At 36.6% G+C, this 72089-nt stretch overlaps 3 protein-coding genes across 11 annotated transcripts in view; 2 read left to right on the top strand and 1 right to left on the bottom strand.

The window, feature by feature from the left end:
* The window catches only part of LOC131526957 (microtubule cross-linking factor 1), a 57115-nt gene extending 25706 nt beyond the window's left edge, over positions 1-31409 (top strand). Inside the window, exons 4-16 of one of the 7 annotated variants that reach the window (XM_058755748.1) lie at positions 2653-2712; positions 3133-4551; positions 9166-9306; positions 11892-12062; positions 13355-13573; positions 14926-15087; positions 17454-17621; positions 19848-20105; positions 20993-21307; positions 21657-21733; positions 23353-24928; positions 27250-27310; positions 29887-30028. In XM_058755748.1, coding sequence (XP_058611731.1) covers positions 2653-2712; positions 3133-4551; positions 9166-9306; positions 11892-12062; positions 13355-13573; positions 14926-15087; positions 17454-17621; positions 19848-20105; positions 20993-21307; positions 21657-21733; positions 23353-24928; positions 27250-27288 — 4605 coding nt within the window. In that variant the 3' untranslated portion in view covers positions 27289-27310; positions 29887-30028. Of the gene's footprint in view, positions 1-2652; positions 2713-3132; positions 4552-9165; positions 9307-11891; positions 12063-13354; positions 13574-14925; positions 15088-17453; positions 17622-19847; positions 20106-20992; positions 21308-21656; positions 21734-23352; positions 24929-27249; positions 27311-29886 lie in introns of all 7 variants that reach the window. The other 6 variants (XM_058755729.1, XM_058755721.1, XM_058755716.1 and 3 more) reach the window with 6 other exon arrangements.
* A 6807-nt stretch (positions 31410-38216) lies between these two features.
* Positions 38217-55840, bottom strand: acss2l (acyl-CoA synthetase short chain family member 2 like). Of its 3 annotated transcripts, none has more exons than XM_058754398.1 (20): positions 55768-55840; positions 55341-55440; positions 53866-54263; positions 53587-53782; positions 50249-50340; positions 50009-50112; positions 49142-49214; positions 45244-45319; positions 44759-44840; positions 44446-44583; positions 43538-43708; positions 43235-43368; positions 42131-42263; positions 41905-41961; positions 41727-41807; positions 41510-41618; positions 40502-40570; positions 39354-39530; positions 39194-39268; positions 38217-39107 (listed from the first exon to the last, which is right to left on the bottom strand). In XM_058754398.1, the coding sequence occupies exons 3-20, from the start codon at positions 54023-54025 to the stop codon at positions 38980-38982; spliced, it is 2055 nt and encodes a 684-aa protein (XP_058610381.1). In that variant the 5' UTR covers positions 54026-54263; positions 55341-55440; positions 55768-55840; the 3' UTR covers positions 38217-38979. The 3 variants fall into 3 exon arrangements, with proteins under 3 accessions (XP_058610381.1, XP_058610388.1, XP_058610372.1); XM_058754405.1 differs by having other exon boundaries at positions 55348-55440; XM_058754389.1 differs by having other exon boundaries at positions 55690-55798.
* Positions 55835-63481, top strand: ndufv2 (NADH:ubiquinone oxidoreductase core subunit V2). The gene is made up of 8 exons (XM_058754419.1): positions 55835-55974; positions 56533-56595; positions 57113-57175; positions 57358-57474; positions 58551-58719; positions 59823-59932; positions 62205-62281; positions 63310-63481. The coding sequence occupies exons 1-8, from the start codon at positions 55933-55935 to the stop codon at positions 63401-63403; spliced, it is 735 nt and encodes a 244-aa protein (XP_058610402.1). The 5' UTR covers positions 55835-55932; the 3' UTR covers positions 63404-63481.
* Positions 63482-72089: the final 8608 nt, after the last annotated feature.

Raw genomic sequence — 72089 nt, 5'->3', positions numbered from 1 at the left:
TGATTATTATCAATGTTGAAAATGTTTTTGCCGAATATTTCAATGCCGAATATTTTTTGTGGAAATCTTGATTAAGTAGAAACAGAGACATCAAAAGAACAGTATTTATTTGAAATGGAAATGGAAATTTTGATCAAATTGATGTGTCCTTACAGAATAAAAGTAATTTCTTTAAAAACCAAAATCTGACCCCAGTCTTTTGAATGGTAGTGTATAAGGACATTTATTTTTACTTATTTATTTATTATTTATTTAAATGACCAAACTTTATTTTTTATTAAATTTAGATGGAGGAATAAAAATAAGCATATAAAATTAATGTGTATATCAGCTCAGATAATTTAATCATGGTGAAAACTGATGAGAAATGAGTGCATTCTGACTTCATTGCAGATTCAGTAGACTTCAGTAAAAGTATTTATTTGTTCTTCATATAATCTTACTGCTGTCTATGAGAAACAATTGTGTATTTTCTGAGTATTTTCACCACGTTGCATGTGACAGCGTATATAGTGTTGTTTAACAGCGAGGGTTCAGTTAGGGTTTTCTCCAGCTTTGTTTTTTTTTTTAATCAGGCATTGTCACTAAGCTACACACGTTACATTACATAAGCCTGTAGGAAACACATGCACACAGGCAACAGAGAACCGGCGTACTGTAATGCCTTTCCAATTAGATAATCGTGCAAATGTAAGTGGGACAGAGAACTGAGGATGACAGAAGAAATGCATTTGTTATAAAAGAGCCCATTGTTTATCTGTTTCATTAGAAGCGTTTCATTAAAGTTGCCATGTGTTCCTCTAGAGCAGATGCATGGCATTACTATTGCAAATTTTAAGCATGTTTTTAAACTGTATGTGTATGCTAGCAAGGGATGGAGAGAATTAGACCCAGAGTGTTTTGTGGACTAATGCATTAATGCATTTCTGTAACTTAATCTGTGTGTGTTATGCAAACATGTTGCAGTCTCCCTGTCAATTGCAAAAGTCATTGCCACAATGCTAATTCTGTTCTGGGTGGTTTCCAAGGCACTTCAATGTGGCTACTAGAATGTTCTGAGCAATTTTTCGCATGTTAGGCATTGCTATGCAGTTGCTAGGGTGTTGTAGATGGTTGCAAGGTCACTATACAACCTTATTAACCAACAAAATACAAGTCATGTAAGTCACTTTAGATAAAAGCGTCTGCCAAATGCATAAATGTAATGTAAAATGCATTACACAATTTGAGGAATCGTTATGTTTTGAGTTATGCACTAAACTTCAATGCAATCTGAGATGTTTGTTTGAATCACCAACTCTATGAGCAATAGTAATAGTGAAGTTTGACGAAGCATGCTTAGAAATGTCCATTTTTTCCTACTGGTTGTGTGATCGATGTTTGTGTGACAGCTAGTGGTGATGACTTCACCGGAGGACATCTGAACGTGAATGGGAAAATTGTAACCATATTGAAAACTCACTCAAGCCCACATAAATATGACATCACCTCATCTCCTCCTATGTTTTGGAGTCGTATCCAGGCTCTCTCGCACTGTTGCTGTGTGTTGATGAAAAAGTTTCAAACTCCCTCCTCTCCTGTGCCCATCTCACACTTTCCATCTGTCTGGCCATAAATGATTCAAGCTAACGCTGCAGCCATCAGCAGCAGCTATTTAAGTTCAGTGTATGACTCAAGATAGACTAGCACATCAGTAAGCAGGTCAAAGTTTACCTTCTTAACTCTTGATTTAAGTAAGAGATCATGTGCTGTCAGCCAATGGTTATAGCAAAATAATTGGATGTGTTCTTGTTTCTGGTTGCTAGCTATAAATATACTGACTTTAACTAACTTACTTATTACGATTCTCTTCGAACTGTTGCTCCACCATGACAATAGCTGATCTGAAGTAGAAATTAAAATAGAAGACAGTTTATGCTGAAGCTTGCTATAGTGCCTCTTGTGGCAACACTGAGAATGCAACTTTTGTGATTCATCCTTGTGCATTTGGCATGATTTCACTGTACACAGATGCAGTAGCCTGAAAATATATTCATTTTCCAGCAGATTTGCTGTCTATCATATTATCACCAAACCTGTCCAATCAGTGTGCTCTTGATTATTCAGTATTACGGCCACATGCAGTCTTCGTAATTTTTTAATCTTTGGTAATGCTTGGCTACTGTCTTGGTTTGTCCTAATTCACATATGCTGCATTACATTCAGTTGAAGGTTATAATTTCAGATTTTGAATATGGAAAAGTGTGAAAGAACAGCACTTGAAGTTGAACATCCAGCTTTGAAACTGTGGGAAAATCTCAAACTAGCATTACACAACATTGTTTATTCTCTGCATTTTAGTTTCCAGCAAATCCAATTGGAAGTTTTATTTGTTATGCATTAAGTGTTGTATTAAAGATATAAAGAAGGAATCCCAAAACTGACAGCAGTAGTAGATCCACCATAAGGACTACTTGTAATTCATATAATAATGGGTTTTAGATTGATATTCATGATTGATTCTGTGCTCAAATCAGATGCTGATTTTTTTATTATTCAAAATGATTTTTTTCTGAATCCTTCTGGGTGCCTGGTAACTGAAATGAAGATGTTGTTCAGAAGTCGTTAACTTTCACTTTTGTTATTATGCCCTGTCCTCTATTTGTCTTTCAGACTGCTCTGCGGAGGCGAGGCAGTAGAGAAACCTTCAAAGATAAGAAGTCTTTAACTCAGGTGTGTACAAAGAAATACAAAGATCAATTCACAAGCCTTATACACTGTTAAAACAAAGGTTCTTTATTGGCATCTGTGGTTCCATGAAGAAATTTTACAGCGCATAAAACATTCTTTAGGTTCTTTAGATTAAGTTATTCACATAAAAAAAAATTATTTTAAGAACTGTTCACTGAAAGGTTACTTGGGGAACCCAAAATGGTTCTTCTATGGCATGGCTTCGAAACCTCCCCTTGGAAACATTTATTTTAAAGCATGCAAAGAACAACACAATATGCTACATGCACTACTTGTTAAGTATATTGACTACAGAACCTCAAGACTTTTTATATGTTGTCCAGGCTGATTAATCTCTTACAATTTGGCCATTTTGAAATGAATGGTATTGCCTTTTACATTCACATGTTTCTTTCTTTCCAGGAGGACAGTGCGGATCTGCGCTGTCAGCTACAGTTTGCCAAGGAGGAATCGGCTCTTATGCGTAAAAAGATGGCAAAACTTGGCCGTGAGAAGGATGAACTGGAACAAGAATTGCAGAAATATAAATCAGTATACGGCGACGTAGACAGCCCTTTGCCCCTGGCGGAGGTGACCGGTGGAGGCCCTCACACCTCTCGGGAAGCCGAGTTGCGGTTACGGCTCAAACTGGTGGAAGAGGAAGCCAACATTCTGGGAAGGAAGATTGTAGAGCTGGAGGTGGAAAACCGTGGCCTCAGGGCGGAAAACGAAGACCTACGCTGCCAATACGAGAGGGACTGCTTTGGGCGCGAACCCTTCTCGAGTGTCCCTACCTCACCATATGGTGGCGATGCCCTGGAATCTGCGAGTGAACTGCGGCGACACTTGCAATTTGTGGAAGAGGAGGCGGAGCTGCTGCGGCGCTCCATCTCTGAGATTGAGGACCACAACAAGCAACTGACGTCTGAGCTCAACCGCTTCAAATTTGGACCCAGCCAAGCCGACCGGGAGTCCGAGGGAGCTGAAGGTGGAAATGGTAGCATGCTCAAACCTGGTAACGGAGGAGGTAATGGTTTCTTGGGAGCAGGAAGTGGCGCAATACTGCAGGAGGAGCTGAAAACCGCAAGACTTCAGATCAACGATCTAAGTGGGAAAGTGATGAAGCTGCAGTATGAGAACCGGGTGCTAATCTCTAACATGCAACGCTGTGACCTGGCGGCACACTTGGGGGTACGCACCAGTAGCCCAAGGGATAGCGACATGGATAGTGATGCCGGGCGAAGGGAAGCAGACGAGGACGAGACGGCCAGGCTTCTGCTGCTCCACCCCAAACGTGAGGGTCCTGTTGGTGGGGAAAGCGACTCCGATGACTTGTTTGAGAAAACAGCGACTTCTGGATTTGTCAGTGGCGAGAAACACTCAGATCCTGGTGAACTGGGAGTAGCTGAGTTGGCTCAGAGGAGACGGGAAGACCGGGAGACGCTCAACAACGTCAGGCGTGAAGCTGAGCGGCTTGGTAAAACGGTGGAGCGGCTCATCACAGATACGGACAGTCTGATCCGTGAAGGTCGTCTGGTTGTCCTGGGAGGGGACCTTCTTGCAGAAGGTTCAGAGTTCAGAGGCGATGGGGACTCTGCTGAATCTAAACCCGACTCTCAGGTGCTGGATTCCATCAACACCCGCATGAGGGCTTTCCGTTCGGAACTCCAGCAATTCATGGACAAAGTGGACCACCTAGGGGAGGGTCTAAGGGACCGTGTTGACGACCTTTCCCCGATGCCCAACCTCACCGAATCTAGCAGCTTCCTTTCCACGGTTACCTCCATGTCAAGGGATTCACCAATCGGGACACTAGGAAGGGATCTGGTGACGGACTTCCAGGTAGGTTATGTGTAACTCGACCTTTTCATCTTTATTCAGTGTTTGCCGTCACATGCGATCACATGACATGGCAACTTCCTTTTTTCCTTTGCTGCTTCCTCATTTGAAAGTCCTTTTTTGAGAATGCATACACCTTTTATATTGATTCTGCATCTTCATGTATCATATATTGAACGTCCTGAATGCACCACAAAGGAAGCTATTCAACTGTAATTTGGCTGGCATGACTCTTCATTTTAAACCAGAAACAACACCCAAATGAGAGATAAAAAGGGAAATAGGTAGATTTGCTTGAGATACGGAGCTGTAGGCAGAGTATTTGACTAGCAAACTGGTTATGCAGTTGTCTTGACATCAGTGATATATCTTATCTTTTTTTGTTGTAAGTTATGTGTGAAAAAAGATCCATGTGAAAGATTAATGGGAGCAGTAGGAGACACAAAGGGACACACAGAGTTGTAAAGATGTTTGGTGCTTTTTAATTCATTTTGACATTAATAACCTTCAGCATAAATACAGGGAGTTGAACAAGTCCACCAGACATCACAGAACAACACTCACTCTCCAATTTTAACTGACCACTCAGTTTTTTGAGAACACCATATTACTTGTGCTTTTTTTGCTGTATGTACATGAATTTTCTGTATGCATGGACTATCCAGATGACCTGTTGTCAAATGTGCATTAAACAATAGGGCACACCTCCTGGAATACTATATCCCACAATGCAATGCACATTTCCCCAAGCGCCACCCAGCTCAGCCAAGATGCCCTTACCTCTCCTTTCCTAGCATAATCACCCTCGATGCTGCTCATAAACACCTGTATCTATACCTGCCCCATCCTCTTACCCACAATCTCCTTGTCTCGCACCTGGGGCAGGGGGGTGTTTAGGGGTATTTCCCGCATGGCTTCACAAGGCTATGTGTATTGTTTTGGTTGTCATTGATTTGCAGGGTCCAAAATTTACTGTGCCAATTGTGGGCAAACTGAGAAATATTTGCCAGCCATAAATATTTCTTACAGCCATAAAAGTGCATTTTACTGAAGCTTATTTCTTCCCACGGAATAAAAATGTGACAAGATAATTACGACTCACAATTTTTCTCACAATTGCGAGTTTATATCTGACAATTCACTCTTTTTTCAGAATTATAAGTTTACATCTCGCAATTCTGGGTCTTTTTTTTTTATTATTCTGAGGTGACATCTCGCAGTTCTGACTGGGTTTTTTTTTTTTTTTTTTGATCATCTTGTAATTCTGAATTTATTTATTTTTTTTATTCTAAGCTTACATCTCACAATTCAGACTCTTTTTTTGGAATTCTGAGTTTACATTTCACAATTCTGACTTCTTATAATTGCAAGCTGACATCTCAGAATTGCACAGTTACGCACAAAAAGTTGCCATTACCTTTATTTCTTTGTTCCATGGCAGAAATAAGCTTTGATAGTATTTTGTATTTCTTAGTCAATATTAGTTATATTATTTTCATGCATATTTGTCACAAATAATAGTGTAATTCACAGCATCATATATACGAACGCAAGTGCGTGAACCAGCTGTGAGCGCTTGAATGGTGCACAAGCTTGCATTCAGTTATAAATTGTGTGCCAATACATTTCGCAATGCATCGATGCATGAAGTCGATCTTGCATTGCTAGAAGTTAATGACACCCGCCGGCCAAACGCTTGCAGCAGCATTCGCATACTTGCTTAAAGTTTGTTTCTGGCCTTAAACTTCACTTCTGACAAAAACAGGAGGATGCATTGTGTTCTAGATCCTAATATTTTCAGATTTACATGTTGCACTTCTTTATAAGGTTATCAGGAGTAAACTGATCTCCTTTGTATTTGTGTTTACCTGCACTTGTCAATTTTGGACCCGACTGATGTGGCTTAATGTATAGCCTACTAACATTAACTAAAATGGCAGTAAAATGTGTTTGTCATCACCTGGGGTCTGGCCTTGAGCAAAGTTTTTTATTTGCACAGTTAATGCTGATGCAACATATGTGGAGCATGCAGCCATTAAAATGAAATATGGCGGATAAGAAGTGCTTACACTGCATTTTTGTTATCTGAGTAACCTCCAGAGGCTCTGTGTGACCTGTGAACACTCGAAATACACTCAATGTTTGTTTCTCTATATATTATATGTGACTTTTATGTGGTTTATCATTCTCAGGAGTAATGTAGCTGTGTCTTTTGTCTCAATGAATGATATTCAAATGTTTAATTGTCATATATGCTAAATAGTCTCGGAAAGCTGCCCTCCATAGAACTGCTTGTAGCTTTTTTCCTGCTTTGTGCTTTGGAACTGCTTTATGATAACATGAGTCAACTTTCCAACAAATAACCTACGTCTAACTACGGGTTTGACATCTGTTGATATTTTAGTAGCTTGTCGTATGAACTGAGCATCTGAATGTGATTTGATATTTCAAATTTAAGGTTAATAGTGTCTGAATTGAGCTCTGATTGGTTGGTTAGCTCATTTGGCTCATGTTCATTGGTGGAAGCCGTTCTTTGCTTTGGGTCACATCACTTCAATCCAACCACTAAACACTCTTCATCAAGCATGAAGTCACGGCGTGTTCACCTCACATCTACGAACGGTCAGATGTCCTGCACCGGTTAATGATAACAGACCTGAATGCTTATATATGATGTGTATTTAAGAGCTTCAGCTAGCTGCCGCGCTGCTTCCATCGCATGGCTGGGCTTCGCTGCGAGCAGCATGCTGCCGTCGTGCCGCATCCAATCCTTGTCAAAGTCCTACACACCTTAGAGATGTTTGTCATGCTTCATCCAAAAGCCTTTAGCAGTATTCTGTTATCGCTGATCAGGGAATCACAATTATAATTAAACTATACATCAGTGGAAACTATATAGTATAATATAATCTGATATAAGAAAATATGGTTTGTATGGATATTAACTGTAACATTGTATCTTTCTGTTGTGATGCCAAAAATCTGTACTTTTTGTACTGAACTGAACAACATAATGAAATCTACTAATGTGCTAGCTTGGCAACCTAATTAATAAGCTAGCTCAAACTTTAATTTTAACCTATGGTGTGTTTAACTGTGGTTTTGTTAGTTGTTTTGCTTTCAGGACAAGCACACGTGTGTCTCAAAAACTGTCTCAAACATATTTATTAATTCTTATTTATATTATATAATATTATCTGATTAAATGAGTTGTTTGTGAAATTTAATTTAATGAAATGTAATTCATTATTAAATAATGCAATTAAAATAAGTCACAATTTAATATCCTTAATATGCAGTAATAATCCTTAATAATATAATTATTTATATAGTTTGTATTTTAAAATTAGTTTTTGTTTTTATATTAATATGAATAAATGTAATAATTAAAATATTTTTAGAAAATTATTTTAGTATTATATTATTTTAATTATTAGCTTAATAATGATCTTATTAATTCTTAATAATTAATATTAACATTAGTATTAATTTTTAAAAATTGTTTAGCTATTTAATGTTTTCATTATTTTATTTTAAATGATTAGCTTTAATATGAATAAAACATAATTCAAATAATTATTTAGAAATGTATTATTTTAATTACATTTATTATTTAATTGTTAGAATTTGTAATTGCTTTTTATTTTAATTAATATCAGTTTAATATTAATAATAGTATTAATTATTTTATTATGTAACAATAGAATGTTTAATGTAATATTGTAACAATATTAAGTTAATAATACAATTATTTTGAAAAACATTACATGATATTTCAATTATATTTCTATTTCAATTAAAACATATTTAAATTATTAACTTAATATTAATATTGATATTAATATTAATTAAGCTATTAATAAAACTAATTTAAAAAAAGGAATACATAGTAAATCATTAAAATAATCAAATTTTCATTGCAATTGTAATTCTTATTTTAATTAATAGCTTAATATTAATTGGGCTTTATTTTACAAGTGTATAAGTAAAACACCCCCAAAAATGTCTTCAAGGCAGTGGGTTAGGATTTTGACCTGGTCCTGGATTTGGCACGACACCATTAGCGTTTAGTCCCAGCTGTCAGTCACTGCACATTTTGGGTTATTGGTTGTAAGACTCATGTATCCCCATCGCATGCGCTTCATAACCAGTGTTTTGCATTCTTTTTTCCCCTTGGCCCTTCCCTTCTTCTCTCTTCGTCCCTCATTTGGTCCCCAGATGTTTCAGCCCATGATTCTGTTCCTCCTCATTCTCGTTCTCTTCTCGTCTCTCTCCTACGCCATCATCTTTAAGTTGGTGTTTCTTTTTGCGCTTTTCTTTGTCTTGTAGCCCGCTGGCTCTCTCTTTCTGTCTTTTTTTCTGTTTTCCATTCGATCATTGTTTTTTAATTCATAATCATTTTTTGAATACAGTGTGTGTCGATGACCCCTCACCCTTGCATTTCACACTCTGAGTTTGGCTTAAACCCACGTTGAGTTTTTATTTTTCCCCTCCACTCTTTCTCGTCTCGTCTCGTGTGTGTGGATTCTGTTTGTCGTTCACCGATCCCCATGCACCTCCCTCTGTCTCCTCCTCTCCTCCACCTCCCCGACCCTTTCCTCCCCTCCTCACTCACAGTACGGGCGCAGGGAGGAGCAGGAGTGGTGCCTAGAGCGGCAGAGTGGCCCGGAGGCCCCGGGACAGGGACAGGGCTCCGTCACAGCCAGGGGAGGCCCTGGACTCAGTAGATACATCAGGCCCCACAGTTTCAGACCCGAGGTCAGTGCCTCGTCCATCTCCCTCTCAACTTTAAGACAGATACGTTTCCAAGTGTCCTTGCAGTGCCTCTGACTTCCTGAAACACCTGACAGTTCTATGTGCTGCATTAGTTAAGATGGTAAACGCTGAAATATATTTTCCCATGCACTGCCAAAACAAGCGTTTCTGTAAAGCCTTGGTTCTCTTTGGATGTCATCATGTGCTTGATGGAAATACAGAAGTAGCTGGAACAGTAATGTGGTGAGTTGTTTTCAAGAAAGCGCTGACATGCATTGCTTTTCTCTGAACTTTAGTAGAATGAAATTTGTTTAAAAAATGTATTAAAACTGTAAGATAATGAAATAATGAAACATTTATTTAATTTATATTATTGATTCAATATTATATAATATAATGATATATTTATTTTACTAAATCAAATCTTATGTAATTAATAATGATCTTATTAATATTTTAAAGTATCGTAATAATAATGCTAATAAATGTACATTTTACAATTATATCATAGTAGACCATTAAAGTTGTATTTGCAATAAAAGCAGAGGTTTTCCTATTTAAAATATAACCATATTACATGAAAAAAGCCACAGATGATATTCAGACATAACCAAGGCTGTAACATTAAAAAAGGCCAGTAAGAGCTGTTTAGGTGGTGTGTAGAAAACTAGAGGTGGAGTGCCTTTCCTTGTGAAAATGTGCAGTACAGATCAAAACCGAGGAAATATTCACACACTGGTTTAATGACATTTCCATCGTGAAACACGAATGACCTCGGTGCGTTCAGAGGTACCACACTTTAAAACCTGAACCACAAGGGTTGCATCTAAGCCTGAAGTATTTATGAATATGGCTACAGATTTCAAAATAAACGTTTTATTAGATTTGAAATGACAGTGTGTGAATATTGAGTTTCTCTGTCAGACAAATCTCCCACAAAAACTACTACAGATGTCTCTGGATCTGTTTCAAAACTTAGCTTTCGTTGTTTAGGCATCATAGACACATTCTGGAGGTAAAACCTGGCCTAAACAATGGTTATGCTAGTTTTAAAATGCCTTTTTGGATATATTATGGCAAATGCAGTCCTATAATGCATTAAATATATTTATAAAATTAAATACATTTTTAGATTAAATCGTTATTAATTATACATTTAAATAAATATTTTATTTCTAATTATTATAGAATTAACAATTAAAAATAAATTAAAATGGACTATTTTACACAATATGTGTATGTGATTTATTTTTTTGTTTTTTTAGTATTTTGTTATTAACTTGATTTCTGTGTAGTGTTTTAAATTCTTTATGCAATATGACATTTATGATGCTGCCTATGAAGACAGAAAGGTTTTGAAACAGAGCCTGTTTTCAGAGGGAAAGGAAAGCCTATGGCATACTTTACTATAAAGAGCGATTCTCCCTAGTTTGTGCATCTTTATTTAATTTAATAAAATGCAATAAATCTCTAATGTAATAAAACCGAATGGAAGCAAGCCAAATGTCATAAAATAGCACTTCCAGTTATTTTACACCAGGTTATTAGACCAGATACAGCAACAGCATTGATTCGTCTGATGAAACTAAATGAAACCGAGAGCAGTTTGTTCACTCGAACCACTTAATTCACATCATTGTCTCACAGTGATTCTTTTGATTTCTTCTCACTCTGCTCACAATCACTGCTGTTCATTTAAAATCACACTAGTTTGTCATGAATTACGATCACTCACCATCCTCTCACGCAGGGGCTTTGGAAAATGTGATGTTTCTGTTGAAAATAAGGGCTGTATGTGTTCATCGTGTCATCTGTTGATATATATGTTTGCATTTAATTTGATATGTGTTTGTCCCAGTTTATGTGCTATCCCTTAAAACAAAGAACTCGAAAACAAAAGCGTTTCTCACTTGTAATTATAACCTGGTGATACTGATCAAATGCACTCAGTCATTAATGCAGCATATGCTTATTTTATCGTCTTTATGATTAACGATAGTATGCGTTATATGAGCCTATACAATAGTTTTTGTTAATATTTAGATAATAATTAGATCGTATATTTCTATATATAAAATTTCTAAATTCAATTGTATTAAAAATAAATTTAGTTGTCTGTTTTTGTCTTTTTTTACCATTTCTATATGGTATTAATTAATTATTATTTTATTATTATTATTATTTTATTAATATTACTTTTAGATATTTTAATCTTAAAACAAAAATGAGAAATGTTGTCTTGAAAAATAGTAGAAATTAAATCATTTCAGATAACAAAAATATTTCACTTGTACATTAAGACATTTGTTAGCACATAAAGCACAGCTTTAGTATTTCTTCAGAGTAGAAATGAATCTAAATTGATTATGAGCTTCTTTCATGGAGAATCTTCCTTTGGCTGACTGAGTTAATTCTCTTGCATTTATCTCCAGAGAGTTTATTAGGAAACTGTTCCATTTAGAATGCAGTGTAATATTTTCCTGCCTAACCATCCATGTGAAGAGAAGCTAAAACATCACCTCACATCTGCCGTGCTGCATGACACAGATGGGTTTGTGCATGAGAACTGATGGTGTTTCTCTCAAAAGTGCTGGGATTTTGAGACTGCTGTTGTGTGTTCTGATGGGGTCCAGTTCCGTGACCCGGTCCTGCCCGAGATGGGAACACCAACCAGAGAAACACAGCTCCGCCTGGACCACGACAGGAGGATGAGAGCAGGAGCGGAGGAGAGAGACAGCTTCACTTCATCCATCGCTCAGGTACATTACTGAACTAAACCGACTACAGTATTATCTGCTGAGAGATGCGTTACTGATTAAGTTGTATTAGTCTCATCTGTAAAGCTGCTTTGAAACAATGTGCAATTGTATGAAGCAATATAGAAGTAAATGTGACTTGACATGATTTGCTTTTAGAAACAGGATCAGACCTACTGTACAAGTCATCAATTCAAAAGCTCTTCACGTGTAAAACTGATGGATAGACAGTATACCAAGAGTAAAACCAGTATAACTAGTTGACTAGTCTGTATAACCACTAGGTAATACCAGCTTAACTCTGTAAAGTGTGACATGAAATAATAGTCAAAAAGTTTTTTATTTTATTTTTAAATGGAATAGTTTACTGAATGTTTAGACATTTAAAAAAAAAAAAAAAAAAGTTTGCACATGTGAGTACCATATTTGGTCCATCATATATGCAAAATATGCAATTTTATTGCAGATCCTGATATTTATATGATCAAAAAGTGATGCAACTCTGATGCTTGTCATGTAAATCAATGAGATCTTTATGACATTATAGCAGATACTGACATAAAATGAAATAAATGTCAGTTGTCTCTCTATATCTCAAATAATATGTCTTAGTAAGATGATATTTAAATGATTAGTTTTATGATCAAAACATATAATACAATGATGATTGAGAGATGATCAAATAAATGTTCCTCATAAGCCTTTTGATCATATTTGATTACTTTTCTAAAAAATGATGTCTGGATTATGAAGTAAATCGATTCTTCAGTCCAGTAAGTGTTCATCTTAAAATATTACTAACAAAATCAAAGTTATTCTTATTTTTACTTAAAGATTTGACTGCAAAAAGACACGTGAAGCACGAGCTGAAGGAGGACGTTTGTCCAAATATTGTACATTAAAAGTTTTTACTTGATAAAATAGTCTAAACAATCAGTCGGACGACAGAAGGCATGGAGTAGATGGCGTGCGACAGGTCTATCAATAACATTTTGATAATTTTGAGACCTTAGAATTTAATCTGTCAAATATGATAGTGGGCTTTTAGAGTTAAACTAGTTATTAGAACTAATTATTGCTTTATTGCTGGTCCAAGACGGTTTACCAGCCTAGCCAGGTACCCACTTCTTTTTAGATGGTTTTTCAAGTAGGAATTACTTTTCTACTTGCCTCAAACATCCACATGATATTTCATAGTTTTATTGCTCTCTATGCAAGCATGCATCTGTCTTATGTCATAATAATAACAAGTATATTAAGCATAACTCTGTCTTTGAATGCTTTGGCTTGTGCAGGAGGAGGAGAGGAGGCGAGTCGAGGCCCGGCGAGGACTCGAGCTGCAGGGACTCCAATCTCATGAGCCAACATGGCCGCAGGAAAGAGTCCTGCTGCAACAGGAAGTGAGGTTGTTCCGCCACAATATGGTCATTGTCTACATGAAGCTGCGCTGGATCCTGATGCACTGGAGGCTCGGCCGCAGGACGGATGGACTGGAGGAGGGAGCGCATGCTGAGGTGAGCGGATCCAGAATAATCAGCCTAGACCAGATGAGCAGGACATTTCTTGAAAGTTTTTATGACATTTACCCAGCGCATCTATAAAAAGTCAATAAAAATGTCAGTGTAATGTTACATTTGTTCATTTACCACATGCTTTAGTTTAAAGGGTTTTTTTTGCACCTGTGATTATTTCTGGACTATGCATTAATCATGCTAGAGTATTGATGTACTTTATTATATGTATTTACAGATACATGAATGCATTTTGCATATAAATAAATAATAATACAAATAAAACAATATATAAAACTAAAACTAACTGAAAAAACAATAAAATAAATTGAATAAAATGTATTATATTTTTTGTTTCAGTTTTAGTTATTAATCAAATATTTAGTTTTTTTATTATTATTTTTTATTAAGTTTTAATTAAACTAGTGAGATCAGAAATAATGAATGTTCTGAGATGCAAAAGATGAGTAATGTGAAGTTTGCATTTCTGATGAGTTCTTGTAGACGTGTGTCACTACTTTTTTTTTTTTTTAAGATATGTTTGTCTCTTTAATGGCAGTCGGTCATCTGACGAACCACAACAGTTCAGCTTTGAAATAGTGTGAATTAGTGTGAGCACATGATTTTTCATTTCACAGTCCATCTGTCATATCTACAACAGCTGCTGTGTTCTGCTGAAAACAAATGTTAGTTTTCTGAAGCACAACGAAATTTAAAAGTGAAGCTTAAGAACATTTCCAGTGCAGTAATGTTAGTTAGACTGAACACCAGCAACACCAAGATCATGGGTTTGATTTCCAGGGACTACATGAACTCATTAAATCTATGCTTTGAGTGCTTTGCATAGAATCATTGTACTTATATTTAAATTCATTGGCATCTGCTAATGAATTTAAATGTAAATATATACATTAAAGTACATTAGTACATCAGTACTTCAGCATAATTAATGCATAATCCAGTACAGGTATCACAGGTTTAAAAAAAAAAAATCTTTTATAATTTTTATAATTTTATTAGTAGTAAAAACACACAGACATTTTTTTTATATATATATATATATATATATAGAATGGGTGAATCTCATTAAAAAGTCCTGAAAATAAAAAAATGAGAAAGAAGTAATATTCGAAGCCTGTTTTAAGACCATCAAGATTGTGTAATTAAAGAAATAAAAGTAGTTTTATTTTATTTTATTTATACATTTTTATTATCTTTATTTTTCTTTTGTTTAAATTTAGTTTTAGCTTTATATAAAAATATTTAGTCTTATTTTATTAAGTTTTTTTAGTTTAATTATAATTTTATTTCATTTTATTAAGTTTTGATTAAACTTTAACTCTTTGTTTCTTCAGTATGAACGATTGGAGAACATTCCAGAACTGGGCATTATGGTCGAGCAGGGTGATGGAGAGACGGAGAGGGAAGATAAAGTGTGCACCCAAATCACAGGAAGTGACCTCACAGAGCCCGGCCCCCTCCTGCTGTCACCAGAGAGATTCCAGTACCAGAAACAGGTCAAATACCACAGAAACATATTTTGTAATGAAAATAATTTCACAGGTATTCACTCACTTTTATTTTTAATTTGATTTGATTTGATTATTTTTTGAATATCACAGCAACGTATCCATAAAACATGTGAAAGTGTGGTTTGTAGCAGGATTGTATTTCTAAACTTTTAATACATGTTAGTTGTGCCAAATACAAGCAAATGTCTATTCTATGGCAAATCAAATTAATTGTAAAGTTTAGCTTAAAGACATTTTTAAATATATTTGCATTTATTCATGTAGCAGATGATTTTATCCAAATACAAATTAGGAAAACAAGAAGCGATTCATTTTAAGCAAGAAGTTCTGTAATAATCCACAGTGTTTAGACATAATTTGGGATGCGAGATTGTTGTTAATCATATTTATCCTTTCGTATATTAAACAAACTATAGGAAAAATGAAATTTGTGCTCATGATTGTTCACCTTAAAATCTCTCTTCTCTGTGTCCTGTAGTAAATATTAAATAAGTGTAAATGTTTCAGCAGCAGCTCCTGTTTGCTCCGTATAAAGCAGTAAACGTTCTCGCAGCTCTAGTCTATTATTTAACCGCTCTAAGTGCAGGAGTTTGTGAACGCTTTAGTTTTACAAATCATTAAAAACTGCCACATACTCTTGTTTGTAAGGACGTGGCCTTTTCTCGGCATGCATAGGGTTTTGAATGAATTTCAGTAAAAGTCATTTGTGCTGAACACGCACTTTTAACACAAATGCAGTTGGCTTCATTGATGCTGTGGTTTTCTGCTGTGCTGACGAAGTTTAGGGAAGATATGTTCCTTAGTACAATATCGGTTTATTGAGCCTTCACCCATAGGACATTACTGTTAAAGTGTTATTTCTGCACCACTGGCTGCACTAAATTGAAATGCAGTGTTTGTCAGAGCCGAATATAACATTATTTCAATAAATGGTGAATTAGAAATTTGAATTTGTTTGCAATTCTGTTTAGTGCCACAGAAATTGCACGCTTTGTCTTTAAATTTAATAGAGATTTGATATTAATGTGTCTCAGAATTAATAAATGTTCCTCTTTGCTCACAAATCTCATTTGCACTCACTTCCAGTTTAAACAGGACGCCTCTGAAATGACACGAGTGTGAATCAGTAATGACAGAACTGTTTCTTTAATTAAAGCCGCTTAGGAGCGGCGCTGACTAAGACAGACTCAGTTATTGTATCATGATTAACTCTCTCCCACATCTGCTCAATTAATAATACAAATACACAACTAATGAGTTCGTTCTTAGAGATGCGTTTTACAGTCCCTCACATGCAGAAAAGAAAAATCCCAAATGAAATCTTTTTGTAAAATCTCACTGATTTCTCCTATATAAGATTGACAGAGACTACACAGACTAAATAGAAGAAAAAGTACTGCTTCTCAATTATTTATTTATTTATTGTTATTATTTAATTAAATTATGAAAGCTATATCAATAAAAAAAACAGTATAATGCAATTGAACTGTAAAGTATTTCATGATAATTTTAATATATATATATATATATATATGTATATATATGTATATGTACTGCTATTATTGCTACTGCTAAGCAATGTATGGTAAGTTCATTTACGTAGCACATTTCATACACAGTGGTAATTTATTATGTTTAGTGTTTTACAATAAATTTAAAAAAATTGTAAACATAAAAAGTTTCATGGGAAATACACAAAAGAAAAAAATACAATTGCAGTCAGTAAAAAAGAGAGATTACATTAGTTAAAATGAAATAAATACTATTACAAACACTACTACTACTACTAATAATAATAATACATTTTTATATATAACAGCAGTACAACTAGAATACTGTTATGGTTGTTATTTTGTGTGCTTTCAAACATTAAACCATAGAGCATTTATCTTGGTGGAAAACCACAGGGAAATGCTTCTCTTTTGTTGACAACAGATTTCTAAACCATTCTCTTTAAAAACACGGCAAGATGTTTGACGTTTGTTGCATTTTCAAACGCACATTATACGCGACTCAAAGTCACAGCACTTGCAGAGATACAGTTGGTGTGGAGCTGCTTTTCCTGCGAACCATGAAAAGATCACAGTGCCGCTTCACTTTGATTCTTATTCTCGGACCGTGTTAGAATTATTATACTAGTTGACAAATTCTCGCCATACTCGTGATCTGAGCTGCTGTTCGCATTCATTTTATAGCTCTACACTCTTACTGGATGACAACTAGTGACTCATTTGTGTCTTTTTCCTAAAGAATAGCAGGAGAAACATCTGAGACGAAGTTGAGACGATACTAAAACTCGTCGAGGATTCCATCGAGCCTCTGAGCAATAACTGTGTGGTCTGTGTGTGCAGGCGGGTGACAGTCGGCGGGTGCTGCATGCGCTGCGCTCTCTGCTGGAGGAGTTCAGGGCGGAGCTCCGCGAGGAGGCCCAGCGGCGCTGGCAGCTGCAGCAGACGTTAGCCAATGAGAGAGCGGCGTGGGAGATACAGCGCGCTGAAATGAGAAGTCACGTCACCAAGGTACCGAAACAAACCTCATATCACAGAAGAATCACCTGCGAACAGCAGTACAGCACCTAAAACCTGACTGCTGTCTATAGGGAGCATCCTAACAGACGTGGAATCTCATAAGTGACTAAACTCAAACGCTCTACATCACATCAACTTTATTAACGGTCACTCACGCATTCACGAGTCTGGAATTAAGCACAAACTATTATATATGTAAAAATAGTTCATTTTTAATAAAAATGGAATTTTTGATCAATTCTGCATTTAAAAATGTCTAGAACAACTGTTTAATTCTGTGGTTTAAAAAGCGTTTTAAAATAAGAATAAGAAATAAGAACTTAAAAATATTTGAAACTAAATGATTTACACTCCCATTAAAAAGTTAGAAAGAAAGAAATTAAAAAGAAATTAATACATTTATTAAGCAAAGACACATTAAATTGATCGAAAGTGACAGTAAAGACAATTAAGACAAATTAATGCTGTCCTTTTGAAATTTGTTTTCATCAAAGAATCCTGAAAAGAGAAATGTATTACAGTTTCCATAAAAATATGAAGCAGTACAACTGTTTTCAACATTGGTAATAATCAGAAAAAAACATTTTTTTTTTTTTTTGAGCAGCAAATCAGCATATTAGAATGATTTCTGAAGGATCATGTGACACTGAAGACTGGCAGCAGTCAGTCACAGCAATATATTACATTTTGAAATATATTCACATAGAAAACTGTTATTTTAAATTGTAATAATATTTCACAATATCACTGCTGTATCAAGTAAATGCAGCCTTGGTAAGCAGAAGAGAATTCTTGAATTAAAATTAAAAAACCTTTTTTTTTTTAAAGTATTTTTAAACCGTTAATCAATTTTATCAGTGTCCAAGGTGACTTTCTAAAAGGTCAAATTAGTAAAATTTGGTCTTGTCATAAAACTAATCTTCTTTATATCTTAACTAGACATAAATCTAGTTAAGCAGCATCTGCTAAGACGTTAAGCATCTGCAGGGCCATGCGTTGCTTTTGGCGCACAGTGACTTTTGGTGTCGGTGAGTTAGGGAGCGTCTTTAAATAGCCAGCTATATTTATGCAGTGGTGCAGTTCGACCGTCAAACACAGTCATGGTCTATTAAAAGAAAGCAGATGTCAGAGGAGCCCTGCTCATTCAGACAGTGAGTAGATTTAGGAACATCTGGCTAGACATGTGAGGAAGGTGTATCTGGACTATCCTGCAGTTTACTGCACAAACTTACACTCCGAGTATACATTTACAGTTGCTATTTAGCTATGTAGAGTCCTATTTGAGTGTGTTTGTATGGCTGTGTTCAGAAAGAACACTCACATACTGCTGATTCCATTCTTTGCAGTATACACCATGTACTGTATACTATACACTATATACTTTTTGTGTAAAAAAAATAAAAATAAATTGTATTTAACAAATAGCAGTTCACCAAATGCAAAAATAATAGAAACAATCATTAGTATTCATTAGACATTATTGTTAATACTAATAATTATTAATAATAATAATGTTCTTATTAATTAACAATAATAATGCTAGAATGTTGTCATATGATGCAATAATTTCGCATATTTGCAGATTTAATTCAGTGAATATTCTAATGATGATAATAATAATAATAAAAGTTATTATTATTATATGGCTAGATTGTTTTCATATGATGTCAGTAAGTTGCATGTTTAATTCTGCAAGTTTAGTAACACTAGTATTATTGATAATAATAGTAATAGATTAATAGTAATAATAAATGCTAATGATAAATTAATAATGTCAGTAAGTTGTAGGTTTAATTTAGTAAGTGTAATAATAATAATAATTATAATAATAATATATTAATAGTGTTAATAAATGATAATATGATGTCAATAATTTGCAGGTTTAATTCAGCAAGTGATATTCTATAAACATATTAGAAATAAATATGGTTATTTCACATTTTTTATCCATTGTTTACATTAAAAACCAAGAAGCTGATGTCATAAACTTCTTCTTAAACCAAGAAGTTGATGTTATAAATATCATCTGTAATTGTGGTTCATTTGTCATACTGTAAATGGAAGGTCCAGTGTAGTGCATTTAATTATGAAATACATTGTTTTATTCGGTTGTTCTGTGCATACATAAAATTAGCATATTGTGCATGCTCTGCAAGACTGTAGTTTGCCATTTCTAACATATCCAATGCAGGCATTTATTCTTTTCCTTGTCTGCAGCTGCAGGATATGAGAGGTGAGTCTGCAGGCGCAGTCGCAGATGAAGGTGCAGACTCTGCAGACGTGCTACAGCAGGAGCGGGAGGAACAGTGCCGTCTGCTGGCTGACAGTCACAGCACATCACTGGAGCTGCACTGGAAACTACAGCACGGAGAAAAGCGCTGGACCCGTGAGAGGAATGAACTACTGGAGCGGTTCGAGAAAGAGAGACAGGAGTGGGACCGCAGCTTAAGGGAAATGCACCGAAAGATGGAAAAGGTCTGGGGCGTAAATCCTGCTAATTTCACTCATACACATCAATACATGGGAAACAAGACATGTACAGTAACTGTATTCAGTGCTGAAAAGCTCTATAGCATTTAATACAATACAGATTGTGTCAAAGCAGCTTCACAGAGATAAACAGGAAAATAGCAGAATCAATAATGGAAACTCATTATTTCATGATATAATCCACTGTATTCAGCATCTCAGTAGTTCACAGTAAATGCATAGAACTCTGCTTGTGCTGCGAGTTTAACATGCATTTAGTAATGCAACATGCACAAGGTTCACTCTATTTACACATTTACAACAATTTTGTGGACAGAAGTTTACAGCATTTCAGCAGTATTACGGCAAAATAAAAGGTTGAGGATTTGAAATGTTTAAAGCTTTAGGGTTTAAACATTTGAAAAAAATATTAATAAAAATAAAAATAATAAATACCTAAATATTAGTATTGTAACTTGTAGTGTAAAAAAAAGTATAATTATTAAATATAGATTTTTTTTTATTTTATTTATTGTAATTTACAATAGTAATATATTTCTGTATTCATTTCTAATAATTAAAGTTAAATATAATAATATAATTATAACTAAAATTATTATTATTATTATTATTATTACATTTGATTGGGTTCCAGCTACAAAGTCAAAATAAATCACTTTTAATAAAAGACTAAATGAACATGGGAATGTGTTGTTGAATTATTGAAATATTAATTTATTATCTCAGGAGAGACTTCAAGTAAATGTTTCACATCTAAGGGGTTCAGCTGGCCAGAAAACTCTGCCTTAGAAGATATTTGCCTAAGACAATTGGCAGGAAGACAGCTTACTAGGTCTTGAAACAAAGCCAACATCTCCTCTTCTTCACCCCAGATGCAGAAAGATGTTCTTCAGTCAGAAGGCGGCGCAGCACATGTCTTCTCCCCTCAGGAGAGCCCCTGTAAGGCTCCTAGATCGCCACACTCCCCGTGCACAGCCGCACACACACGCTCCCACTCTGACTCGGAGGCCACGCTGGAGGAGAAAGGGGCGATGGGCAGACCCAGACCCTTTGAGGGACACCGGCCCCCAGAAAGCCTGTTCCTGGATGCCCTCTCTCTGGATCCTCTGAGCGAAGCCGAGGTGCCTCCTCCATCACGCCTGGAGAGCGAAAAGAGGTTCCCTCACCTGAAGGAAGTAAGAGACAGAGTAAGACATCAGTACACACTGCACGATAGGGCACATTTTTTTATCATGCATTTTTTTTTCAGTATTTTTAATTTTTTTTCTTGAGGTCCATTCATAATATCAGTCTATTTGTTTTTTTGCCACCAAAAGCTATTATCCTCTCTCTGACCCTTATTAAATATGCTGTTTTTGCTGCTGTAAAAGAGTTCTGTATGTATATGACCTCAATTATGATTGGCTAACATCTTTGCATGTGAAATGAGGAAGAGTTATTACATAGCAAAACAATCTGCACTCAATGTACCACATAAATTCTTAAAGCAAGTTAACATTTTGTGGCTTTTATGTTTTAACTGTGTTGTTGTTTCAGGCATTGAATGAGATTTCTGAAAATGTGGATCCTGCCATATACCCTGAGGAAGAGAAGAGTAGTGGCAGCCTACTCAGGTATGTTTTTTTTGTTTACCAGTATGTGTGTGTTTATGAGTATGTGTGTTCTAGTCAATGCAAGTTTTGCTCTTCTCTTAGGAACCTAAAAGTGCTCTGAAGAATAGCAAAGCTTGACAAAACTTGAAAACAAGTTATCTTATATTTCAACGCTGAAAGATGTATAATATGATTAGGGTTAGTTTGTCATAATTATAAGTAGAGTGGTGTTTTCAATGATTGAAGATACCATAGTTTACTTCTAAAGGGGTTAGGGGTAAGATTTGTCAATGTATACTTAAAGTGATCCTGGCCTTAGAAAACATTGCTAATTTGCTTATTTTAAACATTGCATGATTATGAAACCTGAGGCCTTTAGTTGCTTGTTTTGTTATCTGGCAGTGAACTCCTATGAGTCCAGGTTATTAACCCCATGTCCATTTATCATTGTCCTTTTCAAAGGTCTCAACATTGTTTCAGTTACTGCTAATAAGCTTCAGTGTCTTTTTCTGACCATCTCACCTTGTACGGATCAATCAATTTCACTTTGCCCTTGTTTGAGCGCAGGCTAACAGCTATGTTTAGACTCCGCTGTTGTTGCCATTTCAGCAACATCTCTGGAGAATTGTGAATGGAAAGGAATAGTTTACTCTCGGTAGGCCAGAGATTAAATGTGCCAGCAACAAAGGATATATTACTTCATCAGTACACGTGTATTGTTCTAATAAAGATACTTATCCTTTGGGGCTGACACATTAAATGGCTACCTATAGAGTGCTTTAAAGTATCATTGGCATGCTCTTGATGGAGCCATTCCTATGTTCCTAGGGTACTATGTTCCAAAGTTCCCCTGTTCCCAGGCTCCAATGTTCTTAGAGTTCTATTTTCCCAGTTTCCAGATTTCCATGCTTTTAGGGATCTATGTTCCCCAGTTCCTAGCATTCCATGTTCCTAGGGTCCTATGTCCCCAGTTCCCAAGATCCCCTGTTTCCAGGCTTCTATGTTCTTAGGGTTCTATGTTCTCAAGTTCTCAAGATCCCCTGTCCCCAGGACACCTTGTTCCCAAGGTTCGATGTTCCCCACTTCTTAGTATCCCATATTCCTAGGGTCCTATATCCCCAGTTCCCAAGCGCCCATGTTCTTAGGGTTCTATCATGTTCCCCAGTTCCCAGGCTCCCATGTTCCTATGGTTCTATTTTCCCCAGTTTCTAGGCTTCCATGTTCTTAGGGATCTATGTTTCCCAGTTCCTAGTGTCCCATGTTCCTAGGGTCCTATGTTCCCAGTTCCCAAGATCCCCTATTCCCAGGCTCTCATGTTCCTAGGGATATGTACCCTGTTCCCAGGATCCCTTATTCCCAAGGTCCTAAAATCCCCAGCTCTTAGGGTATCATGTTCTCAAGGTCAACTCTGAGAACACTGATGTGCTCCCCTGGAGACACAAATACTGTTCCAAAAAGTAAACAGCGACATTGTGCTGCTTTATAATATACTCTCTTTGAGCACTGCGTCTATCCTGTGCAGATAAGGCAATCCCTCAATGAATTCAAAATAATACAGGATGCTGAACAAGTCAAGAGCAGTATTGGTTACAATGTTTTGCAACACCAATGTAACTTTTCATTTATTTTTGCCTCTGCAGGGCGAAGTCAGTTTGCTCCATGAGTGACTTCCAGCGTTTGATGGACAGCTCCCCCTTTCTACCAGATAAGAGCAAACCTGGCGAGCACGGACGAGACGATGTGACTCCTCCCCTTTCACCAGATGACCTCAAATACATTGAGGAGTTCAATAGTAAGGGTTGGGATCTGTCCACCAGCTCCCTGGCTGCTTGCCCCATTCCTGGCCCAGTAATCCCCTCTCCGGTGATGGAGGCATGGGCAGAAAGGGCAGAATCCCGAAGGCCCGAGTCTACTTCAGAAGCATTCCAGCCAGCCTCTTGGTACCTGACCACCAGCGCTACCTTGACCACCAACACCATGAGTAGCCCTGAGTACTGCCAAAAGCTCCCACTCAGGGTGGCCCAGGGTGGTGAACAGTTTGGGGTACATGTTCTCCACAGTCCTGTTCGAGGGGAGCGGTCTGCTCCAGGCCCCCCTGAGCAGGAGTACATGTTCTCCAAAGTGACCAAAGTAAAGGGAGGGGAGGTAGTAGGAGGTGCTGAGGAGGTGTTTGGAGGAAGCTGGCCGTGTGAGCTTAGGAGTCATTTGGAGCCAGCACTTAGGCCTGGAGAACGCCCATCCATTTGCGCTGCAGTCGGGTATACCTCATCATTAGAGCTGGAGCTGTCACGGAATCTGAGCGACGACATGAAGGAAAAGGCGTTTTCTGCCCGGAATGCCATCCGATCACCTTCTGCATCCGGATCCAGCCCTCCGGAAAGGCAGCTACGGGACATGGCGTGCCAGACGAATGGTTTAACCACACGGGGAACACAGACCACCCAGACCATCAGTGTAGGATTGCAAACAGAGGCTCTTCGCACCCTCACAAGTAGCCCTCACCGCTGTCTGACACCCAAAGGAGGCTCCACGCCCATCTCATCGCCCTCACGTAGCCTGAGAAAGATGCAGTACTCTCCAGTCGTACAGGCCAAGTTTGAACGCCCATGCTGTTCGCCGAAATACGGCTCACCCAAGCTCCAACGGAAACCCTCTAATTCTGGCAAGGCAGAACAACCTGTCGGCCAAACCCGTGCTCCCACCCCAACAACCACTGCCCAGCAGCAAAAAGGGAACAACGAATCCGCTTGGGCCCGTTCCACTACGACCAGAGACAGTCCTGTTCACACCACCATCAACGACGGCCTCTCCAGCCTCTTCAACATCATCGACCACACGCCCATCGCTTACGACCCCATGCAGAAATTCAACAAGTCCCCAAGCCGCTCTCGTCCCACTGAAGCAGGGCCTCAAGGGCCAACGGACCCCAAATCTCCCAGTGTTTGTGCTGCACAGGGGCCTTTGAGGAACTCTCGGGGCCGGTCCCCAAGCCCTGTGCAGCTGATTGTAGAGACGCAAGGCGAGAAAACTCCAGAGGTGATTAGCATCAGACAGGACCTATCCGCTCCTCCGGGCTACACACTAGCTGAGAACGCAGCACGAATCTTGAATAAGAAACTACTGGAGCAGAGCTTCAGAGAAGAAAGGAGGCTTTCCGCTTCATCCGCAGCTGCTCTGAACAAAACCGGAGACACAGAGAAACCAGAATGTCTTGAGGTAACTGAGAGGTTTATTTAATTCTACCTAAAAGAAGAACACTATATATGCTTTTTTATAGCTCAGGAGAATTAGTCAACTTGAAAAACTTACCTTACTTTCTTAAGAGTTGTTCCAGGTCTTATTGTACATGTGCACATGTTTGTCTTTGTAATTTGTCATAAAAATGAATATTTTTTGTTAGAAATTGTAACTTTTGATTTCAGACTTTATCTTGGCAAATCTGAGCACAGTTTGAGATTGTGTTGCGAGCTCTTCCAAAACTCTAGAAGAGACATGTATAAGATTTCTGGGGTCTTTTTCTAGCAGGAGACCTAAGCAAATGTCTCCATTCTGTCTAATCTCGTTGCTGTCTAGTAGACACAAATGAGATATTGAGACCTCATTTGTGATTTTGTTATTTCCTTCGGGTACAGGCACACTTAGTTTGTCTCATTTTGTTGTGTATATTACAGTATAAATTTGGCTGCTTGTTAAGCCTGGTACACACCAAGCTGACGGTCGGCCGTTGGGGAGCGTCCGTCAGCCTAGTTTGTTTGGTGTGTTCCACTCGTTGGGCTCACGTCGGCGATAGTTTGCGGCGTCTGGCCGTCTCGGATTGTCGGTGAGAGAGAGAACTCTGATTGGATGTTCAGTTTAGCGAAAGAGTTTGTGCAGGAGAATTAAAGCGAAAGTGATGAAAACGGGCAAGTAAATGAAGGCGACACAGTCAAAAGGCTGTTTTTTGATGTGACATGATCTTGCCCAAGCATTCCAATATGCGAATGTTTTCATAACAACATGAGCTGCTTAAAATAATGAAAGTTATCAATGTTACAGATATTCAAAATGGTAAGCAAGTGCTGCTTTGTTTACGTTTCGTATATCTGCGTTTATCTCTTATATCTTTGTTTCGGTTTCTCCCTTTGAATAACGAATATCTATTGATAGCTGCTGATGTAGACAGCTAACTCCTCTCACGCAGGCACAGAACGCACGTGTTCAGTTTGCAGTCGACTGAAGTCTGTGCGGTGTGTTCACGTGCAGCTTTCTAAAGCCGTTGGCTTTCGTCCTTTTGAAGTTCTTTAAGTGTTTTCGTACTTGAACAATGCAGTTTCATTGTACAAAATTATGTTATAATAAAGTATCAAAAAGTCTTATTCCCAGCTGCCAAATACTGCCTGAGCACAGGCCTTGTACATCTGAGCTGCATGCTTTAGCACGCTGCTTTGTTGCAATGCTAACAGTAGTATAATCACATGCTGCTTGGTGTTTTTTATATTTTGCAGTGGAACTAGCTTACATAACTACTTTGGATGCAGGATGTTCTAATTCACCATAATAAAGTTGTATCCAGTGTTTGATGCCTGCCAACCTCGATCCATTTGGAAGATTAATCCCTCACATGAAAGCACGAGACATTCGTCAACAGACAGAGCAGCATTTACTGTAGGAACAGCATCATTGCATAATCCCATGATGCTATGTTAATGGTCAAAGACACATTTACAAAGATTTGAACATCATAACAGGCAGATAGATCTTTGTGAGCAGTGTATGCATCTGGGATTTGTCTTTTGAATGTAATGGATATTATTAGGCATGATTCCATACAATACAACTGAAGAACGGGATGAATTCAGTTGTGCCAGTTTAGAGTGATTCAAGTTAGTAAAAATCTTGTATTGGAAATGAGATGTTTTTGTACATTTTTAATCGATTCATTCTGTTGTTTGGAATTTTAAATAGAGACAGTCACCTTGCAGAATATCAGTTAAAAGTACGGATATATTCTGAGCATAAAAACAAGTAAAAACTTATGTATCATATGTGTATGTATCAGTATTTATCAATGTATGAAGACTAATCTCACAAAAACATGTCCAGGTCACATTTCACCCAATAATAATAATAATAATAAAGCAAATTTTCCATACCTTTTTAGAACTATTACTATTTCTTTACATTAAGAAATCTGCTGCATTAAAACTTATTTATTTATGCAGTAATGATTATGTTATATTATATTATATCACAATATTGTAATGATAATTGGGCAACATTTATTGGGCCAAAATACAGTGTTTTTTTGTTTTTGTTTGATTGTTTGTTTTTATTTTGGAGTGAAATGTGACCTGGACAAGTTTTGAGATTCACCAAACTTCTATATTGTGCTGTAATGTTTATATTTAAAGGATAGTGAGCTGCTTTTACAGGTTTTACCGTAGATGCCCTGCGACCCGGCCAGACTTGCCAGATCCCTGCTGTAGCTAACCTGAGTCTGATGTGGTTGTATTATTTTGACCAGTGTGTTTACTCCTGTTTTTCTGGGTTGTCTCCAGAACCATACTGTCTTACTAACTGCACCCTGGGGACTGTAACTCAGCTTGCGCTCGCCGTGCAGTAAGTTCCACCGATCTTACTTGACCTTTGAACTCACAGTGACCTCACTTGTGTTCCGTCTCGCTGTTTTTAATGGACTTCTCTCACCGCATGCCACACAGTTTCTAGACACCGTTTCACCACTAGGCATTATGGGAAATATTGTATGTGCTTTGTTGTGGTCACACTTTTTTTGTCCTCATGTAGGTGTGAGCATGCCCATCGTCTGATATTAATGACGTCACCAATAACCAGTCATCCAAAAAGCTATCAGAGATTTTATTGGACTGAAATTATTATCCCGAATATTCATCCACACGGGATAGGATTTCATATGGCAAAATACAACAAAACTTTGGCTGATACATAGTGTCTCAAACTGTTTGTTGATTTTAAATAATACACACAAACTATTCAAGTGCAACGTTTCCCAAATAGACATTTTTAAAAGATAAAAAAAAAAAAAGTGTTTAAAATAAAAACAAAAAGTATTTGGACACTTTTTTAAATTGACTTAAAGTGATAGTTCACCCAAAATTGAAAATTCTGTCATTTACTCCATTTCTTTTTTTTTTTTCATTTTAATTTCTTTCTTCTGCTAAACAAAGAATAAGATATTTTGAAGAATGTTGGTAACCAAACAGTTGATGGTAGCCGTTCAATGGAAGTCAATGGCTACCGTCAACTGTTTGTTTGCCAACATTCTTCAAAATATCTTCTTTTGTGTTCAACAGAAGGAAGAAACTCATAGAGGTTTGGAACAACGTGAGGGTGAGTAAACGACTGAATTTTCATTTTTGGGTGAACTGTCCCTTTAAATGTACAAATACCTTTGGAGTCACTGTATGTCAAACTCACAAATGGCTTTTTGGATGGTTTAACCATTTTAACTATTAATATATAATCACGTTTTTATTTTTCATAGGTCCTTTGGCTGCCACGTGTTTGTGTGTTTGTAATTTTATTATTTTTGTCCATTTCAAAGGATTTTAATCTCACCAGCCCAACTGATGGAAGCTCTACAGTGTAACATCTTGTGCTTTCTCAGTTCACTGTACTGTAATGTTTGCTGTCTGGTGTTAACAGGATGTGAGCGCCGCTCAATATTACTGCATGCAGTGACAGTGGTGTGTTGGGGTCGTTTGGGGTTCACTGGCTGGTGTTGGTGTTGGCTGTGCCTTTGCTACAGTGTTTAACATCTGCTGCTAATACTGGGTCTCATTTCTTAACATCTAACAACAACTTTATGCTTGTTCAAAGCTTGCAGTTATGACTGTAGTGTGTTTCAGGATGATTTTAGTATTATTTATGTGCAATATCATAGTAATATTTTGAATTAGCATTTATTTTTATAAGTTTAGTCATTTAGCTTTTTCTTTTCTCATTTTTCTTAGTTTTTCTTAGTTTAATACATTTAGTTATTTAGATTTTATTTTATTTTAGCTTTATTTCAATTAACATTAAAAAAAATGAAAAATCATTAGTTTAATTTTAGTTAACAGTAACAAGACTGGTTTCATGTTCGATGTGATTTCACTGGAGTGTATAAACAAATCAAAAACATTCAGTTTTTTTTATTTTTTTGGACTCCATTTAAATTCACTTTGTATCAGCTTCAGAGTCTCGCTCAAAAACTGAACGCAGATTCATGTAGACGTAGTAAATCCCTGTTTCTGAATTATTCAAGCCACAGAAAATATCCACCTTTCACGCTGGAATCTCATTCATTTTTAATTTTTGCTTTATCGCTCAGGAGAATTGTTTAGAATAAATCAAGCTGAAACCACATTTTTCCTCGAAAGCAAAAGTTCTGCTGAATCAAAACAAACCGAGTGTTATTCTTTACTATTTGCTACAGACAGTATTGGGTAGTTTATCCATTTTAGTTAAAAGTTTAAACTGTAAAAGCACTAATGCTTGCAGACCAGTGTTATTTTAGTATTATGTATTATACTATTTTTTAAGATTTTAACTTTTTAATTAACTTTTATTTTTGTATTTTCATTTTAATTTGTTTGTTTTAGTAATTTTGTTGTGTTCTTTTGCTATTTTTATTAGTTTTAGTTTTTAATATTTCTGTTTAGCTTGAATTTAGTTTTATTTTTTAGTCATTTTTAGTAGTTTTTTCTTCTTTTTTTGATTTTTCATTTGATATAAACTTTACTTCAGTTTTATTAATTTTAGTACTTCAACTTTTATTTCAATTAGTTGCCAAGGCAACATTTCTAATGTAAATTTCTAATTTTCATTTAATATTTATATTTGATTGGATTTTATTTCAGCTTTATTTCAAATAACGCAAGCATTTGTAATGGTTTTAGTTTTTTTTTATTTAACTTTGATTTGTTTTTATTTCAGTTTTAGTGATTTTTAGAAGTCTTAGTCATTTTTATACTTCAACCTAAACTTATTGCAGAATGCAGTTTCATTCAAGTTTTTTAATGTAATATTTCATTTTATTTCTGCTTTATTTTGATTAACGAAAACAGCTGACAATTCAGCTGACAACAACAACACTGTTGCAGACTTACCACCGACTAACAGATAAACTTGGTTAGAAAAAAGTTTGAAAGCTTATGTTTTGTTTCTTGACACAGGACTTGCCTCGTTCGCCAGTGGCTCCACCTCTGGACTCCTGCTTCCTGCGTCCGGCTCGTCCTGCCAACCGCCGTCCTCCGTCCCGCTGGGCCGCCCACTCGCCCTCATCCTCGCCCAACTACAAAGACCGAAGGGAGAGGTTCCGCTTCCCCTCGCCCGTCAGACCGGTTCAGACCATCCCGGAGGCAGAGGAGCCCGGTCAGGAGGTTTTCCCTTAACCAGCCTAGACTACATCCTTCTGTCACCTCAATCAAGATGTAGAATAGTAGTTTAGAATTTCACTTCTAAAATGCCCAAAAAAGGGAAATATGGCGATAAATCAGGATTGTATTTTATGATTTACTCCCTCTCCTTTACCATCCTGTTCCTGACCACATGTACGCACACCGCCGGAGCGACGGAACCATCGAGAACCTTTCTAAAAACCATTTAACTGCCCTGCCACTAGAGGGCAGAGTTCTGTGAGCACCAGCTGAACTGATCCAATCGGAAACAGTTCTAGACATTCCATTTCGGAATTATCAAGGACCTGGAATGTACTGACGCAAAACACCGCAAAGTGTTCCATAAGAGGTGCCTACACACGCGTGACCTCGCAGCGGTCCCGTACCCGTGTGTGTCCGTGTACATGTATGCAATACATACCACTCGATATGTGTTGGTCATGAAGCCGCAAACTTCTTTTCAGATGTTCTGAAAAATCGAACTGGATAGTAATAACGTTTGTCAGAACAGCATAAAAGTTTACATGTGTTGTTTTTTGTTTATTTTGGAGGGGTGAATATCATCTGTTAAATTATGTTCCGTGTATATAGTTTACAAAACTATTTTCTTAATTTCTGCATACATCCCGTTTCGTTGGAAACTTTTGATGCTTGAATTTAAAACTCATTTGTATTTGTAAAGAGAATTAGATCAAAACTAAAGGAGAAAACACACACACACACACACACTCTAGTTCGACAGGGACGAATGATACATGATGTCAGTCATAATGTATTTTAAAAGCCAATGTAAAACTGAATGTTCGACTCTGTACACGATGACAGAAGAGTATATTGACACTGATTATTCTTATGCACATTTCCCAAGTCACAAAATCCTGAAGGAATATGTGCAGGATTCCAGTTGGAAAATACATCGTAATTTGAAACCAATTGTAAAGGAGTTTATTAACTGTAACATGTAAATCTGCTCTGGATGAAACGTGCTGCAAAAACGAAGATGAAAAACAAAAATTAAACTCAACATGTTCGCCTCAGATCTGAGATTTAAATACATGAATATTTAATAAGCCATCTATTGAGGCAGTCTATGATTGGTTGTTTGTTTTTCAGCAACTCATTGTAACATTTTAGCACTGCATTGTTTCATACTGTAGAAGTTTTTCAACAAATTATGGGACTAAAGTGATACAAATCTAATTTCAGATTTAAAAGTGTGCAACATTGCTCACTGAAACTTAAAGGAACAGTTCACCCCAAAATACAAATTTGTTGAAAATGTACTCACCCTCAGGCCATCCAAGATGAAGATGAGTTTGTTTCTTCATCAGATTTGGTGAAATGTAGCATTCCATCACTTGCTCACCAATCCTCTGCAGTGAATGGGTGCCGTCAGTCCATGAGAGTCCAAACAGCTGATAAAAACATCACAATGATCCACACTGCTCCAGTCCATCAGTTAACATCTTGAAAAACTGCGTTCTTGTAAGAAACAAATCCATCATTAAGAAGTTTTAACTTTGAGCCGTTGCTTCCAGCTAAAATTCAAGTCCTCTATCCATAATATTGCTTTCTCCAGTGGAAAAAGTCATTTTGTCACTGTTTACAAGCCAAAACAGCTCTAATATGTGAGTTGATTTTGATGTGAGATAACAACTGGAGGAAGTGTTATTATAGATTATGGACTCGTATTTTGTTTCTTACAAACATGCATCTTTTCAGTTCGCACAAACTGATGGACTGGAGTGGTGTGGATTATTGTGATGTTTTTATCAGCTGTTTGGACTCTCATTCTGACGGCACCCATTCACTGAAGAGGATCCATTGGTGAGCAAGTGATGTAATGCTAAACTTCTTCAAATCTGTTCTGATGAAGAAACAAACTCATCTACATCTTGGATATCCTGAGGGTGAGTACATTTTCAACAAATTTTCATTTTTGGGTGAACTCTTCCTTTTGGATTTGATCAGAACATATACGATACTTCAGGATTGGCTCCAAATTATGACACCTGTTCCACTAGGAATCCAGTGCACGTTTCATCTGGATGTGTTGACTAGGGTTTGGACAGCAGTTGTGCAGATATCATATTTGATATGCATGCCTTTAAACACTAGCACTTTAGTGCATGTACTCAGACGCTGTTGTACCTTGTGATAAAGCTCATGATGTAAGCCCACACACACACACACACACACACTCTCACATACACACTGGCGTTCAACATGTGTGGCGGCTCGTGTCATTTTCGTTTGCCACTGAATTTGCATTGACACAATTAAGAACACTTTTTAAGCCCATTATTGTAACTATTAACTGGTCTTTGTATAGATGTTATTATGAATTCAGATCTTTCTTTGGAGGAAAAAGAAAAAAATTATGAATGTTTTAAATGAAGTCACTGTCAGATGTCTAATGATAGAGTGTTAAATTGGTAATAAATTGAATGTGTATTTACAAAAAAATACTGTTTATGGATTGATTGATTTATTTCATATATATATATATATATATATACAGTGGGGCAAAAAAGTATTTAGTCAGCCACCAATTGTGCAAGTTCTCCCACTTAAAAAGATGAGAGAGGCCTGTAATTTTCATCATAGGTATACCTCAACTATGAGAGACAAAATGAGAAAAAACTATCCAGAAAATCACATTGTAGGATTTTTAAAGAATTTATTTGCAAATTATGGTGGAAAATAAGTATTTGGTCAATAACAAAATTTCATCTCAATACTTTGTTATATACCCTTTGTTGGCAATGACAGAGGTCAAACGTTTTCTGTAAGTCTTCACAAGGTTTTCACACACTGTTGCTGGTATTTTGGCCCATTCCTCCATGCAGATCTCCTCTAGAGCAGTAATGTTTTGGGGCTGTCGCTGGGCAACACGGACTCCAAAGATTTTCGATGGGGTTGAGATCTGGAGACTGGTTAGGCCACTCCAGGACCTTGAAATGCTTCTTACGAAGCCACTCCTTCGTTGCCAGGCGGTGTGTTTGGGATCATTGTCATGCTGAAAGACCCAGCCACGTTTCATCTTCAATGCCCTTGCTGATGGAAGGAGGTTTTCACTCAAAATCTCACGATACATGGCCCCATTCATTCTTTCGTTTACGGATCAGTCGTCCTGGTCCCTTTGCAGAAAAACAGCCCCAAAGCATGATGTTTCCACCCCATGCTTCACAGTAGGTATGGTGTTCTTTGGATGCAACTCAGCATTCTTTCTCCTCCAAACACGACAAGTTGAGTTTTTACCAAAAGTTCTATTTTGGTTTCATCTGACCATATGACATTCTCCCAATCCTCTTCTGGATCATCCAAATGCTCTCTAGCAAACTTCAGACGGGCCGGACATGTACTGGCTTAAGCAGGGGACACGTCTGGCACTGCAGGATTTGAGTCCCTGGCGGCGCAGTGTGTTACTGATGGTAGCCTTTGTTACTTTGGTCCCAGCTCTCTGCAGGTCATTCACTAGGTCCCCTGTGGTTCTGGGATTTTTGCTCACAGTTCTTGTGATCATTTTGACCCCACGGGTGAGATCTTCGTGGAGCCCCAGATCGAGGGAGATTATCAGTGGTCTTGTATGTCTTCCATTTTCTAATAATTGCTCCCACAGTTGATTTCTTCACACCAAGCTGCTTACCTATTGCAGATTCAGTCTTCCCAGCCTGGTGCAGGTCTACAATTTTGTTTCTGGTGTCCTTTGACAGCTCTTTGGTCTTGGCCATGGTGGAGTTTGGAGTTGGACTGTTTGAGGTTGTGGACAGGTGTCTTTTATACTGATAACGAGTTCAAACAGATGCCATTAATACAGGTAACGAGTGGAGGACAGAGGAGCCTCTTAAAGAAGAAGTTACAGGTCTGTGAGAGCCAGAAATCTTGCTTGTTTGTAGGTGACCAAATACTTATTTTACCGAGGAATTTACCAATTAATTCTTTAAAAATCCTACAATGTGATTTTCTGGATTTTTTTTTCTCATTTTGTCTCTCATAGTTGAGGTATACCTATGATGAAAATTACAGGCCTCTCTCATCTTTTTAAGTGGGAGAACTTGCACAATTGGTGGCTGACTAAATACTTTTTTGCCCCACTGTATATATATATATATATATATATATATATATATATATATATAATGTTTTTTTGTTATGAAAGATTTCTATTTAAAAAATGCTGTCCTTTTGAACTTTCTATTCATCAAAGAATTATGAAAAAAAAAACATCACATTTGTCAGAAAAATACTGGGCAGCACAACTGTTTTCAACAATGATTATAGCCTAATCAAAAATGTTTCTTGAGCAGCAAATCAGCATATTAGAATGATTTCTGAAGGATCATGAGACACTGAAGACTGGAGTACTGATGCTGAAAATTCAGCTGTGCATCACAGATATAAATTACATTTTACTATATATTCAAATAGAAAACAATTATTTTAAATTGTAATAATATTTCACAATTTTATTGTTTTGTATTTATGATCAAATAAATGCAGCCTTGGTGAACAAAAGAGACTTCTTTCAAAAACATAAAAAATCTTACCAACTCCAGACTTTCAAGAATATCATGGTATTACCATGCTATTAATTGTATATGTCTAAATTAATATGGTATAAAAAGCCTGGTATTATTTGTTGGAACCTACTTCAGAGAGAACAGCTAGAGAAACTGCTGATAGTTGCAGGTCATAAAATGAGCAGAAAAGCTTCAAACTTTCAAAGACGGTTTGAGGACATGAGCGTGTGGATGACAGCAGGTCAGTGATCTGCAGGCATGGGGTTGCTGTAAGGAGATTTCCCAGGACTCTCAAATCCTTTCATTTCAGTGTAACACAGTGTTGAATGTGAGTTTGTGCAGTTGAGATTAAAGCGGTGAGTGCTGCGTCATTATAAACTCACAGACTCAGAGGAGGATCACATCAGGCGCTGGAGGGGAAGGTCACGGACTGTATTATGTTCTCTAACAACACCTGAGAGATAAATGAGGCTTTGAACTGTTACATAATCACTGCATCTGGACATCAGGAACTGCTGATACAAGAGAACACAAAGGTGACATTTATTGGGACTTTGAAGTCCTTTTAAAGGAATAGTTCACCCAAAAATTCAAATGTGCTCACAATGAGTTGATTTGTTCATCAGAACAGATTTGGAGAAATTTCATCACTTGCTCACTAATGGATGCTCTGCAGCGAATGGGTGCCGTCAGAATGAGAGTCCAAACAGCTGATAAAAACATCACAATAATCCACACCACTCCAGTCCATCAGTTAACATCTGGAGAAGACAAAAGCTGCGTGTTTGATAGAAACAAATCTATAATTGAGCTGTTTATAACTTCAAACTGTCACTTCCAGATAAAATATGAATATGATATTGCTTTCTTGTCTGGTCTGAATGAGGAGAGAAATATACACAGATCAAACACTGTTTACAAGCCAAAAAAGCTCTAAATAAATATGTGTGTGTGGATTTTGATGAGAGAGGACAACAGGTGATGGACTTTTATTTTATTATACAAAAAATTCATATTTTGTCCAGAACAGTAACCATTTAAAGTTAAAAATATCTCAGTCTTATACTATAGTTGTAACGCTTGCCTAACAGCGCTAATAACTCTCTGCAGACTGATTGTATTCCTGCATTGTCACTGGAAATGGATTTGAGATCTTGTTTGAGTCTGTGCTGGACTCTTGGGTCCTGATAAGATAATTACTGTGATCTCGTTCAAACAAATCCGTCTGTTGATCTAATTGTCCTTCCGTGTGTTTCAGATCCGCTGTGTACCTTTGTGTTTGGACTTTCACTGCTGCTTCAGCTAATCTTCTTCATCATGGTAATGGGTTTCCACGTCTGATCTTACACAAGCGTGAACATCTCCGTCCTCTCAGTGTCCTCCTAAACATTAATCCAATCTGTGTGGATGAGAACCTCTAATCAAATACGTGATCGGATCTGTGGAGCTCTGAACCTCACGAGTGACATTCAGGTGACTGCAGCTGTCAATCAAAACAAACTATTATCTATCACCACCCATTCATATATCTATATCTGTCTATCTATCTATCTATCTATCTATCTATCTATCTATCTATCTATCTATCTATCTATCTATCATCTGTCTGTCTATCTATCATCTGTCTGTCTATCTATCTATCTATCTATCTATCTATCTATCTATCTGTCTATCTATCTATCTATCTATCTATCTATCATCTATCTATCTGTCTATCTATCATCTGTCTGTCTATCTATCTATCTATCTATCATCTGTCTCTGTCTGTCTGTCTATCTATCTATCTATCTATCTATCTATCTATCTATCTGTCTATCTATCATCTATCTATCTATCATCGTCTGTCTGTCTGTCTGTCTGTCTGTCTGTCTGTCTGTCTGTCTATCTATCTATCTATCTATCTATCTATCTATCTATCTATCTATCTATCTATCATCTATCTGTCTGTCTGTCTGTCTGTCTATCTATCCGTCTGTTTGGCCGTTGAGTCTTGCAAGACGGTTTGTGTGTGTGCGTGTGTGCGTTTTTGTGACAAATGAGGACATAAATTTGTATAATGACAAAGGTATGACAGGTATTACAAGGAGAAGGTGACTTTTCAGAACATTACCCCATGTCCCCACTTTTCAAAACGCTTATAAATCACACAGAATGGACTGTATTGAAAATCTGAAATAGCAGAAAGTCTCCTGTAAGGGGTAGGTTTAGGTGTAGGGTTGGTGTAGGGCAATAGCACATACAGTGTGTACAGCATAAAAACCATTACGCCTATGGGATGTCCCCACTTTTCACAAAAACAAACGTGTGTGTGTGTGTGTGTGTGTGAGCGGCAGATGGCACAGTCGTTGTTGGGCTGTTAAATCTTTGCACGCTCTTGTTAAGATGAAGGGTCTTGCCAAGATGACTGTTGTCATGGTAACGGCACCACTGCAGCCCAAAGTGATGTCATGATATTCCGATGCAGATTTTTCTCATCTTGGATCTGTTTGTACAGTTATGTCAACTCAGTTCGCTTCATTCAGCCCTCAAGTGCGTCCATAAAAACAAATATTACACACAATAGATGCAAAATGAATTTAAATCCACCAGAGCATCAAGAAAATGTCTGTGATGAATCCTGGTAAACACATTACATAACAGTTCAATGCAATGATGATATAACACTAACATTATGTTACGATGTAAAACTCTTAAGAAAAGACTTCTTGTTTATAGATCTTATTTAAATCGTATGATTTTTTTAAGCTCTTGTAATATTACACTGTTTCACGGAAGCGTCTGTTGTGATGGAGCTTAAACAGGAAGAAAAAGGAGATGATCCGATCTGAGCTTGAAAAAAATGATCTTTTGATAAAGAACATAATCTTCCATTGCCTGCGAACATAGAAAGATTAAGATCTCAGCAGAACACAACAGGACAGAAGTGCTCTATGTACAGATAGAGAGGGGTCAAGGATGTATTTTTCACAAAGAGCCACAAGGGGGAGTGTGTTTGTGTGTGTGTGTGTGTGTGTGTGTGTGTGTGTATGCGCGTGCATGTTTTTGTGACACATGAGGACACAAATTTGTATAATGACATGGGTATGACATAGGTATTACAAGGAGAAGGTGATTTATGATATATGATATATTTCAAAAGGCTTATAAATCATACAGAATGAGTTTTTTTGAGACCATAAAAATGCACAAAGTTTCCTGTAAGGGGTAGGTTTAGGTGTAGGGCGATATAAAATACGGTTTGTACAGTATAAAAACCATTACACCTATGGAATGTCCCCACAATTCACAAAAACAAGCGTGTGTGTGTGTGTGTTTGCCTATTTGTGAGGGCCATATGTTTTGACCTAACAAATTAAGTGAAATGTTAAAAACTATGATATATGACATTGACGTGCTCTTTGCTATTGAATAGCTCATAAATCAGTCAAATCAAGTTTTACTTTAAATCTACTTTCAAATCAACAGGTTTGTTTAGGTTAAGGTTTAGCATAAATAAAATTATTCATTATTAAAATGTACCTTCTTTAAAAAAAATTGAGTAATGAAAACTTCAGAGAAAAAGTGACTGAAAGTAGTCATAAATATTTTTTGTTGTTTATGTAGCAACAACAACAAAAAAACAGCTTTTAATGAATGCAAATAACTGATATGCTTTATTAAAAACATAAAACAGAAAAGTGCAATTATTAAACTATTAAACTACTTGGAACTACTATTTCTATTGAAGTAGCATTAACAACTGGTTTTGTAAAAGCTTATTCATCCAGGACAATACGCTATAAAAAACTGCACATTTCTCTCACAACTGTTTCATATCAAATAAAATTGGGGGAAAAAAACAACAACAAAAAACAACATAGTCAAGTCTGCAAGGTTCAAAATTCAAAACTAAAATTTCTAATTGCTGATCTCTTTTGTGAAATTAATTTAAAGTAATTTTACTCTCCTGTTGTCTACTATAAAAATTGTTTAAGTGATATGAAATAATTTAGTGAGAGAAACTGCAATTATGGATGCAATTAAAAGCAAATGTAAATACATTTTTGTGACACTGAAAAACATCACAAACAAAGAAAAAATATTTACATAATATATCCCCTGACAGAATAGAAAAAAAAAATATATATGAAAATCTGACTGTATTGAAGTGGGAAGTTTAGCGTCCAGAGGTGAGCTTTCATGAAACACTTCATTCTGTGATTTTTGCTTGTTTTACCTGATTCACGAAAGGAGTTACACCCCATTAGACATGATCTAGGAGAACCAGAGCCCGTTCTAACCCAAAGTCTTTACCACACACAAGGTGACACACAGAGGCATCAAAAGGGATGGAAAACAGCTGCATTTATGCTGCCGCCTCACATCTTTGGCTGAACAGCACCTCCACAACCTTGGGGTCAGCCAGGGTCGAAAGGTCACCCATGTCTTTTTCATTGCGGGCGATTTGTCGCAGAACTCGACGCATGATCTTACCTGCAGGACGGGTGAAAAGCTTGAGTGTAGGAGTGAAAGCAGAGATGTGGGGAGAAACTGAAAATGCAAAAACAAGATCCCAGTACCTGAACGTGTTTTGGGAAGCCCTGGAGCGTTCTGGATGAAATCTGGGGTGGCGATTGGTCCGATCTTCTCCCTCACTGAATGAAAAACTCATGTTAGTGAGCGTGGAATAGATTCAGATTGTATTTTCTGTCAGTGTTTAATGTGATCGTGACCTCTGACCTTTTCTCTTTAGTTCCTCCATCACTGTGCGGTTGAACTCTTTGTGGTCTTTCAGAGTGACGAAGCAGTACAGACACTCTCCCTTCACTGCATGAGGCCGACTGACCACCGCTGCTTCAGCCACCGACGGGTGTTCGCTCAGAGCCGCCTCCACCTCTGCTGTGCTCAACAAATGACCTGAGAGACCAGACACTGCTGTTCAAAAGTCGGGTCTGTATGATTGTTCTTTTAAAGAAATTAATACTTTTATTCAGCAAGGATGCATTAAATTGGTCAAAAGTGGCAGTAAAGAGATTTATGATGTTACAAAAGATTTTTTTATTTCAAATCAGTGCTGTTCTTTTGAACATTATATTCATAAAAAATAAAAAATAAAAAGTAACATGGTTTCCACCAAAATTTGCAGCAGCACAACTTATATACTGTATATAATGTACTGTATATAGCCTATAAGCTTCTATCTAGTACTGTAAAAGATAACTGAAACTATTTACTTTTTTAATAAATGTCCTGTTGTGTGTTTTGCTCATATTTCATACATATTATTTCACTTGGAAATATGTCATATTACTGACATTAAAGCAACTATATGAAGTTCTTGTTATATATGAATAAAAATAATACTTTAATGTAAGTAAGAGGGTGGAGTCATGTAGTGATTTGCTCCCAGAATACGAGTGCAATGTGAAAATTAAAAGACGCAAGTTTTTCTGTTCCTGATTGGTAGCCCTGACTCTTCTTTAATGTCTTCTGTCTTCATAAATAAACAGGGAAGACACGACAGTTCTGTATGCAGTTTTATGTATTTTTGCGACTACAATTAAATAGTCGTAAATATAGCCTGTTACTGTGGTAATTACAGTGGATAGCTGTGCACACACATTTATTGCTGCCACGCTTTTCGCGGAATCAGTTCGCTCACCAAACTGACATGCTTCCAGAACAGACGTTTGGGAAAGAAACAGAAGCCATTCGCCGCCTTAGTAGTCAGTGTACCATCAGAAAGATTTGAAAACGGATATTTCAAGGAAATAAAACAAATGTCCAGTTGCTTTAAAAGCCTCTCGAATGATGAGAGGGAATGAGGAAAACTAATATGTCGTCTCTAACCGCCAGGTGACAGCACTGAAGCAGAATCTCAATCTCACCAGAGACGTTCAGCATGTCATCGATCCGGCCGGTGATCCAGTAATATCCGTCCTTGTCCCGCCTGCAGCCTGAGGACAGAGGGATACTCGGTTACAGAACATACAGCCATACCGACAGATACAATTGTAATTTATTTTACCCATACAGCACAAAAAAAAAAAAAATCAAATAAAATATATATATATATATATTTTTTTTCCTGACATATATATTCAATTCAATTCAATTCAATATTGCTTTATTGGCATGACTGTAAAAATACAATATTGCCAAAGCTTGAAATATATGTGGAGAAATATAATAACAATGAAAGGATCAAAATAATAGAATAAAAACCTTATAACAATAGAAACTTAAATAAACAGTGTAACAAATAAGAACTTATTATGTGAACATTTCATACCACAGTGTTTAACACATAAACACACACAAGGATGAGGGTCACCGTGGCGGACAGTAGGGAAACACTTTGAGGTCAGACGTAATACACATATTACACTCATTACACACATTCACCTGCTGTCTCTCAGGCTGTGGCACGTCCACACGTATCTCGCAGCCAGTGCTGCTGTCTATATATATATATATATATATATATATATATTTTATTTTTTTCCTGACCAAAATGTAATTTAAATATATGCTAAATAAAAATGTGCACATATTTTAGCAAATGTATTTTTGCCCATTTCCCATACAACAACTTTTTTATTTAAAATATACTATTAAATAGATGTGTATGTGAATATATAACACTGTACAATTGAAATATATATTTTCTTCAAAAATATACTTCATTGAGCATCACTGTTTACAGCAAATATTTCAAATATATTTTGGCCAGAAATAAATATTTTTTGCTATATGGATTTACAGACGTGAGAGAAAGTAACACAATATTCTATAAAAAAAGGAACAATGTATCATAATTAATCACTTGTAACGTTCCACTTTCTAAAGTAACATTCACCAACACTGGTTCTGATATGGATGTGTTGCTACATTACCATCTCCTGTCACATAGAACCCTGGGAATTTTCTGAAGTAGGTGCTCTCAAAGCGCTCCTGATTCCCGTACACACCTCTCATGATTCCTGGCCAGGGCTTCCGGAAGACCTGAGACGAAAACATCCGTTTATAGTCAGAATAAACTAACGCAGTTTGGGAACAACAGCTGGAATATCTGAGCTACCGCTAGATGTAAGACTAGGATGAAAATCTCACCAGGTATCCCTCCGCCTCACCCTCTAGTTCTTCTCCGTGTTCATTGAGAATGGCAGGCTGGACTCCAAAAAATGGGCACGTCTGAACAGAGAAGACATGTCAATATCAGAGTCATCCATCCCCGTTTTTAACAGTTTCATAAGATGTAATACGTGAAGGTGATTTTCAAGAGACTCACAGCAGATCCAGGCTTCAGTGGTGTAGCAGCTGGAAGTGGAGTCAAAACATGGCCACCCTGCCGAGACAACAAGCTTGTTATTAGCTGAGCATTAGTGAGTATTATGTGACATTTTAGACAAGCAATAATGCTGAATGATTTTACCAGGGGGGTTTAGGCAACTTTGTTCCAAAAAACAAAACAAAACGTGTGTCTTGTTTGGTTTTGATAATTGTAAATGTTTTACCGTCTCTGTTTGCCAGAAGGTGTCGATAACCGGACAGCGCTGCTGACCCACAACGTCATAATACCAAAGCCAAGCCTCCGGGTTTATGGGTTCACCAACCGTACCCAACACACGCAAACTGGACAGATCGTACCTGACACAGACAGATCCAAGATTACTCACATAACTAGATTGCAATATTTGTATAATATCTCAAAACAGACAAAAATGATCTATGTCTGAAGCACAAATTGTATGTTGTGTAACAATATTCACAGAAGGTAATTGTTCTAAAATAACTTCTGTCCAATAGGTGGCGCTAACAACCTTTGATAGTGTAAACAGTCTCTGTGGGCGCTATCACACCCATAGAGATGTGTGAGAGACTCAACACACAACATGAATGTGTGAGTTCAGCACTGTCGGCTACTAACTCACTATTTAACAACATGTCTACCAGGTCACAGCAGGCCTAGCTGACCTGTTGCAATATCTTTAATAATAACTCAAATAAAACATCCAGAGATTTGAATGCTGCTCCATGATGGCTTTGGTTTTCTGAGGCCTCCAGCACCCCCTGGAGGACAACCCTTTGTATAATACAATAATAGTAATATTTATGTATACAATTATTAATTACTATAATATGTTTTTATTATTATTATAATATTTTGGTGTTCACATGTTCACAATAATTGTTATTTTTTAATGTAATTTTATTTACAATAATAATTGTTAATAATTAATAATAATAATTTCTTTTTAGGTTAGGTTAGGGAAAAACAATATTTGCACAATAAAAACAATAATTGTAAAATTATGTATCATACTTTAAAAGTATTAATGATAATAATAATTATGTGTGTGTGTATAAATTTAGATTTTATATATATATATATATATATATATATATATATATGTATACTGTATATATAGAGAGAGAGAGTCCCTGTAAAGCATATATACTGTGTGTGTGTGTGTGTGTGTGTGTGTGTGCATACACTACGTTATGGGGACAAAATGTCCCTACAAAGATGGCAATATCCAAAATCCTTGTCCTTTTGGGAAAATTTTTCGGTCCCCATGAGTGCGTGCGTGTGTGTGTATGTGTGTGTGTGTGCTCACCGCTGCAGTGGTTCTCTCCCGTATTTCATTAGCAGTCTTATAGCAGTGGGTGCGGTGTAGAACTTAGAGACTCCATACTTCTCAATGATCTCCCACAGTCTGCCCACATGAGGATACACCGGCACACCTTCAAACTACACACCACATCACTCTCATTCAAACCGTTTGAGATAAACGATGAATCTTCGATCAAATTGACTTTATATATTTGGAAATGACAGTAAAAGCTGTGCTGAATGTTGCAGAAACAAGTTCACAATTTCCCAGTTTGCGCAAGTAAATATTCTGCATTATACTTCTTACCAGCACGCTGGTGGCGCCGTTGGCTAACGGGCCGTACGTGATGTAGGAGTGGCCTGTTATCCAGCCAATGTCTGCTGTGCACCAGTAAACGTCATCATGGTGATAATCAAAAACATATTTGAAGGTCAGTGATGTATAGAGCATATAGCCAGTGATGGTGTGAACGACCCCCTGTACAGGAATGAAGGAATTAATCACTTGAATGAATGAATACTAGCACACTGCTTAGTGTACACTGTGTGTGCAGTATATACTGCATGCTGCCTACTCTTTTATAAAAATAGTATGTGAAGCAAAATAGTACGTGCTGCTGAAACATCTTTAAACAATATCAGAATAAAATTGTTGTCACATTAATTCAAGTGGTGTCCAGTTGACATTCTGGAAATAAATATTGCTATTTTGCAATTTTAAGACAATGTTTTGATCAAAATACTTTAAAAATTGTGAAATATTATTACAATTTAAAATAACTGTTTTCTATTGTAATATATTTTAAAATGTAATTTATTGTATGTGATCAAAGCTGTATTTTCAGCATCATTACTCCAGTCTTCAGTGTCACATGATCCTTCAGAAATCATTCTAATATGCTGATTTGCTGCCCAAGAAACATTTCAGATATCAATGTTAAAAAAACTGTTGTGCTGCTTCATATTTTTGTGGAAGCAATTTTGTGATTGAATATAAAGTTAAAAAAGAACAGCATTTATATTAAACAGAAATATTTTGTAATATTATAAATGTCTTTACTATCACTTTTGATCAATTTAATGCAACCTTGCTGAATATAAGTATTAATTTTTTTCAAAAAGAAAAATCTGAACTTTTGCACTTTAGTGTATGTATGTGCTGTACTGTATACAATACTTCTATATTATATCAATTCTAGGTGAGAGGTCCCGTGCCTTGGGTTTTCCGGTCGAGCCGCTGGTGTAAAGTATGAAGAGAGGATCTTCTGAGTCCATCCACTCGGGTTCACACTCGTCTGACACACCGTCCATCAGATCATCCCACCAAATGTCACATGATTCATCCCACGGGGTCTGGAGCACATGCATGCACACACACACACACACACACACAATCACAATAGACACAATAGTTTGGTCTTTAATTTAAGTGCTGGATATAAGTTTAAATTTGCACTATTTTAATTTTTCCTGCAAGAAAACCATCATATACTTTAAGCAGTCCATACAACTCGACCGTTTGACCAACCTGTAGTTTGTTGGAAGCATCAGTGTTTGTTCTGAAGGCATGATGTTTGACCACCACACACTTCTGAACACATGAGGCCGTGCTGAACGAGACAGAGATCACAGTACGTAAAAAAATGTTGTGCATATTGACTGTTCTAAGCTCTATGCGTAAGTATGAATAATAATAGTTTTCATCATGGCATTATGTCATTTATTGAGTAATACCATCAATATTCATAAATGATTAATGTGCCAAATCATTCAGTCACATGTTACAAATCCACACCCGTGTTACATTCTTTCTGTTTGCTCTATGATGCGTGTGTCTCATTTTGCATGTTGCCATGGTGAGATGAAGCAAAGGGTTCCAAACTGTGCTGTTGCTTGGCAACCACTGACAGTGTGTGATTGGGTGAGTGTGTGTGTGTGTTTATAATGGACGGGAGAGAGGTTGATGTAAACAGAGGTTCCTCTGATAGCAGAGAGCAGCAGACAGGGACGTACCTCTCCTTACAGCGCTCCAGAGCTTCAGACGCAATCTTCTTCAGATTGATCAGCTTGTCGCCTCTGTAAACACCATCTGTAGAACACACACACACACACACACACACACACACACAGACACACAAAAACACAAAGAGAGATGAGGAGAACGATAGACTGAGGATGATGCACAAGATTTTATCAGTCCTTTAGGAAACAAACGTGTTTATAAGGTTGCAGGATGCTGGGGGAAATAAATATAATTTTTAGTATTAATAGTAGCATAATATATTAATAATATTAATATAATAATACTTTTTGAATAAAGAAAAACTTTCAGAACTATTAAGATTTTACCTATTTTTTCTACCTCAAATTTTCATTCTCACATTTTATTTCTAAATAATTCCCATTATTAATATATATCTTTTAATGAATATATACATATGTAAGCTAATATTAGAATGAAATCATTCTAATTTGCTGATCTACTGCTTAAGAAACATTTATTCGTCTTAATATTAATATGATTATAATATAATGCTGTATAAAGTTGCTGCTTAATATTTTTGTGGAAACATACATTTTTAAAATATGTTTTATATATGCAGCAAATATACACATATAGAAAACGAAATGCAGTTTAGGTCTAACCAGAAGTGCAATAGCAGCAAGTGCAGGATATACAATGGTTGAATAAGTGCAGGACAAGGATATGTACTGAATATATGTATAAATATATATAGAAAGATGGTTATTACTATAAACAGAATTTACAGGTGAATATGTATAGTGAATAAATATACAGATGGCTATTACTATAAACAGAATTTACAGGTGAATATGTACTATCAATATAATATAATATACAGATGGCTATTACTATAAACAAAGTGTAAAAGTGCAGTGGAAGTGATTGCATATTACAATTAGACGTACGGTGCAAAATGCAAATGTAAACATTTGATAATGTAAATAACAGTCGGCAGTGCAAATGAGCATAATCCAATTTAGGTATGGTAGTGCAAGATACAAAAGTAAACAGTTGTTACTGTAATAAAAATTTACATTCAGTAGTGCAAATAAGGCAGATGTGAGGTAGGAGAGAAGAGTTAATAATATATGAGGAAGTGGATCAACGGGGGTTAGAGTTCAGTAAAGAGACAGCTCTGGGGAAGAAACTGTTCTTTAGTCTGCTGGTCCTGGTCCGGAGGCACCTGAAACGCCTGCCGGAGGGCAGGAGAGAAAACAGTCTGTGGGCTGGGTGAGAGGAGTCCTTAAGGATGCTGCGAGCTCGATGCAGACAGCGTTTCCTCTGGATGTGTTCGATGGCAGGTAGTGGAGTCCCTGTGATGCGCTGGGCAGTTTTCACCACCGCTGCAGTGCCTTGCGCTCTGCAACAGAGCAGCTCCCATACCATACTGTGACACAGTTGGTCAGGATGCTTTCTATTGCGCAGCGATAGAAGTTCACCAGGATAGCAGAGGAGAGCTGATTCTTCCTCAGTGTCCTCAGAAAGAAGAGGCGCTGGTGAGCCTTCTTGACCAGGCTGGAGGTGTTGGTTTTCCACAACATGTCCGCCAAGATGTGGATCCCCAGGAACTTGAAACTGGAGACACGCTCAACAGCCATTCCATTGATGTGGATGGTGTCGTGTGCCTCTTGACTCCTTCCTGAAGTCCACGATGAGCTCCTTCGTTTTGGTGGTGTTGAGGAGCAGGTTATTTTCAGTGCACCATGTGGCCAGGTGCTGGATCTCCTCCCTATAGGCAGTCTCATCGTTGTTACTGATGAGGCCAATTACCGTGGTGTCGTCTGCAAACTTGACGATGGAATTAGATCCATACACAGGCTTGCAGTCGGAGGTGAAGAGGGAGTAGAGAAACGGGCTTAGCACACAGCCCTGTGGTACACCAGTGTTAAGTGTGATGGATGTGGAGCAGGTGAATCCTGATCGAACATTCTGGGGTCTGTTGGTCAGGAAGTCCAAAATCCAGTTGCACATTGAGGTATTGATGCCCAGGTCTCCAAGTTTGGCTATTAACTTGGTTGGGATGACAGTGTTGAATGCTGAGCTGAAGTCAACAAACAGCATACGTGCATAAGTGTTCTTATTGTCCAGGTGAGTGAGCACAGAGTGCAGTGCCATGGAAACTGCATCCTCTGTGCTCCTATTGCTACGGTAGGCAAACTGGTGTGAGTCCAATGTGGATGGTAGAATTGTTGGCCTTCTGGAAAGTATGTTCATTTACTGAATATGTACTCAATACTTGGTAGGGGCTCCTTTTGCTTTAATTACTGCCTTGATTCGGCGTGGCATGGAGGTGATCAGTTTGTGGCACTGCTGAGGTGGTATGGAAGCCCAGGTTTCTTTGACAGTGGCCTTCAGCTCATCTGCATTTTTTTGGTCTCTTGTTTCTCATTTTCCTCTTAACAATACCCCATAGATTCTCTATGGGGTTCAGGTCTGGTGAGTTTGCTGACCAGTCAAGCACACCAACACCATGGTCATTTAACCAACTTTTGGTGCTTTTGACAGTGTGGGCAGGTGCCAAATCCTGCTGGAAAATGAAATCAGCGTCTTTAAAAAGCTGGTCAGCAGAAGGAAGCATGAAGTGTTCCAAAAGTTCTTGGTAAACGGGTGCAGTGACTTTGGTTTTCAAAAAACACAATGGACCAACACCAGCAGATGACATTGCACCCCAAATCATCACAGACTGTGGAAACTTAACACTGGACTTCAAGCAACTTTGGCTATGAGCTTCTCCACCCTTCCTCCAGACTCTAGGACCTTGGTTTCCAAATGGAATACAAAACTTGCTCTCATCTGAAAAGAGGACTTTGGACCACTGGGCAACAGTCCAGTTCTTCTTCTCCTTAGCCCAGGTAAGATGCCTCTGACGTTGTCTGTGGTTCAGGAGTGGCTTAACAAGAGGAATACGACAACTGTTGCCAAATTCCTCGACACTTCTGTGTGTGGCGGCTCTTGATGCCTTGACCCCAGCCTCAGTCCATTCCTTGTGAAGTTCACTCAAATTCTTGAATCGATTTTGCTTGACAATCCTCATAAGGCTGCGGTTCTCTCAGCTGGTTGTGCATCTTTTTCTTCCACACTTTTTCCTTCCACTCAACTTTCTGTTAACATGCTTGGATACAGCACTCTGTGAACAGCCAGCTTCTTTGGCAATGAATGTTTGTGGCTTACCCTCCTTGTGAAGGGTGTCAATGATTGTCTTCTGGACAACTGTCAGATCAGCAGTCTTCCCCATGATTGTGTAGCCTAGTGAACCAAACTGAGAGACCATTTTGAAGGCTCAGGAATCCTTTGCAGGTGTTTTGCATTGATTAGCTGATTGGCATGTCACCATATTCTAATTTGTTGAGATGTGAATTGGTGGGTTTTTGTTAAATGTGAGCCAAAATCATCACAATTAAAAGAACCAAAGACTTGAACTACTTCAGTCTGTGTGCACTGAATTTATTTAATACACGAGTTTCACAATTTGAGTTGAATTACTGAAATAAATGAACTTTTCTACGACATCCTAATTTATTGAGATGCACCTGTATATATATATATATATATGAATTTCAGGTTTTATTTTTCTTCATCCATAAATCTGATTTCAGATTTACCTGCACCAAAACATCACACAAAAACTTTGGTGCATCATTTTGTTTCATGACTGACAGACCTGAATAAGCCACAAAATGTGATTCAGACTTCACTGAAGCCCAAAGGTTGACTACACAGGACATCACATCACATCTCTCGTCACATTATCTTATCACTTTCTGTATTTCAAGCTTATCTGTAACAGCTCATTGTGAGCTCATCTACTAAGAAAACCCAATAAATATACAGTCAGTCCAAACACACAGATCCGGACCCCCACCTGAACAAAACACTTAATATTACCTGCTGTTACCAGGATGTTGCACTGAGCATCCATGATCCTCTCGCACAGAGACTCTGACGAGAAACCAGCAAACTGAATGAGGAAGACAGGAGAGAGTTAAATGCTTCTGCATATGCTCAAGATAAGTAATATGGATATCTGAGGTTCCAATACAAATGAATAGAATTACAGTCCGGCTGAATTGGGGTCATCATCCAAACTTAAAAACAGGCTTTGATATCAGATAAAAACTACCCTGAAAAGCACTCGTGTGTTATTTTTAGCACCATCTGTAACCTTTACGGTTAAAGAGGCTTGGCGGGCAGAAATAGCCTTGGCTGTACTCATTTCATGCATATTAATGATACCGTGCTAAATACTGACCCAAGTTTAAACTCTCCTTCAGACCATCCTTGACAGACGATAGAGCTTAAAGGTGTAGATCACCTAAAAATTCAAATTTGCTGAAAATGTACTCATTCTTAGGCCATCCAAAATGTCGATGAGTTTATTTCTTCATCATATTTGGAGAAATGCAGCATTGCTCAACAGTGGATCCTCTGCAGTGAATGGGTGCCGTCAGAATGAGAGTCCGAACAGCTGATAAAAATATCACAATAATCCACAAGTAATCCACACCACTCCAGTTCATTAGTTAACATCTTGAAAAGTCAACGGCACCCATTCACTGCAGAGGATCCATTAGTGAGCAAGTGATGGAATGCTATATTTCTATAAATCTGTTCTGATGAAGAAACAAACTCATCTACATCTTGGATGGCCTGAGGGTGAATAAATTTTCAGCAAATTTGCATTTTCAGGCGAACTATTCCTTTAAAATCCAGAATAGTTCTTTAATGTAAAACTATATCTGTAAAGCTGCTCACCACTATCGAGTGAACAGCCCCGATTCTCGCACAGGCCAGCATCGTGTACACCAGCTCTGGAATCATGGGTAAATAGATGGCGACTCTGTCTCCTTTCTTCACACCTGGATCACAGAAATAAACATTGATGCAAATCTGAAAGCATTAGTAAAAATACTCACATCAGAGGTCCACTAATATTGCATCTGCATTCAAGAAAAGCTGAGCAAACTCAGACGCAGAGGATGAGGATGGTTTTACCCAACAGCTTCAATGCATTGGCCCATCGACACACGTTTCTCAACAGCTGGTTGTAGGTGATGGTCTGGTGATGATCAGGTGAGTTTCCCTCCCTGAAGAAAACATTGATCAATATTAAACCATTAGGAAATAATGGATTGATGGATTTTGCAATACAGTGTGTTGGCCTCTTGAACAAACCTTACTGATAATAAATCCAAAATTTCATCTGTGTTTCAGATGATTTTGAAATTCCAAAAAGTCTGAGACCGATTGTAGAAAAAAGCTTCTATTTTGCATTTAATACATCATGACAAATTGTGTTATCAGCAATTTGAGTGAAAAGTTGAATGCACTGTTGTAATTGTTAACCAAACTAAAATCGTCAAAAATTGTTTTCATTAATTGAAAAAAAAAAAAAGAATTAAAACAAATGATAGATGAAACACTTACACTTAAAAACCTCAAATGAAAATGTTGCATGAGCAAATAAATTAAATAAATAAGATTACTTATTAAAATGACTTTTATAGTCATATTACTGCTATATATAATATTACTTTGTATAATGATATTGAACAAATAGAAATATTAAAAACAAAACTAATAAAAATGACAAAAGTGCAAAACAAAATTCCTAAAATTAATTTAGATATTAATAATCACTATAACCGTATATAAGGAATACTAAAATAGTACTGTTTGGGAAAAAACAAAAACAAACACAATGTAACATGTATGACAATGTCTCACCCTTTTTCTTTTTTCTAACAATAGCATAATTTTGCTCCAAAAAGCATCTTGTGCTTTAATGGAAGTAAAAAGAGAAAATATCTGTCTGAATGAGTGACATGATCAGCGACACTTGTTTACTCACATCTGAATTGTCATTAAGAAATAATGCAGAATATGAAACAATTCATCCTTGTTTTATGCCATACTATTCGTTTGTTGTTTTAAGTCCTAAAACTGTTTATTCCCACAGTGAATTTAGACTTTGATTGTCAGTGTGGTCTCAGACTTTTGGACCCCACTGTATGCGTCTCATTTTTACGGGAATAGGGCTGTACTTTGGCTCTGTTGCCTGCATTATATTTCGACGTCCGTCAGCTGTTCCTTTGGCCAGTGGGCTTCACTTATTGCACTTAAGTCAATTAAATAGATTGTAATATGGCAACATGCCTTGTTAAATTACACTTTAGACTTAGAATTTCATATTTTCTGAAGACAATGTGCTTTTTTGTGCAAGAGTTGCTGCTTTTAGGTTAGTAGCTGCTGTGCAAATTCATGCAACACAGGGAACACTGTGACAACGCAAATCACCATGACAGCTCTCAGCCTAGGTTTACTGTGCATCTGCACCTGGCCATCCAAAAAAGGAAAGACCATGATGGACTGCTGACAGGATGAACAGTTTTTAAGCAAAGCGACCCCTTTGGTATGAATGAATTGCAGCATAAAGAATAGATGCTGACCTCTGTGAGGTTGCACATTGCATCATGTTTTGTGTAAATGTTTGAGGATATGTATTGTCCATATCGCTTTTACGAGCCTCTGTGAAACCATGTGTCCTCCATAAGCACTTGATGGTTAATGTCTAACTGAAGTGTCGCCTCAGCATGGTTCGCATGCTTCGGTTCTTGGCACCTGTTAGGAGACTCTCTGCCAAAACCACCTCATGTAACGAGCCAGAGAGAGACCGTCTAGACTATAGACTGTAAGAACTACAGCCGCAGGAATCTGTCCTCATAGCACGCTTCTGTTCACCCATGCAAACCTGTTCATCTGGTATTATTAAAATGTTTATATTTAGATTGCTGCAGTTAGATATTTGCCTATTGACCCAAAATCTTAAGAAAGAAAAACTAAATTATATTTTGCTTAAATTGCTTAAATAATTGCTACATCATATATCATTATTACATAATAAATACATATATAATAAAGAAGAAAATGATAATAAAATTAACAATATAATTTTATACATATATTAATTTATATTACTTTTATATTAATTTCTATATTACATTAATGAGAATGCATTAAGAATAATGAAAACTTTTAATAAAAAACAATTTTAAAACAAATTTAAGGTGAAAAGCCTTAATCGCCATTAAAAACTCCTAATGCTAATAAAAATGTGTTATTTTAATATATGCACTATACAATTTCTTATTTCTTTACAAATTTGGGGTGAAATATGACCTGGATAAGTTGTGAGATTCAATTTGTTAGATTTTTTGTGAGATTCAATTCGTTAGAATATGGTTAAATGCAGGTGATTGATATATGACTTGAGTGGTTCTGTATATAACAGCAGTTACATGACACCCCTTGTTCCACAAGACTATTAATACTTCAGCGCATAGTTGACTTGACAACAATGATTATTCTGAGTGTTTCTGAACCATGTAACCTGCATACAGTATGACATCAAGCCAATATTATATCACTTTGATTAAAAACTAGAAAGTGTCATACAGGGATGTTCCTGAGAAGTCATCAGGAATTAACATTCGGATGACTTCTCATGTGTCATTCATGCAATTCTTACAGGAACCATCTTATCACTCTTTATAGTATGTAATCAAGGTGTTATGTGATAGTTGATGTCAAATGCAGGTGGCATGGTTCAATAACACTCGTAATAAACATTGTGCCCAGCGTTGTTTGTCTAGAAGAACAGGAGCTCCTGCCGAGCCCTACGAGTAAATACTTATAAAATCATATTCTCAACATTAAAAGTACAGACTGAACCTTGTACAAATGCATCGAAACAATTTAAAATTAGTATTTAATTATATTAAATGATATATAATGTTAAATAATTATTATTATTATAACTCTAATTTTATATATTTATGACCATGTTGCAACCTATAATTACTTTAATGTTAATATAATATTAATATTACTATATAATAATATTAAACAAGTACATTTTATTATTTAAAAATATTTAATTATTTAAATATATTTAAATATTTAAAAATGCATAAAAGCACATAACAAAATTACTAAAACTTAAAGTAAACACTGATTGATAAAAAATCTCTCTCTCTCTCTCTATATATACACATTACATATTTTACATATTTTAAATATATGGTTTAACATATATTTCAGAATGTTTCTGCATTTGTCACTCTTTTTTTAACAACACAATTCATTTTAATAAAAAATTATTTCTTTAGTGAGCTTGTGGAAAAACACATGACAACAAGTTCTGCTCTTTTGCTTTGACTTTGACACAAGCAGCAGGCCTCAAATGCATCAACTATTAAATCAGATCAAGCATGCATTGTATGCACAGAGGTCTATGTGCATCATTTTAAAACACTGAAAACATGTTAGATTACCAATAGTAAGCCACTTTCTCTCCCAGGTTCCTCTCATGCACATTTCGGTCAAGGACATTGTAGCAGATGTTGGTTTTTGCTCCCTCCATGAACTTGATGTAAATGTTCCCCTTGTTGATGTCAAAGTTATACTGCAGCATCGGGCCTGACGGAGGCTTCTTCCAGTAAAACTCTTGACCAACATTAGCCCAGAACTCTGCAATGCATGGTAAATCAACACTTTTACTGCATTATCTTACATTGGAGTGTCCCTTTATATGCATGCAATGTTTATGATACCTTCTGGCTCTTCTGTAGACTTTTTGTATAAGGCAAGATATGCATCAAAGTCTGGCACGTGTGCATCAGCGAACAGGCCGTCAGATGGATGGTAAGTCTTCTCCTCCAGTTCTTGAGGTCCTGGAACGACCCTGTTGGTGGAGACTGAAACTGGAGACATTTCTCAATCCTTAAGATCTGTGTCAAGATAGATGTCAGTCTGGAGATGAAGCAGATTATTGTGGCTGTGCATGTGGTGTCCACCCTTTAATCATGCCCAGTATGCTCAGCTCCGCCTCCACCAATCAGAGCGCTCCATTCAGCACTCCTACTTTTCCATTTGCTGAGCAGCTGCTCGGCTGCTGATCCCACTGCAGAGGGAGGCGCAGCACGAGTCTGACGGATGATCTGCATGTTTACTGAAACACACACACACATAAGGTTTATTGGCTTTCATAATGAGGACATATCATTGACTTCATATAAGGCTAGTTGTATATTGCCAACAAACTAACACACACTAACCCTACAAGAAGACATTTTAGGGAAAAAAGTTATTTACTCATGAATAACTTTTACAGTTTTAATTGAATAAATGTTTAAAGTAAATAAATAAATAATAATAATAATAATAATAAACACACTAACCCTAAATGAAGACTTTCTTGCATTTTTTGAGTAATTTTTTTAAATTGTTACAATTATAATCAAAAACATAAGAAAAAAATAATTATGATAATACACTGTAAAAAATCAAAAGTTGAGAGAACTTAAACGTTTAAGGCAACCAGCTTCAGCAGATTTTTGAGTTTTCTCAACTTGTTATTTTAAGTTTATAAAACTTAAAAGTTGAGAGAACTCAAAAATCTCCTACAAAAATAAGTTGAGAAAACTCAAAAATCTGCTGAAGCTGGTTGCCTTAAACTTTTAAATTTGCTCAACTTTTTTTTTTTTTTTTTAACAGTGTAGTAACATGACAACAAGCTAACATACACACTAACCCTAATAGAGTAAAAACGTTATTTACTTCTGAATAATGTTTAAATTTTGATGTAATAATAATAATAATAGTGACAACAAACTAACACACATTAACCCTAAAACTTTTTTCATTTTTTAGTTTTTTTTACAATATATTTTGTATTGTAATATTTTTTTAATTATAATTGAAGAAATTAAAGAAAAATACTTATTTATTGATTGATTTATATTAATCAATAAATAAACAGATGATGACCCACCTAAAAGAAGACGTTTTGCATTTTTAGAACAAAAATGTGTTATACATAAATCATTTTTACAATTATAATACAAGAAATTAAAGAAAATAAATAAGGATGACACCAAAATAACACATACACACAAACACACATAACTATAAAACACCTTTTGATAGACAGACAGACAGATAGATAGATAGATAGATAGATAGATAGATAGATAGATAGATAGATAGATAGATATTTGTTAAATAAATCATGTCTTTGTGTCTGTACTCTGTACAGGATGGTTTTCATGACTCATCCTCCCTCTATGGTAACTCTGGATTCTGCTGCCCACTCATGGAATTGGAATTGATGCCTACGCTGCGATTTCCTGGAAAAAAGCCAGTCTTAGACAAGGCAAATCTCATTCGCTGAACTTTCAAAACAAACTAATTTCTACTAGACCAAAAACTAGAACATGTGCACAAAATACTTCATTAGGACTACAAATCTAGTACCTAGTCTTATATTACATTATATTGATTCTCTGCTATTGCATTTGGAAAGAACACAAAAATTGTCCATTTATATATTCATTTGAAATAAACCCCAAATGTTAAGCAGAACAATACTGGCTCACATTTTAGTCTTGCATCACAAGCCGTTTTAGCATTTAAACTCAAGTTCTACAAGTGTGCATGCTGATTGTCTGTGTTACTTTTGTCATGGCATGTCAATGTGCATTTTCGTCTGCCGCTCGGTGATCCATTATTCAGACTCAGCGCTTCGAGCGTCCCTTGCGTAACTAGACCCGCTCAATCGAGCTCGCATTACTTGATGTCCGCCATTGCTTGTGTTTAGTGTGACCGAGCGCACTGAAAAGATGTTTTTGTCTTCAACTCTGCGCTCTGCCGTGTTTTATACGGTAGGTTTATTTTTATGTATGTTGTAATCGGATTACTCATGAGGTGGTTGAAGGAATTGCATATGAATCATCATTCAAAGCGGCGTTGACATCTGTGCAAGGACATGAAGCTAATGCGCTAACAGCTAATGAAGAGGCCTGATTATGTTTATATGTCATTAAAATATGAATTAAACCTTTTGTGTGTATTAGACACTCTTTAAAACCGTGATTTATTACCAAAAAAAAATATTTTTTAGAAATTTCTATCACCCAGACAGGTTCAGTAATCAGTAAATGAACCTGAATCAGTAAGTTTATTATATGTAACGTCTTTCTGTTGCAGTGACTGATACTGTACGCTCAACAGAAAGCATAAAAGAGCATAAGCACTGCATACTTAAAGTATACTTAAATAAACAAGCACTGCACAAAGTATTATATTGCATATTTGCTCAGTACATACAATAGACAAAAATGGCTGTATTGGTTTAGCAGTTTGCAAAAAAAAAAAAAAATTAATAATGATAAAACATAATTTTACTATCCTACTTTACACTTGTTGCTTTTCTTCTGCAGGCGAGGCAGGTCCGCGGTTTGCACCAGACATCGGCTCGAGCTGGAGCAGGAGGACTCTTTGTGGTGAGACTTTGGAGACTTTGTAATGATATGCGCATGATACACTTAATATTCAGTAATTTTATGAATATGACTGCACTGATGAAAACAAAACTGAATCAAATAGAGCTGAATAATTACACTGTTGTCTTATGTGGAGTTGCTTTATTGCTGAATTTGTTTTATAATTGGCAATGTCGACTTGAGCTGAATTACGACACTATTGCCTTTTTATAGTTAAAATTAAGCTTGTTTCATAATTTGATGAACTTTACACAGTTATTGAACTGAAATGAATCAACACTGAACTGATTTGAGTTGATAATGACACTATTATCTTTTGTCTATTCATTTTGTAACTGAAGAACTTTGCAGCAATAATCCTTTTTTTTTTGGTTTTGTGTAATACTATGAAGCTGCTATAAAACAGTCTGTGTTGTATAAAGAGCACACATGCACCCTAAACCAGGAGGATGCACTATTACAAAGCTGATATTTTTGTTGCATTTGTTGACGGGTTGATCTGTTTTCATCATTCCAGCACAGAGACACAACGGACAACAACCCAGAGACTCCATTTGAATTCACCCCAGAGAACATGAAGGTGAGGGAATTTTTGATATCATAATATGTGATCATATTTACAGCATTTTTTGCTATTGTGTTATTTTAAAACTGCACATTTTACGTCTGTATTATGCGAGTAAAATCAAATATGTCATGCTGTGGTCAGATATGTTGAATAAAGATGATGGCTGTGTGTTTATTGTATATGGTTTGCTACAGAGAGTTGAGGCCATCATAAATAATTACCCAGAGGGACACAAGGCAGCCGCCACTATTCCTGTGCTGGATTTGGCTCAGAGGCAACACGGATGGCTTCCTATTTCAGCAATGAACAGGGTGAGAGGCTCTAAAAACATGCACCAAAACTTTTTTTTATTGATAAATAATAATGAGTTCCGCAGTGAGTAAATCCTGAAACTATCAGTGATTAAATTTTGAATTTTTAAAGTTTAAGTAATTTTGTGGTGTTTTTGACATTTTTATTAGTTTTTTTTTTTTTTGTCTATATAGATGGTTAATCGTTTTATTTATTAGTTTTAGTTATTCTGATTTGAGCAAAATGAAAATGGGAAATGTTGCATTGGCAACTAGCTGAAATAAAGTTTATTAAAATTAAAGTTGAATAAGTTTTATTTTTTAATATTTTATTTCAGTTAATGTTTATTTTATTTCAAGTAATGTATGTTTGTTTATTTATTTAGTGTTTTTTTTGTTTTTTTGCTAACTGTAATAACCCTTAGTGCAGTCAGTCTCTGTTACATTTCTTTTAATTTCTTAATCCAGAATTTACAAATGATAAAAAAAAATAAAGGAAAATTTATTGGTCAAAAATAGTGTGGAACCCTGTTAATAATCATGCAAATTCATTACAACTGATATGCAAATTTTAGTTTGAATTTATACGATCCATTTTTAGTTCATAAAATGTTTTTGACTTCGTAAAGTATTATGTTTTGTATTGTTGTTTGGCCAAAGTTAAATGCATCTCAGTTTCATGTGTAGTTCACATCTTATTTAGTGCACAGCAGTACATTTCTATTTCCATATTGTAAAGTATAAAACCTGCTATACATATTCAGCATTTTACTGTCCAGATCATTTGAAATGTTTGATTCACAAATATTGCTCTTAGTGCACCTTGTAATTTGTAGATATGTTGTCATAAAAAGTATGAATCAGACCCTGTAACTTTGTTTTTTTATTCAAAGAGAAGCTTCAGCAAAGTGTTATCAGTTATCAGGTGCACAAAAATGTATTCCAAATATTTGAAAACAAACAAACAAAAAATCTCAGTTGTGTGACAGTGAATGTCTTAATATTTTCTTTTATCAAAATATTCTGGTTTTCTTGTTTTTGAAAACAGCTATGGTCCTAAAAGTGTTCCCTGATGTGTTTTCTTATTTCTCCTGCAGGTGGCAGAGATCCTGGCCATTGCTCCAATGAGGGTTTATGAAGTGGCGACTTTCTACACCATGTTCCTCCGTCAGCCAGTGGGAAAGTACCACATCCAGATCTGCACCACTACGCCTTGCATGCTCTGCGACTCCGACAGCATCCTGGAGGCCATCCAGAACAAACTGGGTGAGCGAGAACCGTTTCCAGCTCTCCACAGGGACTCCACACAGACATCTCGACTCGCACGTCACCAATAAACACACTCGCTATATAAACAAGCTAAAGCCACGCTACTCAAAAATGGCCTGAAATCGGAATATTTTGAAACTGCTGGAATAATACACTAAGTGATTTGTAATAATCTATTTCTGAGAACATACCTTCGAAGTAGAGAAGAAATTAGAAGCTATTAAGATTGAAAAGAAGTGTCATTATTTACTCACCCTCATGTTTTCTTTTTTATAGCAAACTATTCCTTAAAATATCTTCTTTAGTGTTCCATATATTGTTTAGTATCATTGATATACTGTTATAATTAATATGTGTTATATAATATGTAAATTTACATTTAATTGTTTTTTTTTTATTTTCTTTTTCACTTTAATTTTAAATTAAGAAATTTAGCATTTTTGTCATGTCTGTATTTGGTGTGTGTGTATATATAGATATATAGATGCAATAATATATAGTAATATAATATATGTAATATAATATTCATATATATTTGATGTGATGAAAACAAACAAAAAAAAATGTTATTATTCATACATAATAATATAAATGTTTATATTTTAATTAATGTTACACCTAAGTAATGACTATGCATTTAATTTTAACCCAAAAAATTCTCATATCAAGTATCAAAGTCGGTGAGACCACGGCAGATAAATTATTCTTATATAAGTTCATATTTTAATTTAGATTTTATTTTTAGATTTTCTGTTTTCACTTTAATTTTAGATTTTAAGTCATTTTGTTGTGCATTTTTGTCATTTTTATTATTATTTTGTTGTTATTATTAAATGTCTGTATAGTATCTTTTATTAGTTTTCAATGGATTTATTTTCTTCATACTAGAAATGATGAGAAAGTATGCCTTTGGCAGCTGAAATAATATATGAGTAATATAATATAAAATTTGATGTAATAAAAATGTCAAATAATAATATAGGAATATACACATCATTTTGTAAAAGTTTTTTATACTTTATTTAATGTTTATTTGAAGTAACGTGTAAGTAATGACTATGTGTTTAATTTTTTAACCCAGAAATGATCTCTCCTGTCAGGTATCAAAGTCGGTGAGACCACGGCAGATAAATTATTCACGTTAACAGAAGTCGAATGTCTCGGGGCTTGTGTGAACGCACCAATGGTCCAAATCAACGATAACTATTATGTGAGTATGATCAGAAACCTCATGTTTGAGTCTCGTTCTGAATGTGTCGGTGAGAGGAAGCTAGTTTTAATGTCACCTCTAGAGGAGGCAGTTTCTCTGTAATGAAGTCAAGATGAGCAGTGTTTGTGCCTGTGCTCAGAGTGATCTGTTATTGACAGTCTTAACAAGGGTAGAGGGCAATATACAGGATGTGTTCATGTGGTCATATTTGGTTTAAAGAGGTAAAAAGAAATAATCTTTCAAGGCTGATAATCAATCAGACAGTCTAGATGATTGGAGAACGTACAAACAAATGAACTTTGCATACTACTGTACAAATACTACTACTAATAATTATTATATGTGACGCTGGACCACAAAACTAGTCTTAAGTCGCTGGGGTATATTTGTAGCAATAGCCAAAAATACACTGTATGGGTCAAAATTATTGATTTTTCTTTTATGCCAAAAATCATTAGGACATTAAGTAAAGATCATGTTCCATGAAGATATGTTGTGAATTTCCTACCATAAATATATCAAAACTTAATTTTTGATTAGTAATATGCATTGCTAAGAACTTCATTTGGACAACTTTAAAGGCAATTTTCTCAATATTTAGATTTTTTTGCACCCTCAGATTCCAGATTATCAAATAGTTGTATCTCAGCCAAATATTGTCCGATCCTAACAAACCATACATCAATGGAAAGATTATTTATTCAGCTTTCAGATGATGTATAAATCTCAATTTCAAAAAATGTACCCTCATGACTGGTTTTGTGGTCCAGGGTCACATATATCATCAATTAATAATATTGTTTTTGATGTACTGTAATTTATTTTAGTAGTCAAAAAGAAAAAAAGAATGAAAAAAAAAAAAGAAACACACAAACAAAACAAGTTAATATACTAGTACAAATAACAATGCTAATTATTGTTGTTACTACCATTATTACCCAATGAAACAATAATATAACATTGATTTCATCATGCATATTGTTTTTGTTGTATTCTAATGTTTAATTGTCAAATTTGTCAAAAGGCAAATGCACAATAAAAGAACTAAATATAATTATACAAATAAAAATATGAATTATAAAACATCATCTAAAAATAATAATAATGATAGTACGTATTTTTTGTTGTATTGTAATTTAATTGTCAAAAAGCAAAGAATTCATAATGTACAAACAAAAGAGCTTTGCGTAAATATATAACAGTACTAATTATTATTATTACTATTATTATACACGTCAAAAAGTAATATAATATTGATAGTGCATAGTTTTTTGTATTCTAATTTATTTTTATTGTATAATTTGTACAACAAAAGAACTAAATTTAATTGTAGTTACTACTGTTACTAATTAGTACTTCACACAGTCCAATAATAATAATAATAATGTTGCAATATTGATAGTGCATATTGCTATTTTTTTTTAACTTATTAATTGTATTCTTTTGTTTTAATTGTCAAAATAAGAAACAAAAACAAAACCCTATGAGTGGATTTCTAGCTAGAGGAAAGATTGCTTATATAATTCACCTCATGTTAAATAAAGATTAAATCACTAATTAGATCTGAGTCCGTATCGGTGGTGGATATTCCTTGGGTTGTGTACGTCTCTGTTTAAGCTTGTTTGTGTTAAGCGAAGCCCTGTGTGACCCGTAATGATGCAATTAGCCGTGGCCTCTCACAGTTAAATAGAAACTCGTCAGCCCTGCGTGATTCACCCGCCTGAAATGGGTTAGCAGGTCTCGTTCCGACAGCTAATCATCCGTTACGGCATTTGGTGAGCTCATCCTTTGATGCTTTCTTCTGGAGGAACCTAGAGATCACATCTACATGACCCTGCTGCTTCCAGATAATAAGCTATGGTCTGGCTAGAGATCACTCATGTTTACCAATTACGTGCATTTAGCGTAACTAACATTTTCAGAAAGTGAGTCACAGAAAGTCTGACAGGTATCTATCTGTAGTGGTTAAATCTCACAAAACCTGTCAAGTACACACTTGCAAGTAATTCTGTTTTGTTTAAAGAAATTTAAACCCCTTTTAGGAACATCTCAGCAGAAAACTGGCTTTAGTTTCTTTATGCAAAATATAATTTGTCTTTGATTTTGGTGAAACGTGACCTAGACATGTTTTCACTGCAATCAGCATTGCAAAGTTGAGGCTTGAGCATATTTACCTCTTTAAGACCGAGATCAGAGAATAGTGTATACTAGAATCAATTAATTCTCCATTAATGAATGTTTGCTGTGTTTTTCTTTCTGGTTTGGTTTGTAGGAGGATCTTAAACCGTCAGATATTGAGCAGATTATTGATGAACTGAAGGCAGGCCTAGTTCCTCCTCCTGGACCCAGGTACACAAATCTTCCTTTTTTAATATTACTTGATACATTGTGATAAAAATGAATCCACATCACAGCGATTTTAAAATGGCCATTGCATTTTTGTCGCAAATATGAGTTCATATAGCATCTCTGATTTAAGATGCAGATGCAAATTCATGGAAATTCAACAGTGAAGTGATTCAAATTTTGATTTGTTGGTGTCATCACTCAAAACAGAAGTCTGTGCATGGTATTTTAATGTATTGAAATGTTTTATATATTTGATAAATTGTCGTTTACTGTATGCAATGCATTTTTATTATTGGTGATGGTGCATATAAATGAATAGTGTTTTGTTTAGAGAAAAACGCCTTATTTCAAACTAGATTTTAATTGTATTTTACTTCTTGCATTATTGAGTCTAATTGGCTGTTTTGTTAAAATATTATAATTATATTACTTCAGAGAAAATTCACAAATATTAAGCTAAGTCTCTTCTGCTCACCACAACAGTATTTATTTGATAAAAAATACAGGAAAAACAGTAATATTATTATAATTTAAAATCATTGTTTTATATTGTAAAATATAATTTATTCATGTGATCAAAGCTGAATTTTCAGCATCAGTTTCACGTGATTCTCCAGAAATCATTCTAATATGCCGATTTGGTAATTGCATGTGAAAGCAACTCACCTTATTTGTTAATAGATTTAGATCTTTTTCAGAAATTGTGCCAAGCCAATTAATTTGATTATCTGGTTCTGAGTCAAGTATAGTTTGGTTGTGACATCATGGGGGTGTTTGGGACATTCACAGAGAAGCAAGCTTATTAAAAGGATTGACGGTCAGATGAAGGGTTGGTTGTTAGTTGTAAGAGGACGATGGTTAGTTCAGCTTGCAGTTCTCATAGACGCCCCTATTATTTCACTTGTTAAGATAATATGAGACAAAGCAACTAGAGGTCTAATTAAATAAGTACATGATGTGTGTGGTTAATGAATCATTTGACTCGCTAAGAATGCTTTAATTGATTGTAATGTTTTCACTTCCATCAGGAGCGGGCGTTTTTCATGCGAACCTGCCGGAGGTTTAACCTCACTGACAGAACCTCCTCCCGGACCAGGCATTGGTGTGAGACCTGACCTGTAAACGGACCTCCATGATCTTGAGTCCTTGTAAACATCAAGAGATGTTGTGTATGTAAATAAAATATTATCATTAATTATACTCAATAGACCAGTGTGACTCTTTTTTTTTTTTTTTTTAATGATGACAAATGAACCATGCCCATTAAAGGAATAGTTCACCCAAATAGTTCACACATTTGCTGAAAATGTGCTCACCCTTAGGCCATCTGAGATGTAGATGAGTTTGTTTCTTCATCAGATTTGGGGAAATGTAGCATTCCATCACTTGCTCACCAATGGATGCTCTGCAGTGAATGGGTGCCGTCAGAATAAGAGTCCAAACAGCTGATAAAAACACCACAATAATCCACAAGTAATCACACCACTCCAGTCCATCAATTGATGTCTTGTAAAATGAAAAGCTGTGTGTTTAGAAGAAACAAATCCATCAAGAGGTTTTTAGTTTTAAAATGTTGGCTTCTGGCTAAAATACCAGTCCATAATCCATAATAATGCTTCCTCAAGTGAAAAAGTCCATCTCCTGTTGTCTCTCACATCAAAATCCAGCCACATATTTGTTTTAGAGCTGTTTTGGCTGTAAACAGTGCTTGATCTGTGCAGATTTCACTCCTGATTCAGAAAAGATGATTTCATCACTGGAGAAAGCAATATTACACATAGAGGATTGTATTTTGGCAGGAAGCGACTGTTTGAAGTTGAAATGTCTCAATGGATTTTTTTCTTACAAAAGCGCAGCTTCTGGTTTCACAAAATGGTAATTGCTAGCGTGGTGTGGATTATTGTGATGTTTTTATCAGCTGTTTGGACTCTCATTCTGACGGCACCCATTCACTGCAGAGGATTGGTGAGCAGGTGATGGAATGCTCCATTTGTCCAAATCTGATGAAGAAACAAACTCATCTACATCTTAGATGGCCCGAGGGTGAGTAAATTTTCAGCAAATTCTCATTTTTGGGTGAACTATTCCTTCAAAGTTTTTTGTGCTACAAACAAGATCCATGTTTACATGCAAATAATTTAACATTTAATTTTTTTTTATATTCCAAAAAAGTAGTTTTTATGCTCCACAGCAGGTGGAACGTTAGTGAACACACAATAATCAGCATGTTTTGAGTAAACAAAGTCGAACACGTTTACTGCCACAGTACTGAACATACTGGAGATTATTTCACCAGTTATTATGCTGCATTTTTAGCAATTATGTAGAGTAATTTCACCTCAATTCACATGCTTGTCACTGACAGCACACAGCAATAAATAGCAGAACGTAGGCAGTGATACTATTACGAAGCTTTAACCCATCTGTTTATTGATAATAGAGTCATGTACCAGATGTCTTATACCAGGGTGTCCGTGGGTCCTTAAAATGTCTTAAATTCAGATTCGATGGGCTTAAATATTTTTGGTCACATTACCACTAAAAATCTTCCCCCCGTGGTAGTTATTGCATCATCAGACAGAATCACAGTAACGTTAGTAGAATACAGGTTGAACTACCTTGTGTATATAATGTTCTTAATAATAATAATAATAAGTATAGCTGATCACCAGCCTTCTAGTTAGTTTAAAATGTTTTTGGTTTTTTACTTGCCCGACCGGACAAACATCCTGATTAAAAGTGGCAAAAAAATAACCAGCAAAGCATCGAAACGAAAGAATGATTCTTCTGATTTTAATACATTCAACGTAAACAGCAATTGATAATGGATAGTGTATTTCTGGTATCAAGGTCATGCTGCCTGTCTCTTTGTGAGAGACGTCAAAACAAATGAGCATAACCGCACACGTAAAGAAACTCTGAAACACACTGAGGTAAAAATTCAAAATATGTAGTTTATTTATAATTGGCAGCCATATCACCCTGTAGCCCAAGACTAGTCGCCCACTGAAGCTAAGCAGGGCTGAGCCTGGTCAGTACCTGGATGGGAGACCTCCTGGGAAAACTAGGTTGCTGCTGGAAGAGGTGTTAGTGAGACCAGCAGGGGGTGCTCACCCTGCAGTCTGTGTGGGTCCTAGCGCCCCAGTATAGTGATGGGGACACTACTGTCAACAAGCAACTGAATATTCTAACGATTGCAAATCTTACATTGATTTTAGTTCAATAAACAAGTAACCTTAGTTAGTCAAGTTGTTAAGTTACTTACATTTTAGACAATATTTACTGTTTTGTTCTGTTTCACCAATGAAAATAGTTCCAAACAAGGATCACAGCAGAAGTATAGCACATTCAAGCAACACTCGGCGGTGTTTTGTTACTGAATGATTCAGCGTTTTGAACGAATCAGTTGAATGAATGACTCAATGACTCACTCATTAAGTGATTTACCACCACATACTGGAAGCTTAATATATTGAAAAGTATGCATTTCCCCCCCAACATTTCTCATTTGTATATTCAGAAATGTATTTAAAACATTAATCTCATAACATTATTTATTGCAGTGTAAATTATTTAATCTGACTGTTGACATTATTACAATTTATTGATGAATTGTAATAATTTGACATGAAAGGTGATGCATACATTTAAAAAGTAAAAAAAAAATAGGCCTTTATTTATAAAGGTACATAAAAATATGCTAATTTAAGCATGTAAAAGCTGATAGAACACTGGTGAAAATATTGCTTCAGAATAATTGTTTACACCACCAAAAATCTCAGTGATGTGGTAGTTTTGTGGGGATATTTTGTGTGGAATATTGTCTGTTTATATGAAAAGTTCACTGTATATCGTAGTAATAAATATCATTTATGACAGCAAGGATTTTCTTTTTCTTTTTACATTAAACATTAAATATTACATATATGTATGTAATATAATGTGTATTTTCATTACAGGTTTAGGTCTTGAATTTCATATAAGGTCTTAAAAAGTCTTGCATTTCACTTGTTCATATCTGTAGAAACCCTGTAAACAGATTTCTTGGAATATTGGGGTTGTGGCATATTCATCAAAATATGACCAAATTCTAATTAATTTAGGAATATTCTTGTGCATGTAAACATGGTCATAGTCATGGTGAGGGCCTCCATCCCTAATACACTTTTGCAATATAACAAAACAACATAAGCACATACAGTGTAGCCTTTCATTACTTTGTGTTTATTTGATATAAACAATGCTTTAAAAAGACATACATTTTGCCATCCATACAGCATAACCTCACTGACAGTGGCAGATACAGAATGTATAAACAAGCCACATCAAAAGAGCGGGCATTTCTGTTCCAGGTGCGGTTTTCCATACAGTATGTATGTATGTATATATATGTATAGGGCTGGGTATCGTTCAAAAATTTCCGATATCGATACCTTGAGTTCGATACGGTTCCTAAACGATACTTTTTTCGATACCAATTTTATGAAATCAGATTTAACAAGATTACATTATCTCGAAAAACCCTTTTTGTGCTGACGTCACAATTACGTCACAGCGCTAGCTGGAGGCAAAACAAAGGGAAAACTGGAGGCGGCCAATTCAAATCAGCACAGATTCGGCTACATAAGGAGCTTAAAATATAATTTTGTTGTGATGTTGGGTGCCAGAATCGACATAGTATAGGCTCCAATTTGAAATTTGATCGCATAAGTTACCTGCTGCCACTGCCAGACAAAAAAAAACTGACGACAGCTGTGGTTAAACGCAATAAAACGAGCAGATTGGACAGAAACGATCGTCAAAAATGCTCACGTTTGCAGCGCACACTTCTTATCAGAAGAGGTTCAATAAAGTATTGTCTTTTGTTGTTATGGATTATGGTTTGTGTTACGTGTCTAAAGATTTCTTATGCATCTCACGACTATGTCGTGTATGAAATAATGTCTGGGTGCATGTGTGTAAAACAACAAACTGACGATTTATATGTAATAGAAATTCCAGCCACTATCAATCACAACAATGTATAAGAACTTGGTAAGAAAGAATAATCAAACACAGAAAGTTCAAAATTCTGGAGTTTTTATTTCTAGAAAATATTCACATTGTACTTTAAATGTACTGAATGTAAAGTATTGTAAAGGTACTGTAATGTCACTGTAAACTTAACTTACATCATTTACAGGATGTATATACTTATAAAATAACTATTTGGCCATAAAATGATACATACATCTTCAAATAATATATCCATCACACTGAATGTTTAACAAATTTTGGTATTTTGGCCCAGTTCACTCTTATGTAGCTGTAAAAATAGTTGCCTGCTGAAATTTAAAAAAAAAAAAAAAAAATATATATATATATATATATATATATACACATCTTCATGACTAGATAGACATAGGTGAGTTTCTTTTACTACACTCTATAGATGTGAGTCACTCAACCGCAGGTAATCCTGCCAGATTGTCCATCCTCTGAGTGAGTACAGGTCGGCCAATCTGGTTTCGTCCTTTAAAGTTAACTTATTTAAATAACAGTCACGATCCTGCATAGTGAGTGATCTTACATATGCAGGTAAAATCTGATTTTCTCCACTAATTGTTAAAAAAAACAAGCTAACAAACTTCATAACTACCATTAGTGAAGCGGTCAGTGGAATCTTTCTGCCTCCACCTAAGCTCCGCCCACAGAAAAACGGCACAATGTTTACTAACAGAAAAAGGGTCTATACGTACACTTTCGAATCGCTCTCGCGGATGTCAAACACTGACTACGTTTACATGGACATCAGTAATCTAATTATTTATCTTATTCTGAATAAGACAATATTATGATTAAGGTGTTTACATGAGTTGCTTTTAGAATAATCCTTTCATGTTCCCGTTTTACATGTAATAGTACATAGATCGATTAATGGCGCACGTCATTACGTCACCACGCGACGCCATCCGACGTCCCCTCCAGAACTTCACGTATAGTTTGTCTTTGTGATGATGCCATATACAGTTTTGGGTGTTTCATTTTTCATTATATGAAAGCTTCAAGTGCAGTTAATTATTTGTACATGCAAACACCCTCGGTGTGACGAATGTCTGAAGCCCTTATACCATCACTCCAATTTCATTGGCCAAATAGCGCTTAGCACCGCCCCCACGCATACGTACCGTATGCTATATCAGCGTGCCGCACGCTATTTCATCAGAGATTTCAATTCCTTCAGGAAGGCGAATCTTCTGTTGCCCATCGGAAAGAGATTCTTTAGTCAATCTGATTCCCGCTCTGGAAGCTCGTAAATCGATTGAAGCATAGATGAAGCAAACTCTACAGCAGCCTCAGAGTCGCAAGGAGTATTCTTATAGCAATCTATAACTGCGAGCAGGCAAGTTTTTCCCCTCTCTCTCTAACGTTACTTGCTACGCTGCACTAATGCAGTCACGTACACTTGATTTGGCGCTTATGCTTCCAACTCTTGTTCGAGCACTGTTTTTTAGACGCAGACTCTGAGGAGTCCTGCAGCTGATGTTTTGTCGTGCACCATGGTCTTGGCGCTTCATGCTACCGAGCGTGGGTCTACCCGACTAATATAATATTTCTTTCAGCTCTGCTGCTACATTAAGCTGGAACATTAAGTGGCAAGCTGTTTTAACATTCAACAGGAGTCCCGTTTGGAACATGTTCTCATCGCAAACGGCGGTCCGTTCGGGATGTTCAGCCCGTGGAGCTTGGACAGACAAACTTCGGAGCCAGCACATAATCATTTGGAACTACTGGCAGTCTTCTTGGCTCTCAGACAGTTCTTACCACAGTTGAAGTCTGTCATGTACTAGTCAGGACGGACAACATGACTGTAGTTTCTTACCTGAATCGTCAAGGAGGATTACACTCTCGTCCCCTGTACAGGCTGGCGAGGAGTGTTCTTCTTTGGGCTCAAACCAAATTCCTGTTGATCAGAGCAGTTCATGTCCCAGGTCACCTGAACTCAGGAGCGGACTTGCTCTCGAGACAGAGCCTGGAGGACGGGGAATGGAGATGACACCCCAAGGTGGTTGAATCTCGTATGGCAGAGGTTCGGCCAAGCGGAAGTGGATCTGTTTGCTTCGAGCACGACAACGCACTGCTCGCTCTGGTTTTCCCTGTCTCCCCCATCGCCTCTAGGTCTGGATGCTCTGGCCCACAGATGGCCCAGAACCAGTCTGTATGTTTTTCTGCTCAGAGTACAATCAGACAGGGTGGAGCACTTGCTATTAGTGGCCCCTTGGTGGCCCACCCAGTCATGGTTTTCGAACCTGGTTAGTTTTGTTGATAGGCCCTCCCTGGGAGGTTCCTCTCAGGCAAACAATCTGTTGAAACAAGCTCGGGGCACGATTTGGCATCCTCGGCCATAATTATGGAAGTTATTGGTGTGGCCCCTGAGCGGAATGCGTTAATGTGCTCCGGTCTCTCGGCTGAGACTACCGACACAATTATCATCTCCAGAGCTCCCTCCACATGACGATTAAATGGTTTCAAGTGGAGACTGTGCCTCATGGTGTAGGCAACGTATTTTGGACCCAGTTCACTGCCCCATAGGTTCAGTGCTGGAGTTTCTTCAGAGTCGTTTTTCTAAGGGAGTGACCCCCGCTACTCTCAAGGTGTATGTAGCTGCCATATCTGCGGGACATGCTCCCGTAGGAGGTGTTTCAGTGGGTCGTCATTCCTTGGTCTCCCGTTTTCTGCAGGGTTCGAGACGGCTTAGGCCTTTCTGCCCCGCACGAGTTCCTTCTTGGGATCTCTCGATCATTTTGGAGGGTCTGTCAGGCCATCCCTTTGAGCCGTTAAGAGTCAGTGTCAGAAAAGTTGTTGACCCTCAAGACGGTTCGCTTGATGGCTTTATCCTCCCTTAAGAGAGTAGGGGATTTACAGGCTCTTTCCATCAGCCCGTCGTGTATGGACTTTGCCCCAGGGCTGGTAAAAGTTTACTGCGACCTTGTCCTGACTACGCTCCTAAGGTCGCTTTGAACCCATTTCGCTTTCGCTTTGCTCTGCTGTCACTAAACAGCGAATGTCGCATTGGATAGTGGAGGCTATCTCTTTGGCCAACGAAGCATGTGGCTTACTTCGCCTCTAGGATTACGTGCTCACTCTACGAGAGCAGTGGCTTCTTCCCAGACCTTTCTGAAAGGGTCATCAATGGAAGATGTTTGTGCTGCGGCAGGTCTGTCCTCTCCTAGCACCTTCATCAAGTTCTACAGTCTGGACGCGAGGATGGCTCCTGGCTCCCGGGTCTTATCCACTTGAGCAGATGCTTTCCTGGGTCTCCAGCTATCTAAGGTATGTCAGGCGTTATGGTATAGCGTTCCCAAAGTGATGATGTCAACCTGTAACCTTGGTTCCCTGAATAGGGAACGAGATGCTGTGATGCGGGCCGTTCCATACCTTGATAGCGCTGCCTTCAGTCATATATGGAAATCTGATCAAATAGCGCGTGGCACGCTGATATAGCATACAGTACGTATGCGTGGGGGCGGTGCTAAGCACTATTTGGCCAATGAAATTGGCGTGATGGTATAAGGGCTTCAGACATTTGTCACACCGAGGCTGTTCCCAAAGCGATGACATCATCGCAGCATCTCGTTCCCTATTCAGGGAACCAAGGTTACGCACGTAACCGAGATTTACCTGTCTGTACTGCACTTCAATAATTCGACTAAAATAGGAATACTCCACATGTCTTAATTCGATTTCTTTAGCCGGATTAAGGTAATCAAAAATCTCTTTTGATTCTTAATCAGAGTATTGTCTTAATTGTATTAAAATCTGAGTATTGATGACCATGTAAACGTACTTACTGACGTTGATGAGATTAACCCCTTAGGTATCGAAATTTGGTACCAAACGATGAGACGTTTTCCGATACTCGATGGTATCGAGGCAATTCAGTCGGTGCCTAAAAAGTATCGAACTCGATACCCAGCCCTATATATATATATATATATATATATATATATATATATATATATGTGTGTGTGTGTGTGTGTGCAATTTAATGTAAGTAATTTATATAGCTCTATCTATCTAAACAATTTAATGATAGTGAATAAAATGTACACCAAAATTCTGTCATTTTCCATAATATTTACTGTTATTTGACCAATCAGGCACAGTTACTGTCCAATGAAAATAATCTAAAAATGGTGAAATATTATCCACTTAATAGGTCTATCAGTTCATGTATTTTTTTTACTTTCACTTTTAACCAGGAAAGTCATTAGATTCTTATTTACAACCAGAAGAAAATACAGTATTGAAAAAAAAGATAACATCCAAGTTAACTGGTTTTATTCAAGTCAGAACTAACATCACTGAATCAACCTAAATGCATTAATTTATACCAACAAAACAACTGTATGGGTTAAATCAAGTCGAAATTGCTCTTTAAGGTAACAATTTCAGGTCACTACTTTCTGCAGTGTCTTGAAAACATAAAAGATTACATCATAAATCATAATCAATGACACATAAGAGTTATTGATTAAAGTTTGATTAAATCATGTTGGCTGAGTTAAGACAACACACAAACAGCATGCAGCTGCCAAACACTATTTGTATGTGATTAATTTTTATGCTTATGCAATTGTACAAATGGTAATATCACAACACTGTATGTGGTACTTTGTTTTTAAGGTTCAAACCATAACCCAGTTCTACACAAGACAGTTACAGTGTCATATATCAACCACGAATATTTCTTCATGTTATGATCACTTCTTCAGATCACATCATTTCATGCAACTGACTCTAGCTGGTCTATCCATATGTGTGCACG

This window comes from Onychostoma macrolepis, chromosome 02, assembly GCF_012432095.1.
Source record: "Onychostoma macrolepis isolate SWU-2019 chromosome 02, ASM1243209v1, whole genome shotgun sequence".
Classification (NCBI taxonomy): Eukaryota; Metazoa; Chordata; class Actinopteri; order Cypriniformes; family Cyprinidae; genus Onychostoma; species Onychostoma macrolepis.
The sequence above is the reverse complement of the archived record's forward strand: the minus strand, read 5'-3'. Positions and strand labels throughout refer to the sequence as shown.

Excerpts from the sequence above, each read along its gene's own strand:
- ndufv2 (XM_058754419.1), top strand. The coding sequence starts at position 55,933 with ATGTTTTTGTCTTCAACTCTGCGCTCTGCCGTGTTTTATACG. Across the intron at positions 58,720-59,822 it reads GGCCATCCAGAACAAACTGG|GTATCAAAGTCGGTGAGACC; the intron begins GTGAGCGAGAAC and ends CTCTCCTGTCAG. Across the intron at positions 59,933-62,204 it reads AAATCAACGATAACTATTAT|GAGGATCTTAAACCGTCAGA; the intron begins GTGAGTATGATC and ends TTTGGTTTGTAG.
- acss2l (XM_058754398.1), bottom strand. The coding sequence starts at position 54,025 with ATGTCTCCAGTTTCAGTCTCCACCAACAGGGTCGTTCCAGGACCTCAA. Across the intron at positions 44,584-44,758 it reads ATGCTTCCAACAAACTACAG|ACCCCGTGGGATGAATCATG; the intron begins GTTGGTCAAACG and ends CATGTGCTCCAG. Across the intron at positions 39,108-39,193 it reads GCTTCCCAAAACACGTTCAG|GTAAGATCATGCGTCGAGTT; the intron begins GTACTGGGATCT and ends CCCGTCCTGCAG.